Raw genomic sequence first — 72089 nt, forward strand, 5'->3', positions numbered from 1 at the left:
TTGTTGTTGGCCTTGTGGCAGTCTGTTGGAAACACAGGCTGTCAGTGCACTGACATGAATGAGTCAGCACAAAATGGCAGACGCCAGCCATCTAAGGACCGTAAGAGTATTTAATGATTGAACCTGTTGTAGAACTGTTTTGGGCAGAGTGACATTTTTGTGATTCTGTATAACCATGACCTGGAGGTCAGAGGCCTTTACTTTTCCAGCCTGTCTGTGTGTGTGTATGTCTGAAGGTCTGGGTGCCTACTTCCTTGAAGCCTGTGTGCCAGTCTGTGAGTGTGTTGTGCCTGCCTGTGTGGGGCCTGTGTGTTGACAGATGCCTGGGTTCCTTTAGGAGGCTGCTTGCCTAGGGGGTCAGTGTTTTCATGAATAAAACATGTTTTATCTGTTCAAAGTTCCTCACAGTTTCTTCATCCTTTCAGCCTCCCATGACTCTAGTCCTTTCCTCGTACCTAAGGATACCATTTCCCATGTAAAACTGAACATTACATTGGGAGTTCTGTGAGCACATGTGTGGTGATATATTGTTTATGGTTTATAAAAGCCAATGGAGTTCAGAATAACAAAGCAACCATACTAGTTAGCCACAGAAGCCAGTCACACACCTTTAATCCCAGGACTAAGATTAAGAGGAGTACAGATTCTCTGTTAGTTCAAGGCCACACTGATTACACGAAATTGATAAAGTCCTAAAAGAGAAGCTCACACAAAAGTGATCTCAGCACCTGGGTACACACACCTTTAATTCTAGCACTAGAGAGGTGGAGACAGGAGGATATGACTGGGTGGAGAGAGAACTAAAAGGAGGAGGAGACAGGAACTGAGAGCTTTTGACTCTGAGGATTCCTGGGGACAGGATTGCCATTTCAGCTGGATAGAGATAAGATCTACTGGCTTGGATGCTTGGCTTCTCTGATCTTCAGCTTGAAAGTTGAACCCAAGTATTGAAGGGACCAGCTCCCCATTTCGGCAGCCATGACAGTAACACCTGCTCTATGACCTTGTCTTAGTCACTAGAAAGTCAGATGCCTGCCTCGTGACAAGGAACCAATCAGAAGTTAGCTGGTGGCGCTATGCTTTACAACCCTGGGTGTACTTTACGGACAAGCACACAGCAATGACGAAGAGCATAGCAACCACCCTGGGAGGGCCTATGGGCCATAACAACCAGTTGGCCAATCAACACAGGGCAAACCCTCCAAGGCTGGAGGCTCACCAATAGTGAGCCTGTGTGTACCCCTAGACACTTCCCTTATGTTGCCCTACAAGATCTGTACGCAGCGGGTTCGAGCTGTCTTTTGCTAGCCATCCGCCATGGCAGGTGGGTGAAAGACCCGAGCCAACATGGGGTTAGCTCGTTAAATTACAATAAAGCCTCGTGCAGTTTGCAGCAAGCTCTCGAATCTGCCTGGTGATTGGGGTGTCCGAGGTCATGGCCTGGGACCCCGGATACCTGAGTTTTCCGGGGGTCTAACAATATCAGTCTCTGGGTTTTTTATTTTCCATGTTACACACGTGAGATTTTTAATTTACTTAATCACTTTCTTCCCAGTATCTAGGATTACACCCAACACAGACCTGTTGATTTGCTCATTGGATGACTACATAGCAGACAGAGAAAACTAAGTGACTCAGACCCAATCACTCAGAATATTTGTGAGGCTGAGACTTCGTACAGAGTAACTATGAGACAGTGGAATCATTCTCAGACAGGGGACCAAAGAACTATAGAGATTCTGAGCACTTTGGACATGGGTGTTTGAGGAACTTGCAGCTAACCCAAGCACAGGGGTTAGTCAACAATAAGATACTCACTACCCCTATTCTATTCACTGACTGGGCATCCACCTTGGTTTGTTTATTTATTTATTTATTTATTTATTTATTTATTTATTTATGGTTTTTCGAAACAAGGTTTCTCTGTGTAGCTTTGGAGCCTATCCTGGCACTCGCTCTGGAGACCAGGCTGGCCTTGAACTCACAGAGATCCGCCTACCTCTGCCTCCCAAGTGCTGGGATTAAAGTGTGTGCCACCAACGCCCAGCTTTTCTTTTCTTTCTTTCTTTCTTTTTCTTTTTTTTTTTTTTTGGCCACCTTGTTTTTTGAGAGAGGAATTTTTACTGTGCAGAGAGCTAAGCTGCTGGGCAAGTGAATCCAAGATCTGCCCATATCCTGCTCAGAGAAATCATTAATGTGCATGACACAAAACCTGACGTTTCTTTTCATTTTTCTTTCTCTCTCTTCCTTTTTCCTTCCTTCATCTTCTCTCTTATTTATTTGGCATTTAGTTCTTTTAAAAGTGGGTTTCAAGTATGGCACTTTGGCCTTCAGCAAGCACTTTACCAATTGAGCTATTTGCCTAGCCCTGGCTTTTGGTTTTGAAATAGGCTCTTACTAAGGTTACAAGCCCTAACCAGCTTTAAACTCCCTGGGATGTTCCTGCTTCCTTCAACTCCCTAGCATGTTCCTGCTTTGTTAATCTCCCCAGTCAGTGCTGGGATTGCAGGCAGGAGCCACCAAGATCAATTAAAATGCAGATTTAAATGCAGAAGGTCTGAGGCAAGGTCGAAGGTTCCAGCAGTACCCTGTGACAGCTACTAACTAGCCTCCTTCTACTTTTTGAACAGCAAGATAAACAATCCGGGGAAATGGCCTTAAACACTAGTTAGGGTTGTTTTTGTTAGTTTGTGTTTGTTTTATTTGTAATGTAATTTTTCAGTCTGAATTGTGCTAAACTTTAGTTTCACACATTATTTATGTGTCACTTTGAAATGGGATTTGGTCTTTGACCTATAATTAACACAAGAAAGGTCCTCTAAATTTTCCTGGTCATTCTATCAGGTATTCAGACTCTAAAAAGTTAGAGTTAGCCTTGGGCTAAGCACTTCAGGCTAAGTTTAGCAGCTATTAGAAATGATGCAGTAAGCAGGAAGGTTCTGGAAGTACTGGAGGTAAATTCAGGACATTGTGAAATGTTCAAGCACTTAGAAAAACAACCAATTGTGGAAGAGTGACCTATTTCAAGCTAGGCACAGGTACAGCTAGCCATTCTCATACTAAAAACCCAGACTGCCCCTACTTCAGAAACAGGAGACTTTTAGTGGCCACAGCGGGCTTTCTTAGCTATCACTTTGCTTTATTAATTTAAAGTGAATTAGTAACCAAGGTGTCATCTTAGGAGTTAGCTATGAGAGAGAGAGACAGAAGAATGACGGCCATGGCGGTCAGCCATTAACTGTTTCTCTTCTCGCTCAGTCTCCCTACTCTGTCGGGCCTATAATAAACTAGTTAATATGTCTCATCTTGCATCTCCTCTTTTCTTCATTATCTTTAATTTAAACAAAAACATAACATTTGGCGCCCACGTGTACAGGCTCTCTCCGTAAACTGTCTCGCAGCTTGCTGGCGGGATAGGCTTTCTCTGTAACCTTGCCTGCCAGGGTCTCGGGAAATTTCGGGGATCCTAAAATCCCAACTCATAACCTGCTTTCCATCTCGGTTTTTCCTGACACTTCTTCCTGCCTGCAGCAGCCTGAGATGCCGGGACTCTGTACACTTCAACTCTTTTGCCACTTTTCAAACTAAGGATCTCTGGAACTCACTCTGAAGGAACCAGCTTCCCTTTCGGCAGCCATAACGGTCGAACATGTGCTTCTACAACCTTGTTCTAGACACTAGAAAGTCAGATGCCTGTCTTATGACAAGGAACCAATCAGAAGTTAGCTGGTGGTGCTATGCTTTACGACCCTGGGTGTGCTTTACGGACAAGCACACAGCAATGACGTAGAGAGCATAGCAACCACCCTGGGAGGGCCTATGGGCCATAACAACCAGTTGACCAATCAACACAGGGCAAGCCCTCCAAGCCTGGAGGCACATCGTGAGCCTGTGCATACCCCTAGACACTCCCCTTATGCTGCCCTATAAGATCTTTCGGGAGGCCCTAGGAGCTGTCTTTTCTAGCCATCGCCATGGCAGGTGGGTGAAAGACCCGAGCTAACATGGGGTTAGCTTGTTAAATTACAATAAAGCCTCGTGCAGTTTGCAGCAAGCTCTCTAATCTGCCTGGTGATTGGGGTGACTGCGAACGTGGCCTGGGACCTCGGATACTTGAGTTTTCGGGGGTCTAACAACTCATCTGCCTGTTTGCTGCAATCCAGTAAGATGTCCCTTTTCCCATGGGGCAGACCCAGCACTCCATTTTGGAGTTCACTGCCTTTTGGCCTACTGGGTCCATTTTTCAGTTTCAGACTGCTGAGCCTCTTTTGGGCTTTCTGCCAGGTGCTTTCAGACAGAGCAGTCTGTGCCATTTTTGTCCTCACCCATAGGAAATACATTTTATAGGACCTTTCAGTTACTGCCAGCGAGTAGGTAAATGAGCGGAGTCCTTCTGCCTCCCAGTGGGAACTTCCTTTCACCTGGGAATGCCCCTCATTCTTCTGTTTGTTCTATCTCTGACTGTGTTTCTTCTTGGTTGGCAGTGTCTGCTTGAGACGCTTTGAGAGTTTTTTTGTTTGTTTGTTTGTTTGTTTAGAAAAACTTCTGGTAGTTGAGAATGTGCTTACGAGGGCAGCCACCTTGGTCCTGTGGTCTGACCTGGGGGCTGCCATCCTGACCACGTGACCTAGCTTAGGCCTGCCCACTCAGCTCAGTGACTTGCACAGGAAAGCACTGCCAACAGACACCTTGCTTTTTATTTTTTTGTCTCTGATTTCTTCTTTCACTTGCTGGGTGCATTTCCCACAGGTCAGGTCTAGCACCCTGCTCCGGGAGTGGTGTGTTTTGTTTCGGTCTGCTGGGTCCCCCTTGGTATCCAGGCTGCTGAGCTCCCCATCAAACTCCTGTGTCTTTCGGGTATGGCCCTGGCACCACTTCCGGGCTGACATGATTTCGGAGAGTGGATTTTGCCATTTTTGCTTGCCTTACCCATGGGAAATGCATACAGAACCTTTCACTTCTTCCATTCAAAAATCTTCATGGGGCTGGGAAGATGGCACAGTGGGTACTTCCCTTGCTGTCAGTCCTGGTGAGCTGAGTTTAATGCCCAGAACCCACAGGGTTGAAGAGGGAAATGGGCTCTTTCAAGTTTTCCTCTGACCTCCATAGGCACCTGAAGGCACACATGCACACACAAAGTAACCGTTTCAAAAAACCAGGGCCTGGTAGTGCATGCCTTTAATCCCAACACTAGGGGGACAGAGGCAGGGGGGATCTCTGGGAGTTCAAGGCCAACCTGGTCTACAGAGTGAGTTCCAGGACAGCCTCCAAAAGCTACAGAGAAACCCTGTCTCGAAACCCCCCACTCCCAAAAAAGTCCCCCCCCCAAAAAGGTGTTCATAATATTTGTTATAATTTGGGCAAGATGTTCTTAGATTCATGAAACTTCATTTTTTAAGGAGAAAAAGGGACAATAAAGAATAGTAAATATAATAAGTATTATATAATCTTATAAGTAAAATGAATATAAGTACTATTTGGAAACTAATGAGCCATAATCTAGGCAGTTTCTGACACTTGAGCACTAAGGCTGGGTACTAGAGTGGTCTCTTCTAGAGTGTCCCATTTACCTGGGTAAATTGAGTAAATAATTCTTGTTACTATGTAGAGAAGCGATAACAGCAAAGAGAAAAGGTCATATATGGAGAATAAATCTTGTAGGCTGAAGGACTTCACAACTAGAAGTCATGGGGTACAAGGGAGTGGGAAAGAGTAGAAGGTGAAAATAAGAGAAGAGGTAGCATCTAGATCAAGTAGAGCCTGAAACCTAAGCCGGGCCCTCAGATTTTTTTTTAAAAAGTTAGTGCTAATATCTAGGGTTTGAAGCAGGAAATTGGTTCTTTTCAAATCTTCCTTGTTAAGTTATGCCGGATTAACATGCTCATGGATCTCTTTAAAGGCCTAGCCCACTTATATTCAAGGAAAAGGACTCCACAACACTGGGTGGGTATTGGGTGGTTCAGGACTCCCTAGCTATCCTGGGCGCCAATTTCTATCAAAGATGACCTTAGGCACTGACTGGCTGGACCTCACCCATTTTCTTCTGGTATGGCAGGATGGTCAGTGTAAGAGTACCTGAGTCACCAAATGGTCGTCACTTTCCCATTGCAGCGAAGGACACTGGGAGGCCAGCAGCATGGAAAGACACAGTCAGATATGATGAGCTACGGATTAGTGGGGTCTCTACCTGGAGACTACTCAGGCTTTGAGATCCTCTGTCCCTTTCTTATTTTTGAATTTGCTGTGGGTAGATTACAAAATGGCAGCTTCACAGAGAAAAGCTGAAGCTCTTCTTATAAGGGCCAGCTTTGTCTTAAGGTGCAAGAAGGTTGCATCTGTGTGGAAGAGGCCTTGTTTTCTGGAAATGCCGAGGCTAGCAGTGTCACACTAAGTGATCTGTAGTGTAAGACCCTCGGAAAGCTGAGGCTTCCAGAATCTTAGCCCAGGACCATGGCCACCCCAATCACAGAATGGAGGCGAAAGCTTGATGCAAATTGCATGAGGCTTTATTGTAGTTTAACGAGCTAACCCCATGTTAGCTTGGGTCTTTGACCCACCCACAATGGCAGATGGCTAGCAAAGACAGACCAAACCGGCTGCAGAGAGATCTTGTAGGGCAGCATAAGGGGAGTATCTAGGAGTACGCACAGGCTCAGGATTGGTGTGCCTCCAGGCTTGGAGGGTTTGCCCTGTGTTGATTGGTCAACTGGTTGTTATGGCCCATAGGCCCTCCCAGGGTGGTTGCTATGCTCTCTACATCATTGCTGTGCGCTTGTCCGTAAAGCACACCCAGAGCCATAAAGCACAACGCCACCAGCTAACTTCTGATTGGCTCCTTGTCACGAGACAGGCATCTGACTTTCTAGTGTCTAGAACAAGGTCATAGAAGCACGTGTTCGGCCGTTATGGCTGCCAAAAGGGAAGCTGGTCCCTTCATTCCCCCATTTTCTTTTTTGGGAATTCCAATCATGGAATTGCTGTCTCTCTAGCACCCCCATCAGGGAATTCGAGATATTGGCATCCCATGCAAGGGAGTTCCTTTTGACTTAGCATTTTAACCAGGGAAAATGGACGACCTATTCTTTCCCAAACTACTTCCTGCTGACTTTGGGATGAAGTTAGGGACCCCAGAAGGTTGAAATGCTAGTCAAAAGCAAAAAAGGAATTTAGGCAATTGGGAATCCATCAGGGGCTTTTGGTAGACTCTGTTGCAGAGACAGGAGGTGTCCACATCAGCTGGACTGGTTCATATCCACAGCAAGTCCAGGGCTTGCAGTCTACTTAGAACAGCCTGTAGTCAGCAACTGATACTCAGATGTCTGCCAGAAGCAGAAACCTGTTTAAGACATGTTTAAACTAGGAACAGAGGTTAAAACTTATTTACTGGAGCCCACAGTGCAGAAAAAGCAGATATCTGGATATCTGTTCAAACAGCAGGAACATATTTATAACTAGCAATAACGACAGATTTGGGCTATAAGCATGTCCACTTTTCTTCTGTCCAGAGAGCCAGGTATGGATTGGACAGAGGTGCCTTTGGCCTGATGGAAAGCCCTTTAAGTTTATGTTTAGATGACAACCAAAATAAACCTAAAAACCTTGAACTTGTACCTGAACAGTAGATAGTCATTACTTTATCAGCTAGCATACTGACTATAGTCTATAGTGGATCTGACAGGCTGATGCTGTCAAGCTGACAACCAGTAATATTTCAGAGATCTGAGAAGGGTATATTTTATCCAAATCTACTAAAAAGTGACAGAAGCCAGTTAGAAGCCAGTCCATATACAGTTAGCCATACCCAAGTTTCTCCATTACCGCTGGAGGTAGATGTCTCAAAGAACAGTAATCTTCCCCAGGCCTATAAGGTGAGAGGTTTTTTTTCTCTCTGTGGAAGAGGAACATGGAAAAGACTGACCGTGTTTTGTCTAGGCAAAGCGGGTACAATCAATTTTCCAGTGTCGCATCGGCTAGGTCCTGGCAGGCAGCAGGTATCACATCTGAGCATCTCGCTCACTGGTCCAGGTGCAGGAACTGGGGTGCCTCATAATCTTCTTTGGAGACTTTGGGTCACTGTCAGGATCTGGCAGTCTGTCTGATATTATAAACTTTTAAAATAACAATTTAAATGCCATATTCTGCAGATCTCTGAAGCATTAGAGGTCTGTGACCAGGCTGGCCTTGAACTCAGAAAGATCCGCCTGCCTTGCCTCCCCAGTGCTGGGATTAAAGGCATGTGCCAACGCCCTAAACTTAAAGGTGTGTGCCACCAACGCCCTGAACTCAAAGGCGTGTGCCATCAACACCCTAAACTTAACTTCTGAAAACACAAACTGTAACATCTTATAATAGATTAGCATTCTTTTATAAAAGAACTTTACATTGTCAGGCTTTGCTTAAAAATAATTCTAAATTGAAGCTCTTTAAGTACAAACATTAATAAAAACAAACATTTAAAAAAACTGGTTTTAAAAAGAAATTTAAATTCCCTTAAAGTCTTTCTGTAATATATAGAAGCGTTAACATTTTAAATCTTAATTGAAAAACTTGTTTCTAAGATGGTACCTCTAATTTCCATGTGGTCACCTTTAGTCAAGATGGCGGTTTAAGTATCTTTTTTTAACTTCAGCAAAATGGCTACCAGTCAGCCATGTAACAAAACTTAGGTTATGCCAGGCAACAGAACATTTTAAAACAAGTATACATAATTTTCTTGAGAAATAAATAGAACTTTTAAAACTGAATTAACTTGATATGGTTAAAATTTTAACTTATATTACCAATTTTAAAATTTACTATTTGTAGACATGAGAAACCATAACAGTTTACAGTTTACATTTCTCTGACTTGTAACAACCTTTTCTCTGACCTTCAGCAACTTTTCTCTGATCTACGACTTGCTTTAACCCTCTATAACTTCCTGTAACAATCTTTTCTCTGACCTTCGACAACTTCCCTCTGACCTTCTACGACTTGCTTTAAACCTCTATAACTTCCATAACTTCCTATAGACATTCTTACAAATTTCTTTTTTTCTTTCTTTCTATTACTTTAGTCTCCTACATTTTCTCTTATTTCTTGGTCAAGATATATTATTATTAAAGTCCTTCTTAAGGTTTTTTTTTTTAATAACTTTAAGGCCCCTTTTTTTTTTTTCTTTTTTTTAGAACATCCAGATCAGGACAGATGGTTCACCCGCCTGAGCTAGCTCCATGTGCTCAGGGAAGAGACCTGGGTAGTGGTGGGTGTGTTGCTGGTAATCCCAGACCCTCCGCAAATGCAGGGGTGGGAAAAAGACCCCTGCAGTCCCCCTGCATACCATGTGTGTGGAGCACAAAGAAGGCCGGGCAGCTAGGCAGATGGCAGGGACCCAAGGCAGGATGGCAATTGGGGCAGAGAGAGCCCCACTTTGCATGCCTCTCAGATCGGCAGGTGGGGATAGGGAAAGAATCACCTACATCGGCCAGGCTCAGCTGTAAGGGCCGCAGCAGCGGTTCAGAAAAGCAGCCTTGGGGGACTCCAACACAACACATTCTAACCCGTGACACATGGCAGAACTCCTGTCCCATGCCTCGTGCTCAGGGCAACAAGAAAAGACCCCTGACCCATGCATGCCACGTGCGTGGGCAGTAAGGACAGAAAGACATGCTTAACAAACACACAACACAAATGTGAAATGTGGACAGACAGTACAGTAACACAGACTAGGGTCCTATTTGGAATTTCAGATGACTTGCTCCCAGCAAGTCCCTGTCCTACAGATTGGGCTACCTGCTTGGGTCCCCTTACAGACGGATCAGGCAACTTGCTCCCAGCAAGTCCCTGTCCTACAGATTGGGCTACCAGCTTGGGTCCCTGCGGCGTCCACCCCTGACCAGCAAGAACGACGCCACACCGAGTAATCTTCTTCAACACAGTTTAATCGGGAACCTCTTTGCTTTTATAGTGTATAATGGCGGCGGCCCCGGGTTGAGGGAGACGGGGCCTAATATAGTCTACATCTACCAATCACCTAACCCTATGTGGCGCGCCAGGATAGGTTGTCTCCAAGCAGAATTAAGAGGATACATGACCTTAACCAAATTTGGAGTTGTTTACCACAGAGAGCGCTTGCCGTCGGGCTGGCGGAGGGCGGAAACTGGCGCCATCTTTTGGGTGCAGTATTCTGCAGCTCCCTACAGTTCCCCCTTTTTGTTTTAATATTATAGGAGTAGCAGTATCTATCTGTTGTCAGATTTCAGTCATCTCTGTCTTAGGTTTAACCCCAGTGTCCCTATCTTACCTGTCAAAGAGTCACTGTGTCGCCCTCACAGGCTCATGTCTTAGGTCGAAGGGAACACATGTATGCTTATTCGCTCAGCAAGAGGATAGGTGCCCCTCATTGAGCATGACTGATTCAGATACTCATCACTCACTCAGCAAGGGCGAGACAGACATCTATTTGTCTGTCAGCAAATAGATGTTTAATAGAGGGGACTGTCCTGCTTCCACAGCAGCAAAGGCCTGTACCAACATGGCAGCTTGGGATTTTTGCGACGTCCTGATCCTGCATAGGCACCACAGGCAAACAAAAATGGCTAACAGCATCATGGAAAACATAACCCCTACTCCAGCCCATTCCTTAACTAAACTAAAGGCTTGCTTAAGGGTAGTTAAGAGGGTATTAACAGTGGGCAGGCTCAGGCGTGTAGCATTCACCGCAATAATCTGTTGTGTCAGGGTGTCTGTCAGGTTCTCTGAACTGTTGACTCCAATTTCCCTGAAGGTAGGCATTCAGCTTCCAACTCAGGTTGCTGTTCTCCGTGAAATTGTTGGCCATCCTGGAGGTGATACACAAAGAAGAAAAGGAATGAATGCATCCTATGGAAGTTAAGGTTACTAAATCATCCACCTGTTCCTGCAACAGGTCCACTCTTTGGTTCACAGTTAGAATGCCAGCTTTTAAGTGGCCATCAATAGATCTCAAGGTAGTTAATGTTGTAGCTGTTTTTTCCACAATGTCATTGACTGTCTCAGCTGATTGGACCTGAGCAGCCATGGCAACGGCGGCAGTCGTAGCCGCTGCTGCAGAAAGGGTAATGGCAGTAACCAATGCTGCAGTTATGCCAAAATCCCGTTTGGTTCTGATGATTTCCGTAATGGGAAACATTCCTGTATCCACTTTGACCGGAATAGGAACATACATAGGAATCCTCATCACTACTGCTATATTAGCAGAACCATTCCAACATTGACTAGCAATGCAGGAGACATTAGTCGAATTGCATGAGATCACTTCTTTGGTAGCATCAGTAGCATTAGAGAGCAGAAAGAAAAAAGGAGCTTTCAAACATACTGGGCTAGCTGGAACAGTGAGATTATTCAAAGTTTTATGTATTGATAGATTCTTAAGAGAAGGTCCCTTCTCATCCCTTGTACCAGAAACATTAAGAAGTCTTATGCAGAGATTCTGGAGAACCGCAAAAGGTTCAAGAGAAGTAAATGCTCCACGCTCGTTGGAGAGTACCCATTGAAACCATGGCCAGGTATTTTTACTGCCTGTTCTTTGGGAACCTCCCTGAGTTAGGTTATACTGGTACTTGCCAAGAGGGGGAGTAAATTCAAAACCTGGAGCTATCTGTTTAAGTTTGTGGTCCGGACTCTGGCAAGGCGTCCAATGAGGAGGATAGCCTCGATTGGGTGCACAATAAGGCAAGACTTGTCGAGCAGTGGAGTTCTCTTGACTAAAGCGTGAATTTGAGGGTCGGAGCCCCTCCATCAGCATCAGAAATGTAGTGATATTTACATCTTTGGTCCCATTTGTACCAGTGCCAGAGCCACAACTAGCGCCTGTACTAAACTGAGACAGGGCTTCAGTGAGCATAGTACTCGAGATCTGGTTATTAGTAAGGGGATAAGCCAATTGCCAACAGAACCATTCTTCAACCAAATGCATGGGTTAGAATTATTAATAAGGGAGAAGCATAATGCTCCATTGAGAGAAATATTAGTGGCTAAATACTGGGCAGTGTCAGGGTCTAAACTGACACAAGGCAAGCCCAATTCACAACTAGTAGAAAAGAAGACAGGCAAAACTTTAGATGTGCTATGAACAGGCAAGGGAATTGGCCACGCTTTCGCTATGGCCCACAGGATTTGTTCTCTGGCCTGGATCAGCCACGGTGTTGTCAAGGTCAGCAGCAGGATCAATATCGGAGGCTTCAGGCTTCATCTTGTTTGTTGCACCTCCTCGTTAGTCTCTCTGGAATCCACACCGGGTCTTGCTGATCCTGAGGGAAAACACAAACAGAACCTCTCGCCCATGCTAACACCGGGTCCAGTCCATGCCATAGACCCGTAAGGTTATCTTTCCATTTTACATAGCCCTTCTGAGCAGGTGCCTGAGTCTGGTGCCTATCAGCAGCAGAAAGGCCTTGAGAATCCAAATTTAAAAAATTCAGAGTAAAGAGAGCCAAAGATAGTTGTTCCTTTGGTGTTCTACCATGGCCTATTCCCCCTTTTTGTTTTAATAAACATTCTTTCAATGTGCGATGGGCTCTTTCAACTATTCCTTGTCCTTGGGGATTATAAGGCAGGCCATGGTTTAATTGGACTTCCATCTGTTTACAGAAGGAGGTAAAAGATTGAGCTGTATAAGCAGGACCATTGTCAGTCTTTAATTGCTGAGGTTTTCCCCAGGCAGCCCACGCCTCAAGGCAATGTCCAATGACATTGCGAGCCTTTTCCCCACTCATAGGGGTGGCATGGATAATGCCTGAATAAGTATCCACAGACACATGGATATATTTAAGAGTTCCAAATCCTGAAAAATGAGTTACGTCCATTTGCCAGATCTTCAAGGGCAATAACCCTCTGGGATTGACCCCCAGGCTAGGGGGGTGCAAAAAGGTTATACACTGTTGACAATTCAATACTATCTGTCTAGCTTCTGCTCGAGATAGCTGAAACCTTTGCTGTAAAGTTTTTGCGGATACATGGAATTGTTTGTGAAATTGCTGTGCTCGTTCCATAGAGGAAGCGAAAAATACATATTCTCCTCTAGTACAGAGATCTACAATCTCATTGCCTTTTGATAGAGGTCCAGGCAAGTTGGTATGAGCTCTAATATGTTGTATAAAAAATTTCTGATCGCGATGCCAGATCAACTTTTGCAACTCCTGTAAGAGTTTGCAAACTGTACTGTTAGGTTTGATAGGTCCTGCAACCTCCAGGGCCTTAACAGCATTCACAACATATGCCGAATCAGAAATCAGATTAAAGGAGAACGGGCAATTTCTAAACACTTCAAGAACAATTTTACATTCAATAATCTGGGGGGAGCCAGGCTGATATTGAAATTGCACTGGATCCTGATGCTCTATCATATAGGCTCCACAGCCCGTCTTGGATCCATCAGTGAAAATATTTGTGGCTCCAGCAATAGGAGCTGCTGCAGTCATTTTAGGAAAAATGACTGGATGTTCTTTAAAAAATGACATTAGAGGGTGTTTTGGATAATGATTATCTATTTCTCCTGAAAATCCACATTGAAGAATTGCCCAATCATCCACAGTTCCACAAAGTATCTTAACTTGTTGAGCAGTATATGGGATTATGATCTTATTTGGTAGTCTCCCAAAATATTGAATACATTGCTGTATCCCATTTTGAGCCAAGTCAGCAACCGCTGCAGGATAGTATTCAATAGTTTTTCCTGGGGAGGATTTAGAATAAATCCATAGTAACGGACCATCTTGCCACAGCAAAGCTGTAGGCTGGGAGAATGTTGGAAGTACACACAAAAGAATATCCATATTTTCTATTAGCCATTTAAGGCTGGCATTTTGTAATTCTGTCTCCACTTTCTTTAAAGCTTCTCTGGCTTCAGCAGTTAACTGCCTAGGTGAATCTAACGCTGAATCACCATTGAGAATATTATACAATGGTTTCAACTCATAATTAGGTAATTTTAAATAACACCTTATCCAATTTATATCTCCCAACAACTTTTGAAAATCATTAAGAGTTTTTAAATTATCTTTTCTAATCTCTATCTTTTGTGGAATAATTGTATGAGGGAGAATCTTAGCCCCTAGATAGTTAACAACAGTGTCCTTTTGTACCTTTTCTGAGGCTATGACTAAATTATGCATCTCAAGCAATTTTACCAATTTTGTATATGCCTTATTGAGTGTTTTATCATCTTTGGCAGCCAATAAAATATCATCCATATAATGAACACATCTAATCTTTGGAAAGTCCACTCTCAAAGGAGAAATTGCTTCTGCTACAAACAACTGACACATAGTAGGACTATTGGCCATCCCCTGTGGCAACACCATCCATTCATACCTTAGATCAGGTTGTTCATGATTACAAGAGGGCAGCGTAAATGCAAAACGCCCTGAATCCTTAGCACACAAAGGTATGGAAAAGAAACAATCTTTAATATCTATAGAGATGATAGGCCATGATGCAGGTAAAGAAGTTAAAAGTGGAAGACCACGTTGTACAGGGCCCATAATTTGCATCTGCTGATTAATAGCTCTAAGATCGTGAAGCAGTCTCCATTTACCAGATTTTTTCTTAATGACAAAAATAGGAGTATTCCATGGAGATACAGAGGCTTTTATATGCCCCAGATCCAGCTGCTCCCGCACTAGAGTCTTAGCAGCTTCCAGTTTTTCAGAGGAAAGTGGCCACTGAGGAACCCATACCGTCTCCTCTGTTTTCCAGGTAATAGGAATACTTCCCTCATTGGCCCCTAGGAAAAACCCAGACCTAGATTCTTTGGTCTTGGTTGTGGAATAATAGGACTGGTACGACCCTGCAGATGTTTCCCGAGGCCTCGGCCTGGGACGTGTCCCATTCATTTCATGATACCTTGAGATGTTTCTGAGTATTCATTTGTGAGTTTAAAACCCATATCCTTTAACAAATCTCTTCCCCATAGTGAAATTGGTAAGTCTAACACATAAGGTTGCATGGTCCCTGAATGCCCTTCCTGATCTTTCCAAGGCAATTGTCTAGCACTCATATCAGGAGCCTTAGCATAGCCTAAACCTTGTAAAGTTTGAGAAGAAACCTGTATAGGCCAGCCAGAGGGCCAATCTTTAGTGGCTATGATGCTCTTATCAGCTCCAGAATCTAGTAAGCCTAAGATTTTCTTACCATTCACTATTAACTCAAGGGTTGGATGTTGATCAAGGTCTAAAGCTAGGAAAGTTAAGTTTGACCCAGTGGAGCCAAAGTTTCCCTCTCCTCTCTCTCTGGCTTGTCATGCAAACTTGGCAAAAGCAGTAGCTGTGCTATCCTGTCTCCAGGAGAAATGGCTGTAATCCCTCTAGGAGATTCTACCATGATCTTTACTACACCCATGTAATCAGGATCTATAACTCCAGGATGTACTCGTAAACCTTTCAATGCTGCAGATGATCTTCCTTTAAGCAAACCTACTGTGCCAGGCTCATGGGGTCCCTTAAAATCAGTGTCAACAAGCTGGACCCCCATTCTGGGAGTTAAAACGAGTCTGGTGGTGGAGCATAAGTCCAGCCCCGCGGAGCCTGTAGTGGCTCTCCTCGGTCCCTTGGATGACGAAGAGAGGGCCAGGTTTCGGGACTCCGCTCCTGGTTCTGATCCTCCATGGCCCCATATATTTGTGGGCCCTGGGGTCGTGGGCCCTGTTGTCTGTTTTTTGGATGGGCTCCTCCATACCCCTGAACAAGAGGCTGTCCACTGATGTCTTTTACTGATCTACAATCCTTAGCCCAATGATTTCCTTTTCTACATCTAGGACATAAGCCAGGTTGCTTAGGGTGCGGAGCAAAGTTATTGACTTTAGTGTTTCCTCCCTCGGGGCGTTGCTTTTTCAAATGCCCTTGCTTGCCGCATTTAAAGCAAGCTCCTGAACCTCCGCCTTTCTTAGTTAATTGCATCACAGCAGCTGCTAGGCCAGCATTAGTCAGCGGACCCCCTAACTCCCTACAGACTTTCATCCAGACTTCAAGGCCTTTACCCTTATATGGAGTTATTGCAGCCCTACACTCTTTTGTACACTGTTCATAAATCAGCTGTTTGATCAAAGGCATAGCAGCATCTGGATCCCCAAACACTCGTCCTGCAGCTTCTACCATTCTTGCCACAAAGTCTGAAAAGGGTTCCATAGGACCTTGTAATATCTTTGTAAGATTTCCACTGACCTCACCTTTGTTAGGCAGAGACCTCCAAGCCCTAATGGCTATTTGATTAATCTGATCATACACTTGAGGAGGATATCCTGTTTGTTGCTGTGCAAAACGTCCTTGACCAAGAAGCATGTCCACATCCCAATATTGATCACCAGCTGCGTGATTAATCACACCTTGATCATTGGCAAACTCAATTTGGAAAGCTCTCCAATCCAAATATTGTCCTGGTGATAAGCAAGCTCTTACTAAATTCGTTCAATCACTGGGTGTCATACAGAAGCAACTGAGTGCTTCTACCTGGGCAATTGTAAAAGCTGCCATCACCCCATAGGTGCGTACCGATTTTGCCAGAGCTTTGACTATTTTAAAGTCAATTGGTTCATGATATCTCTGTTGGTTACCATCTGTAAAAACTGGATAAGCCAGTGGTCGAGTAACCCGAAGCTCAGTGCGAACCGTACACCACACTTCCGGACAGAAGGTGGAGCAACCAGGACCTCCTACTTCCTCTTTCGAGCAGTAGGGGGGAGGAGCGATAGGGCGGTGCCCTTGCTTTACAGTCGCCATTTTAGGACGCTGTTTTTCTGATACTTTTAATGAATGTTTTTCCATGAACTCAATAATCTCTTCCTCCTCTTCCTCCATGATGTCCTCATCCTCACATATATCCTCCTCTGATTCTGAATCCTCTCCTGGTTCTTTTAATTCCTTCCTCAACCTTCCTAGAGAAGGATAGACTCGCTTCTTATCTCCTTTCGGTTTCTCCTTTGTTTTCTCATTTTCTGACTGTTCTGATCTTTCTTCTTGGAGCATTTCAAGGGCAGCCTGTCCATTTGCTATAGCTTTCTTATTTCCCCCTTTGTCCTCTAGACAGCTGTGCACCAGACGCCAAACCAGGCGAACACTCGGCTTCAACGTTCCTTGCTCCCAGGCAAAATCCAGGTCTTTCCCTAATTTATCCCAACTATCCTCAGTGAGATTGCCCGAGGCTGCGAACCAGGGTGCAATGGTGTCTCATTCATTCAGGAACCTCTGTAATGTGGCTTTAGTTAACCTTAAATTTTTAGAATGAAGCAGCTCTTGAAGAGCCAGAAAAATTGGATGTGATTGTGACGATCCCATTGTGCTTTTGTCTTAGTTAGCGCGCTCCGAGGGTGTGCAAGTCGGATAACACCACCAGAAAACAAAAGCCCACACTGCGATGTTAAAAAGCAGCCAAATCACCACTATAATAGCGGGGTCCATTAACTTACTCTCACTCTGCAAGTTAAAGCAGAAGCGAGGTTTTTTACTTTCGGTTCGCTTTTGTCGAGAACAGTGTTGCTCCTTTCCGGAGACTTTACTGCCTCTTCCCCATGGGCTTTGGTGCTCCTTTACCAGATACCTATCTCCTCTTTCCCGAGGACCTTGGTGCTCCTTTACCAGAGACCTATCTCCACATTCACCGCGGACTTTACAGTTCCACTTACCTTGGGAACTTACTGGCGCTGCCCTGACTGTGAGAAGTTCTGAAGTCCCTGTATGGGCCACCACTTGCGGCGTCCACCCTTGACCAGCAAGAACAACGCCACACCGAGGAATCTTCTTCAACACAGTTTAATCGGGAACCTCTTTGCTTTTACAGTGTATAATGGCGGCGGCCCCGGGTTGAGGGAGACGGGGCCTAATATAGTCTACATCTACAAATCACCTAACCCTACGTGGCACGCCAGGATAGGTTGTCTCCAAGCAGAATTAAGAGGATACATGACCTTAACCAAATTTGGAGTTGTTTACCACAGAGAGCGCTCGCCGTCGGGCTGGCGGAGGGCGGAAACTGGCGCCATCTTTTGGGTGCAGTATTCTGCAGCTCCCTACAGGTCCCCTTACAGACGGACCAGGCAACTTGCTCCCAGCAAGTCCCTGTCCTACAGATTGGGCGACCCGCTTGGGTCCCCTTACAGACGGATCAGGCAAGTCCCTGTCCTACAGATTGGGCGACCCGCTTGGGTCCCCTTACAGACGGATCAGGCAAGTCCCTGTCCTACAGATTGGGAGACCCGCTTGGGTCCCCTTACAGATGGAGCAAACAACTTGGTCCTACCAAGTCCCACTCCTACAGACTGCAGAAGCTGTCATCCGAAACTCTGCCCTAAACAATTCCTGTACAGAAACCATACAGAAACAAAGACTGGAAAATAAAGTTACCTAGTATGGTGCCACGTGACTCAACAAAAGAGGGTGTCGTAACTGACTAACTATGGTCCTTAACGCCCATCCAGTGATCAAAAGTTAGACTGAGAGGGGGTTGGTTACGGTCAGTCCCATCATCAAAGTCACAAATAAGACTAAAACAAACCCAAGACACACAGACAAAAACTATCAGATGTCTGTCTCCACCTAGACAGACAAAATCACTCCAGAAATACAGACGGCCGGGAGGACGGATAACTTCCCCAATCCAGGAGAACTGCCGTACCCTCACTGGCTCCCAGACGGGAATCTCCCAAGCGTCCCTGAGGTTCCCACAGACTTCCTGGAACGTCTTCCAGGGTGGCAGTCGGTGATCTCTCAAATCTCCCAAGCACGTCTACTGATCACACTCTGTCTCCTCCCGAGACCAGAGCTCTCGTCTCTTCCCGAGACACAAGCGACTGCAAAGCACAGAACCAGATTTCAGCCAGCACAAAAACACAAAGACACAGACAATACAGAGTACCCACTTACCTCCAAGATCGACTCCACTCAGGTGAGGGGTGGTCGAAAATCCAGGACGAGCCCCCAAATGTAAGACCCCCGAAAACTCAAGTATCCGGCGTCCCAGGCCATGACTGCGGGCACCCCAATCACCAGGCAGATTCGAGAGCTTGCAAGATGCCTGAACCAGGTTTCTGGCTACTGTGAATCTTACAGTCACAGTATTTCCAAGACTGCATACTTCAGTTTCTTACCTGACCTAGTGTCTTCTCAGAATATTCTCAGTTTACCTGTCTCTGCATTTCTCTGTCATGTGTGCTTCTACAGTTCCTTCCTCTACATACACAAATATCTCTTGTTTTCCAACTTATTTTTTCTACTCTGAATTACTTCAGAGTAGGCTGTAGTTGATTCTTTCTTACTCTTTTTACTCTTTGATGTTTTTTTTTTGGGGGGGGGCTGCCATTTAACTCCCAAATAAATAATGCACAGAGGTTTATGTTTATAAATGCTCGACCTTAGCTTGATTTGTTTCTTCCCAGCTTTTCTAAACTTAAATTATCCCATGCCCTTTGCTTCTGGGACTTTCCCTTTTCTTACTTCGGTATATCTTACTTTCACTCTTACTCCGTGGCTGCTTGAGTGGCTGGGTGGCTGGCTCCTGATGTCCTCCTCTCCTTGTTCTCATGCTCCTTCCTCCTTCCCTCAGATCTCTCTTCCTATTTATTTTCTCTGCCTTCCAGCCTTGCCTATGCTGTCTCTTGCCTCGCTATTGGCCATTCATCTCTTTCAGACTGTTAGGTGTTTTAGACAGGCAAAGAGTCACAGCTTCCCAGAGTTAAACAAATATAACATAAAATATTGCAGCACATCTTTGCATCATTAAAACAAATATTATCCAGCATAAATAAATATAACACACCATGAAATAAAATTTTCCACAACAGTAGGCTTGTGATTCATTCATCTTCTTGTGCACACAGATTGTAGAGCAGGGCATTGCTCACAATAATGCTAAACAAGTCTGCAATACACAGATGAGTTCTGGAATCAACCTTTCTATTGAGTGCCAGTCTCTTAGTTTTAAATTCCTTTTGGCCTTTTCAATTGACTACTCTTTTTCCTCAGACTGAATTTCACACACTCATTAGCCTTCCCAACTTCTCCAGTTTATAGACAATGTCAACATCTTTGTTCTTTCCTAAGTCACACATCTTTATAGTACCTCGTTTCAGTCTTAATATTTTGAATCGCCATTTACTCCACCTTATTGACTTAAACCTTAGTTTAGAGTACTATCTGATTTCTGAAAAAAGTAGTAGACATTTTGCCGCCTAGAGGGTTATTTCTGAGTAAAACTTCTTCCCTTCTAAAATTCAGATGTGTATCTCTGCAATATCAGTCATGATCAATGATACATCTTATTTATAAACTCATGTTTTGGTCCACTTTGAAGGTATTTCTGCACACTGGATGCATGTTAGACAAGTCATTCTTCTCCATACAGCCTTATTTAATGTTCCATAAACCAAATGAGACAGTATTTTTGTATTTTACAAATAAGAAGATTGAGATTTAGTTACAACAGGATGTATATTTCAAGAAAAATGGTAGAACTGAGATTTTAACACATATATATTTACTTAGGAAATCTGAACACTGCCTAATTATTGTCTTAGTAACATCTTGAATTCTTGCTTCACCTGGAAGGATTTCCATGACACAGCCCAGCAATCTCCACTTCCCATTGTTGTGCTCTTGGATCTTTGATGCCATACTTCAATTGCCTCCTTCTCCTAGAGATTTCCTTTGACTTTTAAAAGTTATGCTGGATTATCAACACTTTAATACACAGGGATGTCTGGGTTACGTCTTCCTTTAATTTAACTGAGTCTTGTATGGTGTCCCAGGAAAATATTGTCAGTAAATAATATATAAAATTTTACATAGTCTTTCATAAATAAGCATGTCTAGTAAATTGTTACAATATTACTATTATTGATGCATCAGATTGAAGAATCTTGTGCTTCAGGACCTTATAATCTGATTGAAAAGTTTCTACACCCCATAAACCTCTCTGCCGCCAATGCAGCAATCAAACAGAATTAGAAAAAGTTTAATGGATACAACACTCCTGGGTGGCCTTCCAGCCCCGCAGAGAGGCGACAGGACAGGGAGACAGGAAAAGCCAGCAATCTGGATTCTGGGGGATAGTTTAAATACCCTGTGGAAATGGTCTTGAGGATCTCTGGGGGAGGGGTCATCACTTGGGGGCTTTCTGAGATGCAGCAGGGTTTAGAGATAGGAAAGGGGGCTTGGGTGGAACTTCCACCATGACACTGACTAAAGGACACTCAGATTTGAATGCTACAATTTAGGGTCACCCCACCCTTCCTATGCTACGAAGCAGCATCAACTATGATATAGACACTGCCTTAACATAAGCAGCAAAATCCCTCCGCTACTGCTGTTGTCTTTCCAGTGTACTGGAGAAAGAAAAATAAAATAGCTGTAATTTTTTTCTTTCTTTTATGGTGAGAATGTAAATATGCTTTTCATCTTTATTTCCCTTTCAAGAAATCACTAAGAGTGTCTTTTCAAGACATCCCGGCTGAATATTCTTCTGCACAGAAACTACAATCCTTGCGGAATTCACAACCCTGCCTGGAGACCCTGGCTTTAGTCCCAGTCACCAGAAGCCAGGGGAGGAAACCGGCGGACTTAGGACCGCGCGGAAGACAAGTTTTCCTCCAGCTCCGGGGCAACCCGAATCGCATCACGTGACTTCCCCTTCCCGGAAGTTCCGCGTTACGCCGGGGGCGTGTCTCCAGGTTGGTCCTCGTGCGGTTCGTTACCTGAGAGACGCGCGGGCTTCGGTGCTGCGCGGGCTTCGGTGCTGCGCGGGCGGACGGGCGAGCGCGCGTGTCTTCCGAGGAGAGCCCGGGGCCGGTCTGCGGCCCGTGCCGCACCATGGAGGTGGTGGAGGCCGCCGAGCAGCTGGAGACGCTCCAGTTCGGCAGCTCCAGCCAGGGACCCGCGGCGTCGGAGGAGCGCGGGGACGCCAAGCAGGCCGAGCGGGGCCTGCCGGCGGGGGAGCAGCCGCCAGCCCGAGCGCCGACGCCGACGCCGACGCCGGCGGAAGCCCGCCGCAGCCCGACCGGCCGCCTCCGAGCGAGGCCTGCGTCACCGGCCCGGACGCCGCGGAGCCGCCGCCAGCCCTGCAGGCTTCCGACTCCTCGGATTCGGATTCGGACTCGGACAGGTGGAGTGCACGCGCCCCCTGGGGCTGCCGGGCGGGACCGGGGGGCGGGGGCCTAGGTCGTGGTTGGCGCTTGAGCCGTGCGGCCCGGGCCGGCCGGCGCCGCCGATGCTCGGTGCGCACGTGCGCTCGCTCACGGAGCCGGTTCCCCGGCCTGGCAGCCTGGCTCTCCCATGGTGTCCCCTCACTTGAAAGGGTTCCCACTTCCTTCCCAAACTCGATGCTCCCCAGAGTTACAAGTAGAGTTCGTAACCTGTGTCCCGTGTTGGAAACCCGACATTCTTAAGTTATTTCCATAGCATCCAAGTTTAGCATGTACTTTAGGTTTATGACATGGATTTTGTGTCAGTTGAGAATTGCTGCTTTTTTTTTTTTTTACCCCCTTCCATATCTTAGGATTTGGTGGTCAGGAAAAGGATGGCTCTACGTTTCAAAGCTGACTCCTTTTCCAGAAAGGGTCTCGTTTAGCCCAGGCTGGTCTCAAACTGTAGCCTGGGAGGATGACGGTGAACTCCTGATCCTCCTGCCTCCGCCTCCCAAGTGCAGTTTGCACATGTACCCACCACCATTCTCCTCTCAGTTTCTGGACAGTTCATGTGACTCCAAAGAATCTTTATAGCGAGCAGCGTTCTATAAAATTTGCTAACCAGGTTCTTGGTATTTGGGGCACTGTGCTTTACACAGACATTTTCTCTCTGTGTCCTTGGTGGAAGAAGATCCAAAATATAGAATATTTTCAAACTACGTTGAGCATTGTCTACAAAGAGTTGAGTAAGCACAGGGCGAGGGGGTTCTGAGAGGTGGACAAGATAGTCCCATGATGGGAGGTGTGACAATTTTTTTGGAAACCACTGACTAAGAGACTCTGGAGGATGGTTTCTAGTAGAGGGAGAGTCCTGAAGAGGTGGGGGGTTCAGAGCTAAACCAGGTATGAACTGCTTGGTTCCTTGGCAGTTTTTAGATGGTAGTCATCTTGTAATCAGAGCCTCATACATGCTGCTGGGAAACTGATAGAGATATAGGCAGCCTTGTTTCAAGTGAAACATGGAACAACTTAGTGCTGGGAAGTGACTTCTGACCCTTCATGGCAGAGGGTACCAGATGTTTGAAGAAATGAAAAAAGGTACAACTCTTTTTTGTTTGTTTGTTTGTTTTTAAGACAGGGTTTCTCTGCATTGTTTTGGAGTCTCTACTGGCACTCACTCTGTAGACCAGGTGGGTCTCAAACTTAGAGAGATCTGCCTGCTTCTGCCTCCCGGGTGCTGGGATTAAAGGTGTGAGGCATCAATGCCTGTCGAAAAAAGATACAACTCTTTGCCTGTGTGCTAGATACATTTTGTTTTTGCTGTTTTTCAAGACAGGGTTTCTCTGTGTAGCCTTGGCTGTTCTGGAACTCTCTCTGTAGACCAGGCTGGCCTCAAACTCACAGAGATGTGTCTGTTGTGTCTTGTTTCCCCCTCCCCCTAAGATCTGCCTTTCCTGCTCCTCCCTGGCCAGCTGAAGTAGTGTTTTGTTAATAGATACTTATTTCAAGTTTTTGGTGATTGACTTTCTAAGGAGACATGAACAGACACCTCTTGATCTCAGATAGTGCACCAGTGGCAGACTAAAGAAACAGTTCCAACCAAGTCTTAGCTTAGTGAGACAGTGCACAGGAGCAAAGGCAGCTGTCTCAGGAGTGACATGACTCCTGGGTGACCAAAGCTGTATCCCTGAAGCTCCTTGCTGTGGTGGCTGATCTACCAGAAGTGTCTGCCAGGCAATTTACTGCTTTTATAACTTTAGGTACCAGGCTTGTGGGTTTCACTAGTTTCTTGAGTCTTGTAGGCCCCTCATCTCCATCTAGGAGGCTGTATTTCAGTTGGGGGGAAAAATAGCTATACTGCAGTAGCTCAAAATGCTTTTTAAGAAGTTGTGAACAGCCTCCAGTAGCAGTTTGAAAATTGCTGGGGAATAGGGAGTAGAGAAGGAAAGTGATTTGGTGAATGGGGGTGGCTTCAGAGAAGGTAGCATTTTTGTTGAGTCTTAAGTGAAGAATTCATGTTTTCTAGGCTGAGGTATTTCAGGCAGATCATGTAGCATAATTTCACAATAGTGAATATGAGGATGGAGTTAGGCTCTGTGAGGAGTGGGAGGAGCTAGGGATCTGGAGGTTACTAGAAACCTGATTTTGAGGCAGTGTAAGGCTGACATATTTAAGAGCATGTATTTTTAATCTTGTCCACAGTAAAGATGTTTTTGGGGGAAAAGTAACATTTTTCTGTATGTTTGAATATTTTATTATCGAAAAATACAAACCCATACAGCTACTGTCTTGATTTAACAACTATTAGTATTTTGATACTACTAGTTAAATCTTATTAGATCATTTAAAACTAATTTGCTACAGACAATCAGGCCATTTAAATATATCAGCACAGCATTCTTTTTCTAATTGAAAAATTATTTTTCATGTAACATGTTCTGAACATAGTTCCCCTCCTTATGATAAATCTCTAGGGGGACCTTGTCAGATTCCATGACCGGCTAGGGTGACCAAGGCGGAGAGACAAACATGCCAAGCAGACAGAGCTTAAGTGAGAAGTTTTATTAGAAAGGGGAGGGAAAGGGAAGAAAAGAGAAAAGAGGTAAAGAGACACAGAGATAGAGAGAGGACAGAAGAGGGAGACAGGAAAAGTCCTGTCTGCCCCAGGGAAATAGGGGGAGGCAGGAAAAAGAGCATAAGTAGGGTTCTTTCTTTTAAAGGGGTCCTTTGCATCTGCATGCAGACTACACAATCATGGAACCCTGGGCTGACCAGGGTACTGCCTGAATGCATTCTGCCAGGTTGTCAGGCAGCGTAATGCCAGCATAATGCCTGAATCCTTACACCCCTCCCTCATCTCCTACCAGTTCCTCCCCTGCCCAAGTTCACACCTTTCTCTGTCTGTAGAAAACAAACAGGCTAATGGAGACTATTTTTTCCAGGGTCTCAGTTAGCCAAGTTGGCTTCAGACTTAAAATGTAGCCAAGGATGACCTTGAAGTTCTGATTCACCTGCTTCCAGGAGAGTTGAGGCTTCAAGCATGTACCACGACTTAAAGTGTCAGACTTAAACACAATACTGTTAACAAAATCATAAGTGCTGTCTTATAAAAATTATTCTGATCTCTTTTCCAATCAATTTTTTAAAGCAAGAGAAGGAGCTCATTTGAGTGAAAGCTCATTTGGTGAAAGTTGTGTCAGTGGATGAATAGTTGTGAGGAGAGGCTGCTTTTTTTGGTGTTGAAAATTACAGAAAAGGTGAGAAACATGTCCTGAAGATTAGGACGTGTCAGAGGGTTAGTTAGGAGATTGGACTTGGATGATTGACCCAGGATGAAGTAGTAGATTGATCCAGATGATACCAGGGTCCCACCCACCATGACTGGATCGAAGACAGAGTAGTGAAATAAAACTAGATGTTCAGGGAAAGACATGGAATCTTTTTTTCCTCCCTTGATTTTAACTTGTTAGAAATATGAAGTATGTACCATTCATACAGTTGGGATTGGTGTGTACCTAGGAGTTAGGACTCTAGAATAGTTATGTTAGAGCTGAAAATGGAGGCATTTGTTGGCAAGTGGATGCTGATTGAGATCATAGGAATGAATGTTACATGTCTGAAGAGTGCAGAGACAAGGTGTCTATGGGTAAAACACTTAAAATAGCCCATAAAATGGGCCGAAGTAGGGGGGCTGGTTGAGTCAAGAACCAAAGAAGTTTTCAGAGTTAAATAGTCACCATGGCAACTTTGAAGAATCCCAAGGTGATGACGGAGAATAAGCTCATTGAATTAGGTGGTCTCATCATAGGTGACTCCAGCAGGTGCTTTGCCTAGAGTTATCATCAGTCACTGATTGTCACATGCTTAATTCTAGTCAGATATTTATAACATATGACACTGTTAGCCCAAAGAGGGTCCAGATTTTATATGTCTGTAATAGTATATATTCAGTGTCAAAAATGGCCTCTCTCCATAATTATCTTCCACTGGATTTTAGAATAGACAGGATAAGCCCAGTGTAGAGGCACACGTACCTTTAATTCCAGGGAGGCAGAGGCAGGAGGCTTTCTGTTTCTTGGTATACAAAGTGAGTTCTGAGACAGCCAGGGCTACAAAAAGAAATCCTGTCTCAAAACAAACAAACAAACAAACAAACAAAAAGTCCTTTTGAAATGTTGGCTTTTGATTTAGACAAGCAATAGAAGAAAGAGGAAGTAAATTGTTAACTACTTGAAACAAGATTTTAATTATGATAGTACTTGACCAAGTTTTCAACTTTGCCTTTACAGTGAAACAGATTCCGATAGTTCAAGTTCCTCCTCTTCCTCCTCTTCATCATCATCCTCCTGTGTATCACTTCCTCCAGTGCTGTCAGATGGAGAGGAAGATGTACAAGTTGAGAAGGACAATAAGAATTTTCCTCTTAAAACAAAAGATGAGTTGCTTCTTAATGTAAGTGCTTGGGTTTGTTTTGATTACTTATATATTTCTGTTATTTATATTGATTGTTCCATAAACCTAGTGCCTCTTCTCAGCTTTTTGTAGGTATTTCCACTGTGCTTTGACATTCTTTTATAAAGAGTCATGCAGAAAGTTTCTATGGTTGCTTCTAACTCTGACTCTTGATACTTAACTGTTAATCTTGTAGAGGCATTACCTTCACCTTGGTGACTTCTTCATCTTTTTTTGTTGTTGTTTTTACGTGTCAACTACATTTTCCCTTCCCACTTCTCCTCCTGTTCCCTTGCCCACCTCCTTTCTTCCTGGCCACCGTCCACTCCTCAGAAACGGTAAGGCCTCCCATGGGAATCAACAGAGCATGGCAAGTCAAGTTGAAGCCTGACCAAGTCACTCCCTAACCCCAAAACCCACCCTGCCATCAAAGGATGAGTGAGGCCTCCCCTCGTAGGGAGTAGATTCCAAAAAGCTGTCTAATGTACCAGGGACAAATATTGGTCTCACTGCTAGGGGTCCCCACAAATAGACCAAGCTACACAACTGTCACCATGTGGGTCAGTCCAGTGCAGGCTCTCTAGCTGTCGTCCAGAGTCCTGTGAGCTCCCACAAGTGTGGGTCTACCATTTCTGTGGGTTTTTCTGTCATGATCTTGACCCCCACCCCTTGCTCATATAAATCCCTCCTCTTCATCTGTACTGCTTGAACTCGGCGCAGTGCTTGGCTATGGATCTCTGCTTCCATCAGTTACTGGTTGAAGGCTCTATGATGACAATTAGGATAGTCACTGATCTGATTACAGGAGAGGCCAGTTCAGGTACCCTTTCCACTATTGCTAGGAATCTTAGCTAGCTGGGGTCATCCTTGTTGATTTATGGGAATTTCTCTAGCATCAGATTTCTCCCTAAACCCATAATACCCACCCCTCCATATCAAGAAACTTCTTTTATTGTCCTCCCTCTTCTTCTCTCCTTCCCTCCCCCAACTCAGCCATCCCAGTACCTCATGTTCCCAACCTCTGTTCCCTCCTCCTCCTCTATATGCAAACCCCCACCCCCAGCCCCAGTTTTACCTAGGAAGTCTCATCTATTTCCCTTTCCCAGGGTGATCCCTCTTAGGGTCTTTGTTATCTAGCTTCTCTGGGGCTGTAGATTGTAGCCTGGTTGTTACTTGCTTTACATCTAATATCCACTTATGAGTGAGTACATGCCGTATTTGTTAGTCATTATGGGTCTGGGTTACCTCACAAACGATGATTTTTTTCTTTCCAGTTCCATTTGCCTGCAAATGTCATTGTTTTTTTTTTATTGCTGATACTCCATTAACGTACCACATTTTCTTTATTCTTTGGTTGAGGGGCATCTAGGTTGTTTCCAGCTTCTAGCAGTTACAAATAATGCTTCTGTGAACATTTTTGAGCAAAAGTATCCTTGTGGTATGAATAAGCATCCTTTGGGTATATGCCCAAGAATAATGTCACTGGGTCTCCAGGTAGATGGATTCCCAATTTTCTGAGAAACCAACATACTGATTTCCAAAGTGACTGTACAAGTTTGCACTCCCACTAGCAGTGGAAGAGTTTTCCCCTTTCTCCACTTCCTCTCCAACATAAGCTGTGATCAGTGTTTTTGATCTTAGCCATTCTGACAGGTATGAGATGGTATCTCAGAGTCATTTTGATTTGTGTTTCCCTGATCGCTAACTAAGGATGTTGAGCAATTCCTTAAATGTCTTTTGGCCATTTGAGATTCTACTGTTAAGAATTCTCTGTGTAGGCTGGGCGGTGGTGGCACACACCTTTAATCCCAGCACTTGGGAGGCAGAGGCAGGTGGAGAACTAGCTCTTGTAGACCAGGCTGGTTTTGAACTCACAGATATCTGCCTGCCTCTGCCTCCTGAGTGCTGGGATTAAAGGCGTGTGACATTACCGCCCAGCTGAAAATCAGCCCTTTATCAGATGTGGGGTTGGTGAAGATCTTTTTCCACTCTGTAGGTTGCCATTTTGTCTTATTGACAGTGTCCTTTGCCTTACATGAGCTTTTCAGTTTCAGGAAGTTCCATTTATTAATTTTTAATCTCAGTATCTGTGCTACTACTGTTATATTCAGGAAGTAAGTCTCCTGTGCCAATTTCTTCAAGGCTACTTCCCACTTTTTCCAGTTTCATTGTAACTGGATTTATGTTGAGGTCTTTGAGCCACTTGGACTTCAGTTTTGTGCATGGCCATAGATGTGGATCTATTTGCATTCTTCTACATGTCGACAACCACTTACGCCACCACCATTTGTTGAAGATGCTTTCTTTTTTTCCATTGTATAATTTTAGCTTCTTTGTCAAAAATCAGGTGTTCATAGGTTTGTGGATTTATGTTAGGGTCTTCAGTTCTATTCCATTGGTCTACATGTCTGTTTTTGTGTCATTATCAAGCTGTTTTCATTACTGTAGCTCTAAAGTAGAATTTGAAGTCAGGGATGGTGATGCCTACAGATGATCCTTTATTGTAGAGGGTTGTTTTGGCTATCCTGGGCTTTTTGTTTTTCCATATGAAGTTGAGTATTGTTCCTTTGAGGTCTGTGAAGAATTGTGTTGGGATTTTGATGGGGATTGCATTGAATCTGTAGATTGCTTTTTGTAAGATTGCCATTTTTAGTGTTAACCCTACCTACCCAATAGCATGGGAGATCTTCCATTCTTTGAACATTTGGATGTTCAGAACAACTAGGTTCTCTTTGTGCCATATTGCTCTTTATGTTGTTGAATGTATTCTTACACTGCCATTTACCCATCTGGGTTTGGGATAATTATAGGTACAGTTGTTGATTCCTGTGCTGTTTTTGTTGGATGGGTCTTTTGTTCCTTCATTGTCTTTTGGCCTGAATGGCCAAGGGGTCTGGTTATTGGCTGGTTGTCAGGTAGAGTACGGTTGTCTAGCTGAGGTTTGTATGGGTTTGGGTGCATAGACTTAGTGTATCTTCCGGTTCTTCTGGCTGGTGTGGGCCTTACTTGTACCCATGGGGTCTGTTCTAACTGGTGTGAGTTGTGCCTGTTCCTATGGAATCTGTTTTTCCAACTGAACTGTTGTAGGTTTTGCCTATGCCTGTTCTTCCAACTGTTGTGGATGGCCTATAGAATCTGCTGCTGTTGCTGTAGAGGGCTGTTCAAGGGAAGGCTGCTCTGCAATTGATGCAGGTGGTGCTTGTGCCTCTAGGGGCTGCTGATCTTGCAGGGGATGGTTGGCCAGAGGGAGCATGGTGGATTTGGTTGGTGGAGTGGGTCTTGTCTTGCAGGTTACAGTGTCCAGTGGGTGGCCACAGTGGTGGAGCAGCCTGCCTACAGGGCTCTTACCTGCTGCCTAGCTGCTGGGGCTGAGGTGGGAGGGGTATGGGGAGGGGATGTGCCCTGGGGCTTAGGGCCTAGGGATTGGGCTGAGAGACCAGTTACTCTTCTTCCAGTTGGTGCAGGTGCCTCTAGGGGCTGCTGGTCTTGCAGAGGGGTCGGGATGGGTAGGTTCTATGGGTTTGGTTGATGGAGTAGTGGGTCTTGTAGGTTAGAGTCCAATGAGTGGCCACAGTGGTGGAGCAGATTGCCTATAGGGCTCTTATCTGCTGGCTGGCTGCTGGAGCTGTTTTCAAGTCTTTAGAAGATTTGCTTAGCATGCACAAAATACCTGGGACCCTGTGTTGATTCCCAGCCCTATTTGTTGTGCCAGGTTCGAGGAGCCCAGAGACTAACCCAAGGAGTCCACACTCTGATGCAAAAGCAAAAGGTTTCTTTTTATTTCAGGCTGGCCAGCTAGGATCTTTCTGCATGTCAGGCAAACGAGATCCCCACTACCCAAAAAGAAGCTTTAAAGGGGCAGACCATAAAATTGAAGGCCACAAATTCCAGAGTTTCCATGGTTACTTAAGGTCATACAAAGTACAGAGTTAGTAACTACATTTTAAGGGAGATACATTTGAGTGACATAAGACAGGGCATGGGCTTGCAGGGATACAGGGTCACAGGGTCTGTCAGTTATCCCCTGGGCTGGGGGATCTTTATGACCAGCAATTAGCAATTGGCCTTCTGTCCTTTGTGTAGAGAGTTTCTTCCATGGTAATTGAAACCTTTTTAGTTGGTTGCTTTTAGAGAAAAATGCAAATTCACTGGCTTTAATGGGTTTTAAGCTTTTTAGGGTACCTAATCACTTGAAACCTTGCATTATTTTTAACAATCCTATGAGGTTATGAGGGCAAATTATATTCAAACCACCACACTGGTCATCTTTCAGAAGTTCTCATTATAAAATCAACAAATAGGAGACCACAGTAATTTAGAGACTTACCTGTATAGTTTTATTTGCTTATTGAGTCTGAATTTCTTAACTTTGGGAGTCCTTTGAAATTTAATGCAAAATCTTACTGTATGGTGGTGGTGGTGGTGGTGGTGGTGGTGGTGGGTGTTTTTCTAAATAGAGTACTCAGATGAGAAATCAGATAGGGTCTTTGGCCAGGTCAGGAGCCATATTTGAAGACTGAGTTCATAACTAATTTTTGTGTCTCCCTATTACTCAGTGAAATAGTTGACTCTGATGTTTGGTTCATAGTCAGCAGTAGTGATTACAGAATGAATGTGTGAATAGGTGTCTTTTCTTCATTTGTTCTTTTAAGAAATTGTAACACATCTGAAACATGCCAGATACTTTAAACAAAATCAGTCATGTTTCTGCTTTCATATTATCTAATGGAAAGGCAGTGAATAGAACAGGGACAAATTGAATTGCAGGAGTGCTGTTGAAGTGTGTGTATTTGGCTCAAGTCTGAACTCAGAACAATGATGTCTTTTTTTGTCCTATTTCTAAGGGATCTTTTGGAAAAGACAGAAGAGGCAATTGCAGTTTATTTTATGTTCATAGATGTTTTGCCTATATGTATGTCTGTGTGAGGGTGTCGGAAGCCCTGTGACTTGAGATACAGACAGGTGTGAGCTGCCATGTAGATGCTGTGCGAAAGCATATGTCTTAACATCTGCAGGGTTCTGGGTTCCATCTAGCACCAGACACAGTTATTCAAGGTAGTGAATGAAAGATTTGTTAGGCTTCACATGAAGATTGTATGCATTCAAGTATCCATACATTTCCAATGTATGTACTTATGTTTGATTATGATTGCATGGAACCATTCCATATTCTTATTTTTCCTGGTAGACTTGTGTAAGTAAGTTTGTCTAGCTGAAGTGTGAGGATAGTGACAATCGTCAGGGGAGTGCTATGTGCAATGGGACCAAGAAAAGGGGAAGGCAGACGACTGCCTTACGGTGTTAAGGGAAGGCATCAGGGCTGAGCAGACTGGGCAGAGTGAGGCGGTGAAGAGCCTTGCCCAAGGGAGGGTGATTCTGTCACAATCCAGTTGTAGTCTCAGAGTCAGGAACTAAGAAGATGGTTATTTTGTTTATGTATCATACACAGGTAATGTTGTTGGTTCCAAACTGAACTTTTTTCACCTTTAAAAATTTTAGAAATGTGAGCTGTGGCATTTCCAGTTATTTGACAGTGCCTTTATATAGTCCTCAGGTAATAGGTATGCTTAGAGTTGGTTGTTATTTTAAGATTTTTCATACTGAAGTATAATTTTAATTCAGTTTTATATTTTGAGTCTTTTGAAGAGTTTTAATGAAGTCTGGGTTTTTTTGTAGGGTTGTTTGTTTGCATGTTTGATTTTTTGTTTGTGAGACAGGGTCTCACTGTGTAGCCCTGGTTGGCCTCAAACCTGGCTGGCCCTGAATTCTCAGAGAACTTCTGCCTTCCCTGTGATTAAAAGTGTGTGCCAGCATGCCCACTCTTGAACTTTGACTTTCTTGAAGGCCATTTTAGAGAAAAATAGAATGAAAACATAATTGTTGGAAAGAGAAAAGCTTAAAGACTTTGCCAAGAATGATTGACTTTCTTAGGTGCTGGCCTGATATCTTGTGTATCATATAAAAACAATGAGTGAGGGCACTAATGGTACAATACTAAGATGGCTGAATTCTACAGAAATCTCTGGAGCTTCTCTTGGAGAACTTGAAAAATTATAAACAAAATATTAAATGTGGTCATAGTTGACACAAACTGTACAGACCTAATCCATTCTTTCTCCAATATGTTTTGCCAGATATAGGAAAATAAAAATTCAATCATGGCTCTCAGTACTCCAGAGATTGGATCCTACTTTACAACTATATCTGAAAAGGGAAGGCTCACCTAATAGCATCAGGTAATTGTCTGCAATGTGCATGCACTCTTCTTGGGTAAGGAGAGAAAAGTAGTCAGATAATATATTCCGCTTTCCCCGCTTTTCTCAGTTCTGCCCAAACTAGTACCCACCAGACGGAATTAGTTTCTATTTGTAATGTTTGCTTCTTTGCCTCTTTTTCCCAGAACCTTCAGCTGCTCTTCCTCCATTTTTGTGAGTTAAAAACACAAGTAAGAGTCTTTAGATAATTTTACCTTAGATCATCAAATTGTCTTTTCTTTTTTTTTTTTTTTTTTTTTTTCTTTTTCAATAGTAAACCTTCAGAAAAGCTAGAAAAGTCAAAGCCATTGTAAAGGATGAATGCTATCTTCTCAGGAGCCTGCTTTTGGGACCAGCTCCTTATATTTTTGTTCTGGGAGTTTCATTTTTAATAGGACACATTTTGAATATAGTGTGTTGTTTTTTTGAGTGTTTTGTTGAATAGATACCTTGTATAACTCAGATCTTTAGAGAATCAGAGCACAATATTCTGACAACTATTGTTTCATAACTATCTCAGAAGTGTTGTTAGGGTCTGTTTAGCTTTGCTTTGCTATGGGACAGTCTAGCTGTTTAATCTCTGGCTAGCCTGGAACTTTCAATGTAGACCATGCTGAGCTCTAACTCATAAGAGAGCCATCTGCCTCTGCCTCTGCCTCCTAGGTGCTATTATTAATGGCAGGTATCATCACACTGTCTTGTAATTTCCTCATGACCTGCTTATAAGTAACTTATCAGAAAGTCATAGTAATTTTGTTCTAGTCTGGTATGTAGCTTCCATATTCTTTATGCCGCTGCTTTGATGTTGATTTCTCAGCATGTTGTACATTATGTTGTTAGATATTTGTTAAGAGATATAGCTCAGTTTCTGCATTGCTAATGGAAGAATGCTGATAGCAGAGGACTTTCCTGAGAATCTGTTAAGTGATAAGATTAATAACAAAGTGCCTAGCCACATTGACATTTGCTCTAAATTACTTAATATTATTATTTAGCTTTTGAATAATGGTGAAGGATCTATGTTGCATGTCAGCTTTCTTAAATTGTATTTGTATCACTTTTGCCTCAGAAAAACCTTTGACTTAGCTGCAGAGTGTGTAGGAAACAGATGATTTGAATTTATTTAGTATATTGAATTTTAATCATTCCTTTATCAGAAGTGCCTGGTGTATTGTATGCTCAGGTAGCCATTTTCTTGACAGTGTCAGTCTCACAATGTCAGCCCTTACCATATTCTATATTAGGAAATATGGAGATATGGACTGTGTCTAGGAAAATATTTTCACTGTTCTTGAATTTTGGGGTAGTGGACATTTTATACTTATTTTATATAAGTGACAACATAAATATTTGTGTTTAGTTGTAGATAATGTACATTTAAAGTAAGTTTATTTCATTTTAATTTTGGGAATTGAAGTATAGATTAATTACAAATCTTCATTTTCCAAGTGGAATATTTAGGCTTGTATTATGACAGTTCAGTAATGTGGTAGGTACATGCTATTGTGATGTAATTTTAAATTTTTACCTGTGTTAGTGGCTGGAAGTAGACCCATGTGAATGCCTATGTGTGTATGTGTCTTGCAGTCGGGGGGGCTCTTTTTCTATGAGAGAATGTAAAGTGAGGTTATGAGATTATGTAGAAGACTTACATGCAGTGATGAGAATGATTTATCCATGTCATCTTAACACTAAAGCTGTTGAACCTTTTAAATGTGGTCAGTCTGACTTAAGATTGGTTCCTTAATTAAATTTAATTTTAATCAGTTTAAACTTAACCAAATGTAGTTAGTTTCTTCCCATTTGGATATGTAAAAATGAATGGGATTGCTTATAGTTGTTCCACAGTGAATGTAGGGCAATCTCTGCACATTTAATTTTCCTAATCTTGCCTTTTCAGTGTCCTGGGATTTTGTTCATTACATGATGAAAGTGTTTCTACCCTGCTTGCCTTTCATTGTTGAATGCAGAGATCCTTTCCAAATTATTTAAATCCTGTATGTAGTCAAAATAGCCGTACCATCAGTTTGTATTCAAGCTGGTTTTCCCCTATTGTTGATGTTTGTGTGTTTTTATTTCTTGGCATTGTTTACCTTTTACCACCTATGAAAAAATAAAGTGATTGACTTCTGCTTCCTTTAATAAAGACAATATGCCTCTGAGGAGATTTACGTATTGTCTAACCAGGGCAGCTGCAGTGTTACCAGGGCAGCCCAGTGTTAACCTAATTGTAGTAATGCTTTTGCTGCAAGCTAGAGGTTCTATGCATCATTCTTGGCAGTTAGCTTTCCTGGGCAGCTTTATTTTAGTTTGAGGTGCCTGGGTTCAGGTGTTTTTCCTTCCTTAAGGGTTGTATATTAAATTATATTTTCATTTTCTGATTTTTTTCCTCTGATGAACCTTGGCTTCTGAGATCTTTGATTAGCTCGGAGTGGGAATATGTATGGATCAGTTCACTTAATAAATATGTAGGGAATGTGCTGGTCATCATTCTGCATGCTCCAGCTGGGTCCTCGTTACTGGGAATGGAAAGATAGAATACTAGTGTGTTCCGAATGAGGAAAAGGAGTAATCTGATAAAGGAGAACTATCCTTAGCAGTGGTGTAGTTTTTTGGATTCAGTAGTTGGAATTTCCTAGGGACCTATTCGATGATACCCTTTCAAAGTTTGGCTTCCTTAGACCAAGAATTTTCATGGTCTGTTGGGTGAACTCTAGCTGATAAAACTTGAAATATTTTTCCTCTGTTCTATTTCCTAGCCTGTTTATTTGAAGGAAATAAACATCCACCTTCCCTTGATTTTTGTCTGAAAAATGTCTGCCATTCTGAAAGTAAGTTTGTACAGCTTAATTTAGCTGACTTTCCAAGGCCTGCTTGCTTTGTAATAAGTCTTCAAACTGGAATTGTGTGGCACTAGTTCATTACTTATCTATTCCATTTTTGGTGTACATTATTTAGTTTGTTGTGTACGCTTTGTGTTCTGTAGTTACTTAGAAGAGAGACTTTATTTACAGCACTTTATAGGTAGGTGTTATGCTATAAGGAGTGCGGTGGCTCTATAACTCCAGCGCTGGGGAGGGAAGGTGTGACTACAGGTCTGGAACTCACAGACCAGTCAGTGTCGCTGAAACTGTGAGCCTCAGGTTTAGCAGAAATACTCTGTTTCAAAAAACAAGGGAGAATGATAGAAGACACTATGTCAATCCCTGGCGCGCTCTCTCTCTCTCTCTCTCTCTCTCTCTCTCTCTCTCTCTCTCTCTCTCTCTCTCTCTCTCTCATACACACACACACACACACACACACACACACACGCACGGATGAATGGGTAAAAGTGATTTAATGCCTTCAATTTAATGCTGAGGAAATAAACATTCTCATGTTACAGGCGCCTCAGGATTACTCAACTAAAATTGGAAGTGTGGTAACAATAACAAATATCAGTATTTTCCCCTGTGTTTCTATATGCAATCAGATGGCTTGTACATTTTATCTGGAATTCTTCATTGTTATAATCATGGTTGAAACAAGGTATGGAGAGGCCTGCTAGACTTCTTTTGACGACAAGACTAGCACTTGCCTTAGAAAAGTGCCATATATTTTATTTTCTCCCCTGCAGGTAATCCTTCAAGTAGGGTATTAGGACTTCATCATGCTGCAGACTCAGCAAGCTTAGTCTATAAAAGTTGTATTAATAATGATGGCAAAATGATGAAAAGACAATAAAACTCCCTTGGCTTCTTTTGATTAACCTTGGAGGAATAGTTACATAATTATTAATATTTGTAACATTCTTAGAATTAGGTATCATGTCATTTACTTATTTGACACTAAAGAATCTGAAAACATAATGCACTAATATTACAAAGCAGTGTGTTAGTTATATTCTTGTAAAGAATCAAGATGCATAGTGGCACACATGTCTGTCAGTCCCAGCACTTGGGAGGCAAAGGTAGGCTGATCTGAGTTCAAGGCCAGCCTAATCTACATAGTGAGTCTAGGACAGTCAGGTTTGTGTATTGAGACTCAAAAGAGTGGTGAGGGGAGAGAAGAGAGTGACAGGAGGGGAATAGGCAGGCCCAATGCTGGGCATTTATGATAGCAAGTAATGAGTAAAGTAACTTACAATTAAGTGCCTATGTATATATCAAACTACTGAACTGTGGTCTCAGTATCAGCAATACTAATATGACAGTTGGGAAGTTTACCTAGTAAAATAAGCTTGTAAGAACAATTCGAAAAATGCCATCAAGGAAAACATTGATGGATTCATAGGAAATTAGCTCTTTCTGAATACTATAATATGTTATGAAAGCCACAGTTGTTAAAGTAATGTAGTACTGATAGTGCCACAGATTAGTGGAACTAAGTTGAGATTTTGTTAAACACTGCAAGGATAAGTATATTTAATACGTTAAAGTCTGTTTTCAAGTCATTCTGGAAGATTATAATCTGGGGATTGCTGGCTAGTACTTTAGGTAAAGATAAAGCCGATCCCTGTTCTACCTTTATACAAGGATAAAATAATGAATGGATCAGATAAGCAAATATTGAACCCCGAAACTAGAGAAGTGAAGAAAATGCCACTGGGTTTTTAAGACAATTCAGAAGTGCCACATGTGTACAAACAAAATGCTAGAGGCAAGGAGAACATACTAGCTACACATTTGAAACAAGGAAAATATCCTTAGAAAGTCAATGAAAGAAAAATCCTCCAAAAGAAAACTGCAAACATGTGTTACATGTGCACTTCATAAGCACATACAGATTACCAAGAAATACGGAAAGGATTTTCAGTCTTACCAGTCCATTTCAAAGCAAGATGTTTAAAGCAAGATACTATTTTCTTTTACATCAACTGGCAGTGATTTTAAGTTTGCTTCTCAGTAATGGCACAGTTCAGGAAGTGTGAATCAATAGTGTTTTTTAGAATAAATTTAGCAGAATGTCAAAATTTATAATACTTGTTTTTTAATATAGGATATCTACTTACTATAGAAGTCCCTTAAAGATCTATAAAAAATGTGAGATAAAGATTTTTAGGGAGCATATAAATAATTACATGATTACTGTGGTAGGTTGGCACACCTCTACAGGACCATACAGTAGGTGTTAAGTACAGTTATATTTTGGTGTAGGAAAAGATGCAGGCTGTAAAGGCAATAGCTGGTGTGCAACAAGGATATTTCAGGAGAGTGAAAAGTATCAGGTTAGATAAAGCATGTATCTGCACAGTGATTGTATTTGAAGGAAACGGGCATGGCTTGTTGGCAAGCATAAGGTCAGGGAATTGATTTTTACTTTGTATTCTGTACTGCTAGAGAGTGTTTTTTTTTTTTTTTTTTTTTTTTCCTGGAATGGGGGGGGGGGTTGAGACAGGGTTTCTCTGTGTAACAACCCTGGCTGTCCTGGACCTCACTCTGTAGTGAGGTGGCTCAAACTCACAGAGATCCTCCTGTCTCTGCCTCCTGAGTGCTAGGATTAAAGGTGTGCACCTTTAAAGGTGTGCTGTTTGTTTGTTTAACATGAACCTATATTTTACAATTAGAACTTACTTTGAAAGAATTTTTGGTGTCTGATATACATACTAACACTTTGAAAACAGCATCTTATCAGAAAACCTTCTTCTGCCTTTATTGTGTTAAAATGGCAAGTGGGGGCTGGAGAGACTGCTCAGCCCCTTCAGAGGTTCAATTCCCAGCACCCACTTGGTGACTCAGTACCATCTGTAACTCAAGTTCCAGGGATTTTATGCCTGCTTCTGGTCTCCTTGGGCACCAAGCATACATATAGTAAACAGATTTACATGTAGGGAAAACATATACTGGTTAAAAAAAAATAGTACATTTCAAACATGGAAGGTGGTTGTCATCTAACTCGGACATGTTTTATCCATGTGAGGCAAATTGCTACATTGAGTTGCCTGCAAACCTTAGTGTATTTCTTTGAAAGTAATCTTTGATTAAAAAAAAAAAGTAGTGTATCCCAGAAGGAAAGTGTATTTTAGATATATGGTTAAATGATTGTTTCTAATTTATTCTTTTCTCATATATTACATCCCCACTGTAGTTTCCTGTCCCTCTATTTCTCCCTCTCGTTTCTCCCAGATCCATTTCTCCTCCGTTTCCCTTCAGGAAAGAGCAGCCCTGCCAGGGATATCAATTCATAATGCTGCATACCACATATGCACCACAGTACAAGAAATCACAATAAGACTAGGCACATACCCTCATACCGAGTCTAAAGAGTCAGGGACAAGTAAGAACACCAAGCTACACAACTGTTGCAGGATCCTGACATGTGTCCCTTGGGGGTGGGGGAAAGTAGGCGTGACACCAAAGACAAGGCATCAGGAACAAGTTGGAACAAGAAGCTCAGTTTATTCCAGGGAGGGGTAAGCCTTATATACTCCCCAGCCCTGTCCCAGGTCAGGAGACCCACCGAGCTGGCATCTGCTCAGGTACCGTGGTCCACGTCATCTCTCTCCCGCTGTTGTCAAGGCCCTCTGCCAGACCCAGGCTGGGCTGTCAGGAACTATTGTGCATGCTCTAGGCCACCTGTCAGGCCCATTGAGTCTTAGTTTTTCAACACACAACCAGAGTGTGTATGCAAAGGACCTAGAGCAGACCCATGTAGACTCTTTAGTCCCTGTGAGCCCCGTGAGCCCTGGTTAGTTGATTCCATTGTCTGTGTTCTGATGTTGTCCCTGACCCCTCTGGCTCCTATAATTTTTCCTTTCCTCTTCCATAGTATTTCTCATATCTCTCCCTAATGTTTGGCTGTGGGTCTCTGCATCTGCCTCAGTTGCTAGATGAAGCCTCTGATGACATTTGGGCTAGGCTCTATATTGTTTGAGTGGAACAGAGTAACATTCTGAATCATTTCATTGACCTCCCCCCCCCCAATCATGTTTGGTTCTATCCTAGGTCTCTAGGTTATTCAGACTCTGGTTCCTGGCCTCCCAGGTAGTGTCAGGGGTGGGTTCCCTCTCATGACATGGATCTCAAGCCAGACCAGTCATTGGTTGACTATTCCCTCAAGATCTGTGTCACTGTTATCCTAGCACATCTTGCCAGGCGGGACAAATTGTAGTTCAAAGGTTTTGTGGCTGGCTTGATATCCCAGTCCCATCACTGGAAGCCTTGCCTAGTGACAGAAGATGGCTGTTAATATCCTCATAAGCTCCATATCCCCTATTACTACGATCTTCACTGGCATCACTCTCATAGATTCCAGGAAGTTTCCATTGCACTAGGTTACCATATCGCCCCCAAAATGACCCCCAATTCCAATAGTCACTTTCTTGTTCCACCCCCACCACCCCCACCACGAGCCTCCTTAGTCTACCTGTGCAATCTGTTTTCCCATGCCAGGGAGATGATACATGCACTCTCTCTTTGAGTTCTCCTTGTTACTTAGCCTCTCAGGGTCTGTCGATTGTAGCAAGATTATCCTTTAACAGCTCATATCCATTTATAAGTGAGCACATACCATATTTGTCTTTCTGGATCTGGGTTACCTCATTCAGGGTAACTTTTTCTTTTTTCTAGTTCCATTTATTTGCCTGCAAATATTATAATGTAAATTTTAAGTTTCTTAACAGCTGAATTCACATAACTCCATTTTGTAAATGTACCACATTTTCTTGAGCAACATTTAGGTTGTTTCCAGTTTCTGGCTATTACAAATAAAGCTGATATGAATGATTCTTTTAAAAAGTTTAAGTTCCCACAGAAAAAATGATTACCCATAATCTACTCAATTTGCATTATACTTTGCATTATTTTGATTTTTCTCTCTCTCTTTTTTTTTTTTTTTTTTTTTTTTTACATTTCTCCAAACATTATCCTGCTACTAACCAGTAAGTGCTGGGTTCTCCGGTAGGTAGAGCTGGGGAAGGACCGGTCCAGCCTGTCTCTTCCCGGAGCTGAGTGGGATGGTTAGTGTCGGACAACTCAGACCCTCCCCCCTCCTGATTACTGGGAGAAAATACACACTGAGTCAGGAGATTTGTCGAAGCAGGATCTCAATTTATTCCAATAGGCAGGATCTTACATAGGGCTGAGGCTGAGGTAGGGGATGGGAATCTTAGGATGGGATAAAGTGACTGGAGGAGTTAGGGCCAATAATACTCCACCAAGCTGGCAGGTAGATAGGCAGGGGGCAGGCCTTGCTGAGTCACCCCCATGTGGAGGTTACAGGCCAGAGACAGGTCAACATAGCCAGGCTCAGGAGGTTACACGGGGCCTCGCATCCTAGCCTTTTTAGGCCCAACAACTAAGGTCATTGATAGGGCCTTCTCACTTTCAGGTCTCCTTCAGGAGGGATCTCATTTGGTTAAGGGTCAAGAGCAAACAAGCTCTGCTCATTTAACATGAAAACTAGTGTCAGTTTTATTCTTAGGTTTGCTTCATCTGTTTCAGTATTTAGATTGTGTAACAACTGAGGTATGCTCTACAGTTGGGTCAAAAAAGAAATCTGTAGATGTTAAGAAATGTACTTTTTAACCTAGAAAGAGAAGGCATGAGGTAATACCTTTGCAGCTTTTACAGGCCACATGTCTTTGCAAGAATGCTCTATTTGATTGATGCCATTGTCAGACTTTCACTCTTTACATAGTGCCAGAGAGATTGCTGATTGTTTATTCTGCTATAATTAAAGCCACATTAATTAATTGGACAAATGAACAAAACTGCTCAAAGAGAGAGCCCTCCTGCTGTGGAAGAATTGCAGTTCTTAGTAGAACTCCTCAGTTGGTTTAAAGAGGTCACCTCTTGTCAAGTGTGATTGATAGTACTTAAGTCTGTATTCTTCATCTCACTGGATGTATATTTTAGAGTCACTGAGCCACATAAGTGGCAGGAATGCAATCAGAAGTTCAATCAGCTAAACAAAAGAAACATCAAAGGAATGCTTAAAGCCTATAATGTTGCATCTTTAGCAATCTACTTTAAATGGGGAATATTTCTTTCCTTTTTAAGTTATTGAAGCTGGAATATGATTAATTCTTTTTCCTGTATTGATAGGAACTGCCTTCTGTTGAAGAACTCACTGTTACTCTGCCTGAAGACATTGAATTAAAGCCTCTTGGGAAGGTTTCAAGCATTATTGAGCAATTAGGTGTGTGAGTAACCTTTATTAACAAAACTTGTTCAAGCATGCACTAACAAGAGGTCAAGGACTTGATGTAGTGAATTTCCTTTGAAACATATGCAGTTTATCTTAGTCATTAAACTGGGAAGGATAATATTAAATTTTTAGGTAAATTTATGTTTTCTTGTCTTTGCTGATAGTTTTGAGAATTTCCTCTGATTTGGTTTAATTTATTGACTGTAACAAGTTGACAAATTTTGTGACATACAACAGCACAAATTTCCTGTCTAAAAGCATTTTTGACTTGTAGCCTGATACAGGTCTGATCATAGTAGACTAAAATTAGATGTCCAAGAGTAATGAGCCCCATTCTCCCCCCCACCTTTTTTTTTTGTTCTTCTTTTTGGTTTCTAGACTCAGCTGACATGTTTCCTGTCTTCTGTCTCTCTTCTGTTACAATAAGTCTTCACTGCAGCCAGCCTAGCCCTGCAGCCACGTGGGTGCTTTCTGCCAGGCTGCCAGAATTCTGCCCGCCGCCACATTAAGGTCCCAAGTAACACACAGAGACTTATATTAGGTACAAATGCTGCTTGGCCAATGACTAGGATTTCTCATCTACTAGCTCAGTTTTAATTATCATAAATCTATATATTTTATAAGACTTATTTTAAGAGGACACCTTCCTCTGGCACCCTCCTTTGCTGATGGATCACATGACTCCAGAGCAGTGACCAGGAGTTAGAGAGAGGGGGGCAACTTCCTTCTTGCCCTTGCTTATATATGAGTCTCCCTGCTACGTCACTTCCTGCCTGGATCACCACTTCTTTACTACATTTCCCAGAATCCTCCTTGACTCCTAGTCCCACCTAACTTGCTGCCTCATTGGCCAAACAGTACTTTATCATCCAATAAGACAAATACATACACAAGAGCACTTCCCCTATCACTCTTCTTCATTCTTTTTTTTTTTTTTTTTTTTTTTTTTTTTGAGACATGGTCTCTCTGTGTAGATCTGGCTGTCCTGAAACTCTCTCTGTAGACTAGGTTGGCCTCAAACTCAGAGATACACCTGCTTTTGTCTATGTAGTACTGGGATTAAAGATGTGTGCCATCACCACCCAGCTTCTTCATTCTTAAACCTAGGAATTCATCCTCTGTGTGATCCTTGCACCATTATTACATCTGATTTTGCCTATCCCTTGGAGAGGTTCACTATACAATCAGCCAGGACAGTAGTACCTCCTGGGGTTGAAGAAGCCCCTCATATCATGCTGCTCTCTTTGACTGTGAGAAAGTGTGGGGACTGTTAGTTCTTTCTAAACATGTATTATGTGTGGCGAATATAGAGGTTTGCCTACAAGAAATTGAACTCCATCCTCCCATTAACCCTGGATTTGCTGAAGACAGAAATTTGCAGATTTTCATAAAAAGATGAAAAACTGAAGGATATAGTGATTGACCCTACAAGACCTTGGGCCAGGAGGTTTTCCCGTCCACAACTCACTGAATATGGCTTAATTTTTCTATCCTGCAACCAGAGTCTTTGACAACTGGATCTTAGCATCTAGTAATGGTAAAGTTATGCTATCAACCAAGAACAACCACTAACTCTTACAATAAGATAAATCTAAGACTGCAGTTAGGAGTAGTTTCTTGAATTTGTGAAAGCAACTAAATTACAAGCCCTCTTAGTTTATGGAACTTACACAACATGGAATTCAAGTCTTTCTCCTGTTGTATAAGTGTCTGCAAAGGAACTTTACCTTTTGACCCTTTTCTAAACAACAGCTATATCAAAATTTTTAAAAATTAATATTTGCCATAATTTTGTAGTATTTTGATTTAAATTTGGATTAAAGCAGAAATCTTTATTTTTCTAAAAATAATTCTAAAACTTAATCTCATTGCTACATTGACTGCATTTACATTTACTTCATGATATACATTTCTTTACATTTTGTTTATTTACTGTGTATATGTGTATATTGTGGGTCTCCTGAATTTGACATCATGGATTTATATTTAGAACTTAGAACTACTAATTGCAGTACTAAATTGAAATACAAAAGAAAACAATTTAGTGAGTTACTTTTAATAATATGAGTTTCCCTTCCCAGTGAACATGCCATTATCTGTATAGTGTGTGTTCTGTATATGGGTGTTGCACATTACTGTGTAGACTAATTTAAAATCGGTATCGTTTACAAGTATTGGGGGTTATGCTAAGCCCTTGGGGTACTATGTGTTTGTTTTTTTGCTAAAGGTATGTAATAGAAATTACAGTGGGCCCATTGTCACCTTGTTTTCATTTATTCAGAGGAAGATGCTTTCATAAATCATTAAACTTTTCATTTGTTAGTAAACAAGCAAAAGTTGATAGGATAGAGCTCCAGTGCTCTATAATGGAAGTTTGTGACTAGATGATGATACATATTATTTTTAAACCATAACGTGTTCTTTGTGTGTTTTTCAGTAATAATTGAGTCTCTGACTAACATACCTCCAGTTAATGAAGATACTGTCATTTTCAAAAGTGATCGACAAGCAGCAGGGAAGGTTTGTTAAAACTCATACAAATCATTGTTTATCATTTTCTAGTTTCTCCTGTTTGTCTTCAGAGTTTATTAATTTACTTTGGCAAGTCACTGAGTTTTAATTCATTCTCACTTCTTCATGTGTGTTGTAAATTGGCTTGCTATCCCTCAGAATTCTTTGCTGCAGGGAGCAATGAATTCACATGTGAAGATTTTTTTCCTCAGTGTTTGTCGGAGACTTTAAAGGCAGAAGTTCTAAACACTGAATGTGGCATTGCTGTTCTCCCTACAGGTACTCAGAGCTGAGTGAGTAGGGTTTCCACAGGGTAGTATTAGCTATCGTTTTTATTTTGTAAGTTACTGACCTTTAAACTTTTCAGATTTTGGTTTCTTGAGGTGGAAGTGCAGAGTGGAATCTTTTAAATGGAAAACGTTTCAGTAACAAATTCAGTGTTGCTCCATGCTCAAGCTAGGGGGTTGTCAATATAGATTTAGTAGCCAGGTCCACTTGACCCCTTTTATCCTCTTGCTGGGTAAGCATCCATGTCCATGCTTAATCTGAAAACCACACACTTTGCTCAGTAAGTAAGGTGATTGTGGACTTTTCAAATTCAAGATTGCAAGTACTAAGCAAGTATGCATTTTCAAATTAAATGTACTGAGTATGTGGATACTTGCTTGAAGACATGAATAAGACCCCGTGGCTCTCTGCAACATGATTTTAGAATTTAGTTTTTCCCAGATGAACTTTTTGTTTGTTTCAGGAGGTCAAAGTAAGTTACATTGAGTTAGGAAGAAGGAAATAATCTTGGGCGAACTCACATACCTTTCTCATTTCCCTGCTTTCCCCACTGTTTTAATTTTAAAACAGCTTAGAAAGGATCAAGTTTTACCAAGTACTGTCACCTTTCATCACCCAACTTAGGTTTAATTTGGCTGGTTAGTTGACCACAACTACTTATGAAGCACTTTGTGGCAGAATCTGTTGGTATTGAGAACTATTTTTACTTGGGGGAAAAGTGATGAAGGGAGGAAGATTTGTGTGTGTAGGATGATGCTGTGCTTTTCCTCCTTTGAAAACTTAGGCTGGATGTTTTTGGTGCCAGTGCACATCTCCATATACTTGGGGAGAAAACAACCCATAGGCTGGAAAGAGAAAAGGAGTGGGAGAGGCTACATGACTGGGCTGTGGGTAGCTCTCCGTGTCCAGTGTACTATTTCAGAAGAAATCAATTTTGCCTCAGCAAAAACAATGCTTGTTGGTGTCCTCAGGGAAGTGGTAACAGAATGGAGAGGGAATAAGCATGGAAAATTCTTTTAATCTGAAATAAAATTATGAAAAGTGATTGTTTCTCTTAAATGGTTTTTATATCTACCTTGGGCAATTTTAATTTAAAAATGCATGCTTTAATTCAATCTTTTAAAAAATGGCATTTTTATAGTGCAAATATTTGTGATTTTTAGGCTTATAAGTGAGACTAATAAACTTTGATATGCATTAGGTGAAAGTTAATGCATGGAGACAAGAATTACATCTGGGTGTAAATTTTACTTAGAGAAATTTGTGAACTTAAAAAGGGGAAGGTAAGCCCAGCATTCAACAGTTTGAGCAGATTTGAGATGCTTTTCTCACAGAGTAAATTTTCTTTGTTTTAATTTTCCATTAGGTGATGTGCAGTTACAAACTTTGCTAAGTTGAGTAGGATGTTAGGGAGGGGTGCAGAGGCCTCACAGGAGACTGTATAAGAAGGTACATTATCCAGAGCCCTGCTGTGTAGAGTTGTTCTTCACAGTTTCACCCCTAAGTGGTGTTCAACCTTGGATCTGTACTCTTGAGGATCCTAAGGTTTTTTTAATTTTTTTTTTTTTAATCTTACTACATCCTTCTTTTAAATAATCTTGATTAAGTAAATTGCTTAATTTGAACTCAGCCACATTTTCCTGTAATTAAGGTAGGACCATGAACACCTATCAGAGTTGTGCGTGCTTCCTTTCACTTGATATGTAATACTTTTTACTTAAAACTTTATAATGGTTTAATTGTAGCTGTGAACCACAAACATTTCAGATCCTCGGTAAAGGATTACTTAAAATGTGTGTAAGAATTTCAGTGTCGAGGTTTGAGTGTAAACCAAGATTGGTAGCTCACAAAGGGGGAGCATATGTCCACTCATTGTAGCTATAGAGAACAGGCCAGACTGCCTTCTGACTTGCAGCTCTGTGCTAGCTGCTCTGCTTTGCCACCTAAGAAAGGCCAGGGCTTCACCTTACAAAAATGCCACACACATTAACTGACCTTCTGTCTTTTGATTCAGATGCTTGCTTTTGTATTTTCCATCATAGGATTCCAATTTTTGACTGCATTTTGTGTAGCATATAAATCACGAACATCGAGAGAAAAAAGAATCATTATTTGCACCTAGCAAGTACCACCAAAATTATTTGAATTGGCAAGAACCCAAACTTGATATTCTTTTATTTGAAAGAGAATTGTAATAAAGCTATTGCATTTGTAAAAAGCAAGATAATTTATTGCTGTAAAATAGGATTGCCTTATTTTTGTAATTATCAGTGTTTTAAAAAATCTTGCTACCGGGCTGGAGAGATGGCTCAGAGGTTAAGAGCACCCACTGTTCTTCCAGAGGTCCTGAGTTCAATTCCCAGCAACCACATGGTGGCTCACAACCATCCGTTATGAGATCTGGTGCCCTCTTCTGGTGTGCAGATATATATGGAAGCAGAATGTTGTATACATAATAGATAAATCTTTAAAAAAACAATCTTGCTACCTTTTCAAATCATAATTGAAAGATACATGTCTTCTGTTTTGTAGATATTTGAGATATTTGGACCTGTTGCCCATCCATTTTATGTATTACGGTTTAATTCTTCAGATCACATTGAGAGTAAAGGAATCAAAATAAAGGATATTATGTATTTTGCTCCGTCAATGAAAGACTTCACTCAGTATATATTCACAGAAAAACTCAAACAGTAAGTGTTTCATTGCTTGGTTTTCATTGTCAGTCATTTAAGAATCTGACCCTTTGGGAGTCAGTATAACAGTAGCAAAATTACAGTTATGATGTAGCCACAAAATCTTGTGATTAGGGGTCATCACAATATGGGGAACTGTATTAAATGGCCGCAGCATTAGGATGGTTGAGAACCACTGCCATAGATGACAGCTTCTTAATGGTGACTTTATTCCAGAGAACTCATTTTTCTATGAACATATTTGAGAACTATTATTTGTCATCAGCATTAACAGGTAGGAATTATGTATTTTTATACTTTACCCAAATAAGCCACTAGGATCACAGCATTCGAAGAATGTATAAGTCTTTTGAATTCTAGTTTACTGTTCTTTTTTCCTCATCACATACATTATTATCCAAACTACTTCAATGTTAGTGTTACTACATTACAAAAATTATTTGCAATAAAGTTAGAAGTTTAAAGAACTCTTTTTTGTTTAGTTTGTTTTGGTTTAAGGCAGGATGTCATGTATCCCTAGCTGGATTCATATTCCTGATCCTCCTGCCTCCATCTTCCAAGTGTTGAGTTTATAAGTTTGTTCTACCATGCCCAGCCTTATAAAAAATACTAGTCTCAGCTGTACCATGTAGGAAGTTCTCTATACTATTTTTATGTTAAACCAATTTTCTCGACTTCATTTACAATTTCAGAGGTAAAAGTTTTGGTCTTCATAAAGGACAAGTCATTTTTAACAATCTAAAATAGAACCATTTGGCCTGAATTATTTTTTCAGCTGTGTGTGGTTAATTTTCCTGCACGAGTAGATGACTGGATAAATGCTTTAAGTGGATACTAAATCATAAAGGTTTTATATTTTAGACAATGCTTAAGCAATGGCCATTTTATTGAAACTTAAGATGGTACCCAGGGTCTGTGCGCCATATGCGCCCATGTGTAGCCTTTAACACATCCTCCAAAACGTTTTCTGAAGATGTTTACAAAATAGTTAAATAAAAGCAGCCTTTTAAGTCTTGATTGTCAATTCCGAGAAGAAATAGGAATAAACTAGAGGGGTGAGTGGTGAGGCTTAACTGTAGCACCCTACTGTCCATTCATCTTGTTGTCTCCTTGTACTTCACTGTGTGTCGAACTTGGCAGCTTTTGGAGTAGAGTAGTTCAGCCCTTTGACAGTTCCACCCCGAGCAAGACTAGTTTAGTTAGCTTTCTATCCACTTGGTGTCTTATTGCTTGGTTATTCTTTGACAGATTTAGGTTTCTTGCAGTAGACAAAGTAGCTAAGGTACTTTCCTGATGTCTCGATAAACTCCAGACTAAGGATTTTACACATCATTTCTTGTATTCTTGTACTAAGTATATTAAAAGGGAACACTGGATTTATGTCAGGTGAACAGGTTAATGACAGCTAACCAGATGGTAAAATAGTCATTGATAATACACCATATATAATGTCAGAGATCTCAGTGAAAAATGTAGAGAAATTCAGTTTTCATTTTGTGACAACTCAGTGTCATTGGCATATTGGTTTTAGTGGAATTTATTCCAAAGAAACTCATTTATTATTTAAGATCTAATTTAAATTAGTAATAACATCAGGCCAAAATAATTTGTATTAATGTAGATGAATAACAAAGATGCTTGAAACCATGAAATAGATAACATTAGATTTAAAAATGAGGTTTCAGAAATTATAATTATACTCTGATACTTGCTTTTTTTTACATTGTTAAACTTCGCACCGAAAGTTCCTATTGGTTTCTAGTTACTCATTTCATACAGGCGTCTGATACACTAAACCTTCCTTCAGAATACTCAGTGTTCCTCCTCCTCTTCCCCAAACTCAGCGAGAATTGTTGGCATTTCTTTGGTGGGGTAAGGAACAAGAACTGTGTCTTTGCCTCTGCCTATTCCTGTGAAGCCCTTGAAAGGGAATTGCTCTGTCTTCATGTCTACAGCAGCTGAAGCATCTTCTCATGTGTAGGTGTGGAACAAATTTTTCTATAGAGGTCAGGAATCTTGAAAGTGAAAATCAAAAATGCAAAACCACTTACTCTGCACAGCAGCCTTCTCATCTCAGTCCCCCAGTGCCGACAGTTGCATCTTGTTTTTTTCTTATACGATGCCGACGTTATTTGAAATCTGTAGAAGACACAAAAGATAGTCTTTTAGTTTCTGCCTCTTTTCATATAAAAGTACAGGTTGAGCTCATCTAATTTCCCATAGCCCTTAACAACATCTAATCTTTTCTAGGGACAGAGGATCGGATGCCTCCTGGAAGAATGATCAGGAACCACCTCCGGAAGTTAGTAGGAGCCTTTTATTTAATAATTCACAAAGTAGCACATGCCTTAATCATACACATTGCTAACTAATTCCAACTTATTTTCCTTGTAATTCTCATTTTTATCAACTTTGTTGATAGACAAACTTTATATTATATAAAGTTGAGTTTATTCTTAAGTTTAGTGAATGTGTGGTACCTGATGGCATTTTCTGTGATGCATTTAATAAGTTGACCTTTGGGGCTGGGGGTAGAGTCATGGCAACTGCCAACTCTTATTTCCTAATGCTTGTGACACAGTTACTCTTTTGAAACTCCATCTCTTGATTTTATGTTTTGTGTCCATGTCTTAGTTTTGTCTCCTAAGGTGGGCTAATAATTTAAATCTGTCTAGAACTGTGTAATTCATTTTTGAATTACATGCAAATATGTCATGATTGTTTGGTTCCACTCCACGTGATGAACAGTTGGGTGTTCTAAAGATTTCAGTGTTGTAGCATTGATTTAATTGGAGATTTAATTTCTGAATACTTTTGGTATTTGAGTCAGGTTTATACCCACTTATGGAGATTTTATATACACAAATCACTTAGCTCAGGGCGTGGTCTGTCTTGGTATTGGTGTCTACCAAATGTTACCTAGTGATGTTGATATCTACTAAAATTCTGTGTTATGCTTAGAGCATCTTCATAATGAAATTGCATGTTTTAAAAGTGTTTGGTCATTTATTTGGGTCTTAAAATTGATCATGTTAAAACCTTGTTTTAGGCCTGAGGATTAAAGTTAATAATTTTGCTAATGTTAAGTTCTTGTGAAATCGGTTTGGTTTGATCTGATTGTTTTTATGGAAATAAATCCCACATGCTATATGATTTGGGGGGAGGGGCAGTGGTGCTGAAAAATGTTCGGATTTAATGACATTTTATAGTTCAGGAGAATTCTCTAATTTTACACCATGGTAAAATGCTGGATGTACATAAAAGATCTAAAGAGTTCTAAAATTCTCTTTTTGTTGTTTTTTATTTTTTGTTTTTCGAGACAGGGTTTCTCTGTGGCTTTGGAGGCTGTCCTGGAACTAGCTATTATAGACCAGGCTGGTCTCGAACTCATAGAGATCCACCCGCCTCTCTGTTTCCCAAGTGCTGGGATTAAAGGTGTGTGCTACCACTGCCTGGCCCAGATTTCTAAATTTCTTAAATCTCATCTTTATCTACAATCCTAATGTATATGTGAAAAATTTATAGTTGATTTAAGTTTTCCATGAATGCAAAATTGATTATGTATCAGAAAAATGATTTTAAGAGATGATAGCAAAATTTACTCCAAGCAAACTTTAAAGCTGCTTCCAATGAATTTTTCTGTGTTCTGATTTTGTTGTAGGAAAGAGTAGCTTTGGTTTACTTCTATATATTCTGTTCTTTTGACTGTGTGTATATGATTCCTACTCCTTGTTCTGCTAACAGGTCTTCCTTTTCTTCTTTTTCCTTACCCAGCCCCACACTCCCCTTAACACAAAGTCATAGTGTTTGTTGTATTGCTTGTTGTAAAGAATGAAATTTGAGATTATGACAAGATTAATGGACAAGGCGTGTGTCTGATTATGATCGATGGAATGATGTCTTTGACTTTGATTTTGGATCTGGTGATGGGTAAAAATAGCTTAGTCTTCATTACTGTTTTTTTTTGACAGCTGGCATGATGATAAGTCTTAAATCTAAGCAGGAAGTTAGGTTTCTGGCCAGGGAACATGTATTCTTTATCTTAAGATTGCTGATTTTTGGCATTTTAAAGTTATTTATCTGACGCTTTCAAGGAATTAAATAGACAAATTTTTTAAAAGGAAAAATTTGGGTAGCCAATTTATTGTACTCATTAGGGCTTAAAAACCAATCAACAAACAAAAAAAACCACAGTTTTTTTTCTGTTATTACTTTAGATATTAATGTACATATTAATAGGTAGCATTAAGTAGAAATGAGCAACCTTTTCTCAGTGTTAGTGGGTAAGGAGCAGTTTGAGCCTCACCTGCAAGTAAGTGCCTACTATTCCATCAGCAAACAAGTAACAGCTGAATTTCTACTTTTATCTGCAAGGCCTTGGATTTCAGTGATGATGAAAAAGAAAAAGAAGCTAAACAGAGGAAAAAATCTCAGATTCAAGGGCGAAAAAAGCTCAAATCTGAATTGAATGAATCAAGTGAGTATATTGTTTCTGTATAGTCATTTTTGGTCTTCTACAAATATGTAAGCAAAAATAACAGAAAACACTTGGGTTTTCTCTCTCTCTCTCCTCATGCCCCTCATGCTCCTCATGTTGGAAGCCTTACACGGCATGGGCTATGTTGAGAGCCTCAGGAATACTTGGGTTGTTTTAGCTCAATCTGAAGGTGTCTTCTAGGGTAATAAGCTGAGTCTGTTAGAGACAGCTGTGCTTACAGTGTGGTTTTCTAAGAAATAGATTTGCCGTTTGCCCATGTTTAGAATTTGGTAGTGTGACACCCAAATCACGCTGTTTATTTTGACTTTCCCTTTTATAATCTCTTTTCTCTTTAAAAATCAAACTTTTGAGATAGTTGTAGATTCACATATATTTGTTATGTCCTTTACCCATGTAAAGCTTGCTGTGTCACAACTGGAATTATTACTGTGGTGATATCCTCAAGGCTTAATATTTCTGTGATCAGAACAGAATGTTTCTTCATTTGCTTTCCAGTTGTGACTCTTTGCATCTTTTTTACCTCAGTTCATGACAAGCATCTGTCTGTCTGTCTATCTTTCTCTGTTCCCTGCTCCCCTTTGTCTGTCTTGTAATACTAGATAGAGATGAAGGTTATGGCCTTGCAAGTGCTCTGCCCCTGGGCAGCATTATCAGTGCAGTTCTCCATTTCTTTAATGTGATTGTTTCAGTAATGTTACGTAAGACAGAATCCTATAGTGTCTGACATAAGTGTTTAAAGTCACACATTTGCTGCTGATCACACTTGCTTGGAAATTCATCCAAGTTTGTAGATGTATAGATTGTTCTTTTCTTTACAGAGTCCTGTCCCATGGGGTAAATTAGATTATATATTGTTCCATTAAGGGACATCTGGCTTATTTCCTTTTTTTGTCAGGAATAAGTCTTCTTTAATATGTTAGTACAGGTTTTCTAAAATAAAGTTTTATTTCTGTGGGACAAATGCTAAGCAGGAGTATAGCCTTCTTTCTCAGTCTTGAGTGTAGGTGGGGATGGTACTTCAGGGGTTTGGGGTGTTTGGATGCATTTATTGGTAAATATATTCTGTCTTGCAGCCTTTCCTAATCCTTAAGCCTTAAGTTGGGCCTTTTTAATTCATTTAAAATTGAGTCATCTGTCATGTTAGTAACTTAAGGAATAGAAATCATTTTTAACAATGATCTTAATATAGTAAACCAAATTTTAATTTTGCCTTTATGTGTTTCTGCTTTCAAAGGTGAGGATTGTGGTGAAGTGCATCAGAATTGGAATGCTTATCGATCTTCTTCCGAATATTCAAAAGGATATCACAACAGAGAATTCACAAGAGGCTTTCCCAGGGGCAGATATTCCCGAGGAAGCCACAGTAGGCCTTCACCTCAGGAGTTGTATAACTCAAATCATATGACATCTCAAGAGACTTTGGGATTTCCACCTCAGAGACAAGATAATCCTGTCATGCCCCATTATCCCTTTCCCCCTCCTATGTTTGATATGCATAACTTTTCACTCCCTCCCCCACCCCCACCCCCACCCCCACCTGTAAGCATGGGATGGGCTGCACCTAACATGGCTGCACATCACTTGCTTAATTTACCATATTCTCTGCCCCCACCACCTCCTCCACCACCCCCTCCCCCTCCCTCTCCTGGAGAGAGTAATTCTCATTTTGGACCTTACTATTAGGTATATACTTTTATTTCAGAAAAACATGGACTGTTAAGATTATATGTTAAAGTCCTTTTTTTTTTTTTTTTTAAAGGAAAATCTATTATGGAGCTAGATTTTTTTTAAAAAAATGTAAAATAATAAATGACTCGGTTGAATGTTCATATGTATTTTAAATAACTCAGTTGAGTTGTAAGTTCATATATATTTGTAACTTGTGTGAAATGGTGTTCATAGGAACAGTTAATCTCATTCTTGGAGAAAAATCCAATTTATATAATATTTAAGTAAAATGTTGAATAATGTCCTCTACTCTCCCCATCCAGTAAGCAACATGCATAGTTATGGAGGATGTTTTGTCACGGCTATTAAATATGCCTCTATAATATACTGAACACTGATTGTCTTTTTAGTATAGCCTTAAAGTAAGATGTTGAAGTCCTACTAAGTGTCTTTAAAATAAAGTATTTTTATAAACTTGACACTTGGGAGTGATTATGAGTGCAAGAATTCCTTAAATTTAATTTCCTTAAGCAAGTTTGGAGGAGGAAGACACTATGGGCAGAAGCCAGGTTAGTGTGAACTTTGCATTGACAAACACATTGTCTAGGTCTTTATTACTTACTCATATGTAGAATGCTTTACTGGTGAATTACTGGGACATTAAGGTGTGTGTGGGTGTATGTATGTCTTCTGTGTCTGTTCCTAGGCTCTGCAGTATCTGCATAGGTGACATGGCTAATAAATGCATAGTGAATGACCAAATGAATTTGGAGTTTTTAAATGTTGTTTTCCAGCATTGGTATAAATTCGAAGAATAATCAAGGAATTTGGGATCTTGACTAGGTCTTCAGCAAAGTCTCTCCACTCTCATTTATTAACTGAGAAGCCTGTGTGCTCAGTAGAGGCACTGATTTAACTGAGGCCACTTAGCTGTTACAGTGACAGAGTTTGAATCCAGGTTTTTCTTCTTCCTCCTCAGTACTTTCTGCTCATTGGGTGCTTCCTAATCTTCCATTCCCTGACATTCTTACAGTACTGTGTGTGTACAGCACATGGAGAATTTGGAGATCACTTGTTCCAAGCGTGTCACTGCTGTTTGCATGGAGGTCCCACTATACTCCCTACAGACTGAGGCAACTGCAGCCTTTGTGGTAGACAGCGACAGAACTCTACCTCGGCATGTAACCACTTCTTCGTCTGCGGGAAAGTGTGCATGTCAACTTTATCATGTGGGGGTTCTTCATTATTCTCTGAAGATTTCTCTTTAAGAGTCATCCTTAGAGTTAGTAGTAGGTTTCTGTTTTGTAGAATGTTTCTGGTGATAGAATTGAGAGTAAGATTGTATCTGGACTGGAGAGATGGCTTAGCAGTTAAGAGTGCATACTGCTGTGGCACAGAACTTAATCTCAATCTGCAAGTATTTCAGGGTAAACACATTACTACAGTTTTCTTGACAATACACTTGAATTTGAGCGAGCTAGTTTTGGTAGCAGTGGAGGTGAGGTTGTACCATTGAGAAAACTAGCTACAAATTCTGTGTCCATAGCATTTCAGTATGGATTGGCATCTCAGGATTATTTCTTTGAAGTGTTTTGTAATCAAGTCTTCATCTTTGGAGTAGACCATGACTGCTAATGGTTTTACTGTTCTCCTTCCAATATAGGTAGTTAGTGGTTAGTTAACAATCAGCTGTGGGTGGTATTAAGGTGCAAGGTCTTCAGAGAGACCTGATTTCTCATGAAAGAAGCTCCCTGTCAGTGGATGAGTGCCCTGTGATATGGCTGGAGGAGACTGCCTTAGGCTGCTAACTCTTCTACTTCACTGTGTGAGCAGTTAAGTCTCCTCCCTTGGAAGAGCTAGGAACAATGTACTGTCTTAAGTGCAGAAATGGGCAAACACCAGAGAAGTTGCTACATTTTCCAGCATCAGAACTAAAAACATTAATTCGTATTGTTTAGAAAGTATCCAGTCTCTGGATTTTGGAGCAGTGTACAGGCTAACAGACCAACGGCCTTTTGGAAAAGAGAAATGGTACAGGATTGTTAACCCCCATTCAAAATCAATTTGGTCCTACATCGAAACTCCAACCTGAAAAAGAAGGTGAATGAGTTCATTTCTTACTTCACTAAAGATAGTCACAGGGTTACATGCAGATAATTGTCTCTCTGGTGAATGGAAGTATCATTGTTCACTAGGCTGCTATGTTTGTTTTATTAAGCTGAATTCTGTTATAGGAAAAAAAGTGTAGCTCATAGTGATCAGATGTGTACTGTTTAGAAATGGGTGTTGAGGGCTGGAAAGGTTAGTGGCTACCATTCGTTGCTCTTCTAGAGGACCAGAACCCATGTGTGCTGCTCACGACCAACTGGTACTCTCATGCATTGGCTCTCCAGGGGAACTAATGCCCTCTTCTGGCCTCTTTTGACATCCACAAACACATGGTTTTCAACATGTATATTGGAAGAACCAGGGTGAGACTGCCTTTTGAACATCTGGAATCAAAAGCAGTTTGAAATTTTATCAAGGGACATACCTTATTTGTCAGTGCACTGCTAAACAAGATACCACAGACTGAGTAATTGGTATCAAACAAAATGATGCTTTGCTGTTTCTGGAGTTGTGAAAGCCCAATGTCAGATACCAACAAGTGGCAAGGGCCTTCTTCCTGCTTTATTACATGGTGACAGTTATTGGGGAGAATGGATGTTTTGTTATCATACCACTTTATACCATAGTCTTAAGCCCATCTTTAACAATCCCACTTACTAGTACTGTTCCAGTAACAAATTTCAGCATGAGTTTGGGAGGGGACAGCCAGACCATAGCAGAGCATTTTGTAAAAGTGACAAAGTACCAAAATGTGTCCATGCCACTATGTAGTGAGATGGTTAGTAGTTCCTAGTTGTCAGTGCTAAGTGGAGAAGGGGCAGAGCCTGCTAGGAGCAGCACTGCATCACCCCACTTGTTTATATTACCTTTATGTGTTACGCCTTTTGCTAATAAACACCATTTGATGAGAAACTGAGTGTTGTCATTTTAGCTTCTAATATGAAGAAGGATTTAAGGCCCAGTGTTTAAAGTGCTTACTTCATGTAAACAATATTCTCAAGCACTTTTTTGGGTTTTTTTTGTTGTTGTTGTTTTTTGAGGAGACCCCAGCTCAGGCATAGTGTACCATATTGTATCAGTGTATCATTTATGTTTCCATTCAACAATAGTGACTGGATTTTATTAATTTATACACTTTAATATTCACACAACATCCCATTGTTGTATTTCCACTATTGAGCACTGTCCTGTTACACTATAGTTCCCTCACCTCCTAGTGAGAAAAATCAGGGAATATAAGCTGAGAGAAGTTACCGTTTGTACCTGTGTTTTTCATTTTCCCCATCTTAATCAGTCCTAAAATTTAAGCAAATTCTTTACATGGAGTGCTAGCCTTATGTACTTGGGGTGCCTCGAACTTCTCTAAAATAGTCGTGTCATGCTATAATTATATGCTAGGGACTGGAGGTTAATATCTTCTTAAATAAGAGCCCTTACGATTCAAAATTTGACATTTGCAGAATTATTTCATCTTATATTCATACAATGAGTCGGTCTAAAAATACGTGCTCAGACACTGCTGTTTGACATCAGAGAACACCTGAGACATACACAATTTTTTCAATACAGTGTGGGCTGAAAATGTAAAATACCAAAAATCTTCCAAAAACTCATCAGGTATTGTTAAAGCTGAGCTATTTCTGACTGCATTCAGGATTCTAAAGGAAGACACAGGGCAGTGTGTGTCCTTTGCAGCCATTAGAGTGCCAGTCCTGTGCTTGTTTTCATTACTTATCCTACATATGTCTGTATGGATTAGCATGTAACAGACAAGATGCTATGCAGTTGTGTCCTATGGTATTTAGAACACACTATAGTTGAAACCAAAGTTGGATTATCTCCAATATTTTCTAGCATATATTAGTTTTAAGCTTCTAGCGGCAATGGATTGTCTACACTATGTACCTAAATTATTGTTGCGAGTTAGACATGTACAACTACTTAATTGCAAATTTGTGTATCCGTTGGTAAAGGAATAATGCAAATAAAAATGAAGACAAATAGTACTCTTCTGCAAATTCAATAAAATACCATTGTGCACTCTGTTTCTATGCTGCTACGCATGTTTATTTTTTGAAAGCTAGTATGAAAAGTCTCACTGTTACATATTACTCAGTTGTCATTGTCTCTCCCTTCTCTTTTGTAAGGTTGATGAAAGGCGAATACATTTTGCACTGCGGTACCTTATAGTTCATCTCGTTACTTCATCCCCCAAATAGAAGAGATTGACCTTGTTCATGTGGTAAAAGCTTTCATTTATATTGAGCATAGAGGAGCCAAATGTTTTTCCGAACAAGAGCTATGACCTGGAGGATAACAAACTAGAGCAGATACAAAGGGATAGAATCTATTAGCTGGTACTGACCATTGAAATTTGGCAAATAGATGATGGTAGTCTGTACTGTGGCAATGGCAGAGATGGACTAAAATGTTCTCAGTACTAATTGCCAGTCATTGGTCAAAACCTGTTAACATACCTCTCTAAAGCTTTTATGGCGTGCTCCTATGACATACAGAAGTGCTGGGGGACGTTTGTTCTTTCCCCCTCCAACAGCCCTTGAAAATACGTGATGACGTATCATGCAGTGCTTTGTTTCAGACATGATTTGGCACAGTCAGATTCAATTATGGAAGTTGCCTCAGTGGATGATTCATTCAATGGAGATCATTTTAACGCTTTGGGTTTGACTACAAATGTTGGTAAAATTGTTGATAGCAGTCCAGGTTCAAATGAATTCAGTTCACAAGTTTTTTTGCAGAAATTGATTTAAGAGGAGAAGACAATAGCTGAAGGCATTAATTTTGTTAATGTATTCCAATACTGTTACTTTGAGCCATACAAAACTGGCTACAAGGTAGCAGTTGCATAGGGTTCAATCTAATGAATAGGTTGTAGGGTATATTGTTTCCTGTATATTTTTCTCCATAGAACATTCCCTGTACCAATGCCCCACAGCACATTGGAAAGTGCCATCAGGATGCTTGGCAGAGATCCATGGTAGGATGTTGTAGTTGTTTGAATGACAATGGCCCTCATAGGCTCATGTGTTTGAATGCTTGGGTTCCAGTTAGTGGAATTATTTGGGAAGGATTAGAACATGTGCCTCTCTTGGGGTAGTTATAACCTCGTTGGATCCCTCTCCCCTTCTCTCTGTTCATCTCTCTGTCTTCCTTAGAGGTGTAAGCAAACCACCGGGCGTTGGTGGCGCACACCTTTAATCCCAACACTCGGGAAGCAGAGGCAGGTGGATCTCTGTGAGTTCGAGGCCAGCCTGGTCTCCAGAGCAAGTGCCAGGATAGGCTCCAAAACTACACAGAAAAACCCTGTCTCGAAAAACAAAACAAGAGTTGCCTTGGTCATGGCATCTTTTTCATGGCAATAAGACAGTAACCAAAACAGATGTATATCTCAGAGATGCTGCTTCCTGCTAAGAAGATTATTTATTAGATCCCATGTAACCACTAATACTTGGTGGAGTCCAGAGTTCCAAACCTGTGGTATTTGTTTCCCAATCTTTTAGAAACTCCCTTAAATCATGTCTCTGGAAGACAAGGTCTGTGGCTTAGCTTGTTTTCAGACAAGAGAGGACAAGAAAGGGAACCCACAAGGTGTCTAGTGCAGGAGTAACATGCAGAAATGTTTCTACAATTGTGCTTGTCAACTGTCCATATTAACTGTTTGTTTTGCATATGGGATACTTTGTACTCTCCCGAATCTGCCTGACCCTTCCCTCCTTTTTCCCTGTGGTGTCTTACCCTTCTCCAATCTACGTCCTTCAGGTCTTTTTCTCTCCCTAGCTTCACACTGAAGGAAGAAACAATCTGCCTTTAGTTTTACACGGTGACCCCTACTCCATTCTATTTTCCTGCAAATGACCTGATTTTTTTTTTTTTTAGCTTAATAGTACTCTGTTGTCTATATTGTATGATTTTTTTGTCTTGTTTTGTTTTTTGTTTCCTGTATCCTTTTATCAGTTGATAGACACAGGCTGATGGCTGATTTCAAGGCATGAGTGTTGGGACAGTGTTTCAGACAGCTTCCATGCACAGGTGTCCCTAGTACCCTGACTTTGCTTCCTTTGAATCTCTGCCTGTGAGTGCCATTGGTGGATCATAAGGTGCTTCTATTCTTACTGTAGTGAGGGAGCTATATATTTTTAGCCATAGTAGCTGCACTAATGTATGTTCTCTCTCCTCTCTTCCCCAACCCCACAAATTAAACGGATTTCTTTTACACCCTCACATCCTTTTCAGCATTTTTCATTTGTAAACTGTTTTGGGTTAGTTTGGGTTTTCTTTTTGCTTTAAAATCATTTGTTATTGTGTGTGTGTATATATATGTGAAGATCAGAAGACAAATGTATGGAGTCGGATCTGCCCTTCCACCTTTATGTGGGTACCGGGAACTAAACTCAGGGTATGAAGCGCCTTACTTAACTCATTGAACCATCTTCTTGCCCCCCCACTTTTTTTTTTTTTTTTTTATACTTTCTGATGAAGCCATTCTGACTGGACTGAGATGGGACCTTAGCTTAGCTTTGGTTTGCATTCCTTTTGTGATTTTTTTTCTCATAGCTAAAGATGTTCAGCATTTTTGTGTAGCCATTGGCCCTTTGTACATGTTTGAGAATCTATCCATAGGTTGTTCAATTTTCCTTTCTTCATTCTAACCCCCTATTGTCCATCTCTCCATCCCTATCGGTGTCTGGGGGAAGCGAATTCTAATGCAAAGTCTTTGGAGTGCCAAGCAAAGGCTCTACCACTGAGCCAAGCTCCCAGCTTGAGTTCTTTAGAGACTACATACTAGCCTTCTGCCGAAGGAATGACTGGCCAGGGTTCTCTCCTGTTCTGTAGGTGGCCTCTTCTCTCTGTTGTTCCTTTTGCCATGTAAAACCTTTTTAGCTTGATACAGTTCCAAATGTTAGTTCTTACTTTCATGTTCTGAGCCGTTAAGTGCCCTGCTCAGGTAATCACAGGCTGTGCCAGTATCTTGAAGCATTTCTCTTGCTGTCTCATAGCAATTTTAAAATTTTGCATGAAAGCCTTTGCTCCATTTTGAGGTGATTTTCATACAGCATAAAAGGTAAGTAATTTTGGTCTTTTATCTGTGCATACTTGGTTTTTCTAACACCATTTATTAAAGGCATGCCTTTTCTCTATAAAGTTTTTGCCACGTTTATACAATAATTTTAAAGTAATTGTTATGGATATCTGACTATCTGTGAAACCATTTGGGAAACAATGACATCTTAAAACTTGTTAAAAATAATTTTTGTTCTTAAAGAATGCTCTACAATGTGTCTTGACAATATTCACTCTCCACTGATTCCTCCCCCCCTTCTGACTTTTTTTTTTTAAAGGAACTAAAATCCCACTATATGGGTGGATGGACAGAAGGAGACACAGCCAGAGAGGGAGAGAGGAGAGAGGGAGTACTTTAGAAACACTAACAAGGAACAAGGCTGGGTTTCAAATGGTTGGGTGGGGGTGGCATCAGTGTTGAACAAATACAGCGAGAAGCAGAAGAAATATTTGATATCTCAGACATCTAAGAATGCCCAACATGTATGTTTCTTCTTGAAGGGAACTTAATTCTAGACTGCAAAGAGAATTTTTTCTTACATTACAAGAAAGGGATACTAGCTTCAGCTTAATGCATTTTGTTGTCTCCACTGGTTAGAAATGATCCCAGGCAGACTGTGGTCAAGGATGAAATTCAGCCCAAATTCCCAAAGTCTATGGACATTTACAGATGAAAGAAGGGAGGGAGGGAGGGAGGGAGGGAGGGAGGAGGGAGGAGGGAGGAGGGAGGGGCCAAGGAAAAGACTTGAGTACGGGAAATCAGGAAAGTTTCTAGAACAGAAATGGGGGTGAGGCCACTCTCTTGAGCCTGATTTTCCAAGGTATGGTGACTTGGGTAGAGGATGTGTGAAGTGCTGCCACATAAAAAAAGAAATTAATCCTTGGAGTCATTTACCCAAGAGAGCTTGATTGTTCAGAAGAATTCCGATGGTCTGCTTTGATCTGAACAAAGGCATCTTTATTGAATAACCCAGAAGATATAGTACGGAAAAAGGAAGGAGGAATTTATGTCTTAATGAGTCTCATGCGAGTTTCACAAGAGAGGAAATTGTTCCCATCATATCGACTCAGAACAGCACCCGAAGTCACAAATAGATAGTATCAACCTATGTATACCCACAAGTGTTTTTTAAAATTCTAGGGGTCATGGGCGGGGAGGGCATTGGCACTTGGTGCTTCAAGTAAATAGTCAACATGTCTTTACACGTAGATATGTTGTTCTCAATCGGGCATGAAGAGCAAGGTATGTGATGAGAGCTATGGTTTCAGCTTAGCTTGTAGCAGTTAATAACACCGAGAGCCCTAAGTGTTAGGATAAAGCACATGGAGGACCTTGGTGGATTCCATGGCAGGCAAGGGTGACCGAGGGGGGAGACAAACATGCTAGACAGACAGCTTCGTGAGTTTTATTGGGAAGGGGGAAGGAAACAGAAAAGAGGTAAAGAAAGACCGAGAGAGGACAGAAGAGAAGAGACAGGAAAAGTCCTGTCTGCTCCAGGGGACCAGCGGGAAAGAGGAGCAGAACTAGCCTAAGGGGGCAGAGGTCTTTCTTTTAAAGGGGTCCTTTGCACCTGGGCTGACCAGGGCACTGCCTAAGTGCATTCTGCCAGGTGACAGGGGCAGTCCAGCATAATGCCTGAACCCTTAAACTAAGTATAGTAGGATTGATTACATTGATTTTCGTAAAGGTCAGTTAATTCTAAACAGGCTGAGTTCACAGCATGGCAGCAGAATACTCAGCTGTAAATGATCCCCAAGCATAGCATTAACTTGGCTACAGGCATAGTCAAGTTTGATAAAGGCAAGCTACATACAAACAGCCACTCTGAGAACAGCCCTTCCCACAGACCTACACGAATATGCAACTCATACAGTTGCGTTACATGTATTATAGGAAAGCAACTTAGGCAGATTTCCTTACAATAAGTATATTCAATTATGCTAGTCAACACAACTTCTAGGCAAACTTTTTTACATGAAGTTATCTGTACTTGATAAGACACCATGGCTATCGACAGAGTGGACATCCAGCAAAATCTGCTATAAAAGTTTTCGTTTCTGCCTGTAAATGTGACTTGTGTCGTGAGAATATAGCAATTCTGTTGGTGTGCAGATCTTTCATTGTCGGGGTCCTCTGTGGACCTTCCCACTGGAGTCTCCTCCAGAGCCAGCACTATTAGTAAATATCTATCCCTAGGCCTAGACAGCCACTGGACTCCCTTATCTAGGTATCCCTTGCTGACTGCCAAACCGGGTCTCCTTTGTGTTCGTAAGTATAGAACTTTACATGTGCTGATTCCAGAACATTACCAGAAGCACAGGTGGCAGTTTATTTAATGACTGGAAGGTATTTCTAGGGCATCATAAACCTATTTTAGTATATAATTCAGGTCAGTTGTTCTCAAAACTGGCTTAGACCAATAGAAATGGTTTCACTTTCTCCTTGTTGATCTTTTTTTTACTCTTTTTGAATATTTAAATTTGCTTTTTAATTACATATGAAAGTTGTATATATTTATAGGCCACAGAGTGCTGTACCAACGTATTATTCTTTGTGTCATGGCTGAGTTTGGTTCAGACTATCTCCTTGCACATTTATTATTTCTGTATGATGAAATCATTTGAGATCCTTTCTGCTACTCCTTTTCACAACATACAGTAGTAATAATTACCTCTAAGTACTCCAGAGCTTCTTGTTCCTGTCTATAATCCAGGTCAATGTGGCCAACCTGTCCTTCTACTCTACCCCTTACTTCTCTCAGCCTCTGGTACCCACTATTCTACCCTCAGCCCTTCTGTGGCCAATGCTAAGATCAGCGTGCTTGTTCTATTTTGCTTAATGCAATGGGCTGGGGCTAGTTTTGAAAGGATTTTATCGACTCTGACATGGAATTCCCATCTTAGGAAAACATAACCAATGAGTCTTTTACTCTTCTCATTGTGGTAAACTTTGCTTGAAAAGTAAGATGTTGAGATGACATCTTAGTGACTGTTCTATTGCTTTGACAAAACACCATGATCAAGGCAACTTACAAAAGAAAGTATTTGGGGACTTAACAGTTTTAGTGGGTGAGTTCATAAGCATCATGGCATCAGGCATGGCACTAGAGAAGTGGCTGACAGTGGGTAAGCATCCTGATCACAGAGAGAGAGAGAGAGAGAGAGAGAGAGAGAGAGAGAGAGAGAGAGAGAGAGAGAGAGAGAGAGAGCATGCTGTTGAAACTTCAAAGCCCACCCCACACTGACACACCTCCGGCAAGGTCACACCTCCTAATCCCCTAATAGTCCACCAACTGGGGACCAAGCATTCAGACAAATGCACCCCATTTTATCCACACTATCACAGATGGTTTCTATCAAAACAAGGCCACCAAACTCTTTACTTAAGGAAGATAGAAGTCTGGAAGGTTTTCGGTCCATCTCTAGGTTGATATTCCAGAAAGATTATCCAAACTGCTGTATTTGTAAGGACACCACTGGGACAGCTGACCTTTAACGAAGCCATCTAGAGCACTGACCTTTAGAGTTGGCAAAGAATTATGGCTGTTTCTGGGGCAGTTTGAAGGATAAGAAGATGCATTCCAAGAGATTTGTTTTCCCTCCAGGTCTTCTTTACTTTGTACAGTAGCTTCAGGATGAGGAAGACTGGAGGCAATACACTAGATTCACTTGTAAAAATATGAAAAAGAAATATTAGAAAGACAAATCTGCAAGTCTCCTGGAGCAATCGCTGGAGGAGTACATATAATTTGTTGTTAATGTTTCTTTTAACCAGTCACCCTAGTAAAAGTGGTTTAGAGAGCCTTTCAACTGTCACCTCCTTGCTTCAAAGAATATGTGTTTTGTGCTCATTGTCTGATGCCAGGGTACAATTCTTTGAGTTCACTAGTAGGAATTACACACAAAAGGACGTCAGGTGCCATCACACAATGTTTGTGTGAGAGCTATAGTGGGAACTAGAAGTGAGAGTGAGCAGTTCTGCCTTGGGCAGGGACCGGAAGAGGAAGAAGGCAGGGAATTAATTCACAGAGAACAGATCCTTGCTGAAAATAAAATAAATTTGGGAAACATTGCAGAAATCAAGAGACCAAGAATCCAGACTTGGGGATGCAGTCTTGTAATCCTACTACTCCAGGCATGGCAGATGGACCTTGAGTTCAAAGCTGGCCTAGGCTAACTGAGTTCATCCTTGGAACGCATCCTCTGTACCTACCTGGGGTACAGAGTTAAACACTGTCTCAAAAAATAACACACTAACAAATAAGTAAGTAACTTCATCAATAAATAAACAAAAAAGCTCATTGAATTTCTAAACAAATCTAAGTATGGCTGGAATAAGAAAGGTTGAAGATGGAATCCAAGAAAGAAATACCTGAAGTTGGAAAGGTCTATAAGAAGTATGACAAGCGAACCCTGCTGAGCAGGAAGAATTTATCCAGAAGGAATGAGGAGCCCCACACAGATCCACACTGGGTTGTTGACATGGAGTCCATGGCCTAGAAATGTAACTCGCCCAGAGAATGGGCTGGAAAGGAAACAAAAGGAGGTCAATCAGAAATTACTGAGGAAAGCCTCATAGAGGCGCTGGTGAAGACGGACTACAGTAGTTAACATGAAGGGGCAAGCATGATAGGAGTTTAGGGGAATGAGAAGAAAGACACAAAAGGACATTTACCTTTATGGTTTGAGTTACCAGATAGGACATCCATCAGGAGAAAGGGATATATTTTGCACAGGTCTTATTTTAAACTTCCTAAATTTAAATTTAAATTTCCTAAGGTATAAAATATTTATTACCTTACAGGAAAGAAAAGCAAGGAGATATAGAGATGATAGGTTCTGATGACATTCTATTGAACACAGAGTTGCGTGATCCAGGGTCTTAAACTTATAAACAGTGTTCTAGGAGGCCTTACAAACAATGGTGAAATACAAGATCCTCAGAAGTCTGAATTGATGGATAGAAGCATTACAGCAAAGGCTGGGGAAATACATTAAATGTGTTTAAAAGGAGAAACCATTGCTAGTGAGTCTTATCAGAAACTTAGCACATACTTAACATCCATATACTCTGATAGTGCTCACGCATTTTAAATAGTTCAAAGGCAATTCATTCATTGATCATCTTCTCTTTGTTCACTTGGGTTTTATACCTGCTTCTCTCTAGTCCATAATGAGGCTCTTGTGATGGGAATTTGATAGTTAAGCTTCACATTTCTAAGAATTTTGTTCATACACACATATTTGACATCTGTCTATTATTTATCTATCTACCTTATTGGTCTAATGCTTCATAACATTATGGAACATATTAATTAGTTGGAAGTTCAGTTTTAAAAAATTAGTTCTAAGTTAGTTTCAAAAACTGATGCTAACAAAAAGCAATACTGAATATTGTTTTAAAATTACTGTACAGGGGACTGGAGAGATTGTTCAGTGTTTATGAGTACTTGCTGCTCTTGCAAACAACCTGGGTTTGTTTCTCAGCACTCGTATCAAACATCTATGTAAATCCAGCCTGAGAGGAGCCTACACTTACCTTCTTTTGAACTGCACAGACACCTGCATGCATGTTGTACATAGAAACTTATGTAGGCACACACACACACACACACACACACACACACACACACACACACACACACCAAGTAAATATACAGGAGGCAATGAATTCTGGTCATGATGTGTCTGTTCATGTGTTGTGTAATTTTAGGACTTAATTTTGAGTATTTTCAGTAACTCTTGGGTTGAAAGTATCTATTGTGTCTTGACTTTTTTATTATTTTAGAAAATATAATCTGCTTTCAGGGACAATTTGGAGTCATAATGATGTCATCAGTTTAGGTGATAATTTGCCAAATATGCAATCTTTTGTTTTACTTTTAAGCAATTAGTAGGGAACAGTCCTGTAAATGGCAACATATGAAATTCTGTTGCATTTATGTACATTAAAACTATACAGCTTATACTATTTTAAATAAGAAAGAATAGTGCAACTTACTAGCAACACCAAGCAAGGGCCTGTGTTCAGTCCCTGTTATCAGAGATAAACAACAAGTAAGTATAAAATCTAGTCCACAGGATGTTCACCAAAACTACTTGTTCAGTAAAAGTTTACCAGAATGTCCACCTTGTCAGAACCTTTGAAAAAGAGAATATTCTTTCATCATGTTAAATGGTTAACCAATAAATAATAAATGACAATCATGTTGAGCATAGCAGAAACAGAAATAGTTTTCCTCTAGCTCTAATAGCTTCAAACTTTATAGAGAGTAATTTAGTGAAATGTGTACTCTTCCATGAACTTGGTTCTAATAATTCTATTTTTTTAATTAATTTATTTTTTACATTCCAATCCCAGTTTCCCCTCCCTCCTCTCCTTTCATTCTCCTCCCACCTTCCATCTGCTCCTAGGACAGGGTAAGGCCTCCCCTAGAAGTCTACTAAGTCTGTCCCATCATCTCATTGAGGCAGGACCAAGGCACCTCTCCACCGCCCACACCCCTATGGAGGTTGAACAATGTATCTCTCCATATAGAATGGGCTCTATTATGTCAGTTTGTACATTAGAGTTAGATCTTGGACCCACTGCTAGTGGCCTCATATATTGTCCCAGCCACACCATTGACACCTATATTAAAGGAGTCTAGTTCAGTCTTTGCAGGTTCCCCATTTGTCAGACCAGAGTCAGTGATCTCTCACTAGCTCCGGTCAGCTGATACTGTGGGTTTCCCCATCATAGTCTTGATTCCTTTGTTCACATTATCACTCCTCCTTCACTTCAATTGTACTCCAGGAGCTTGGCCCAATGATTAGTTGTGGATTTCTGCATCTTCTATAATTCTGTGTTTTTAAATTGATGATGATGCAATGAGAAAATATACATGACAAATATATCCATATAGTTAAAATGGTCATAATTCTGTATATGTGGATATAAGCAAATATTAGCCCTCAAAACCCTTCACAATAATACATTTTCCCCAAAATCAAATTCATATAAAAACCTAAATATAAAAATGGACACACAATGAAACAAAATGTCAGAGAGATGCCGTAATTAATAAGCAGAAGCAAAACAACAAAAACCTTTGCCACAAAGAATACTTAGGGTCTGATAGCTTCACACATAAATTTTAAACATTTTAAGGATAAATACTCCTTTTTGTGTAAAATTTACCAGAAAGCAGAAAAGAAAATGTCATTTATGGGATCAATATAACTTATACTAAAATCTGACTAAAACACTATTAAAAAAGGAAAATTATAGGCTTGTTTCCCTTAGCTGTATAGACATAAAAATTCTACACTGTATAGTGATTAACAACGTGAACCGAGGGTATTTTTTAAAAGATGAAACACAACCACTTAGGGCTCAACAATCCAGGTTGGTATAACATAGCAATAACTCCAATAATTTCCCCCTTTCTCCCCAAACATCGTCATGTTCCTTTATTGGGAAAATCGCCTCTTGTGTTCTACTTTTAAAGCCTCACTTGACCCTCTTTACCAGCCCTGTTTGTGAGTCCGGTCTTCAGCTATCTCTGCCACGTTCTCTTTAGCTTATTCTTTTTTTTTTTTTTTTGTTTTTTGTTTTTTGTTTTTTCGAGACAGGGTTTCTCTGTGGCTTTGGAGGCTGTCCTGGAACTAGCTCTTGTAGACCAGGCTGGTCTCGAACTCACAGAGATCCACCTGCCTCTGCCTCCCGAGTGCTGGGATTAAAGGCGTGCGCCACCACCGCCCGGCCTCTTTAGCTTATTCTAATGAGACCTTTGCTAGCACTGATGACAGAGACAACTTTGTCAAACTCACGAATGACGTTTGCGAACTCCAGAGATCTGAACTGATTTAACATCTCTCTAGGACTGATGAAATGTTTACATCTCTGGAAATGTTTCCACTTGCTCCAGAGTGTAGCGGCATCTTATTTCCGAGTGGACTTGGGTGGTAGCAGCATCCCCGGGGAAGTGGCTTCAGGTGTGCAAACATGACCCCCTTATAAAGAAGAGGATGGGTTGATCCGCTCTCTTGGGCAGTAGTCGGAACTCTGGAAGGGCAGAGAATGCATCTTGAGGATCGGGGAGACCATGGCGGTTAATTGTGTTTGTGCTTCCCTAATAAATAACTGTTAATCATTTATCTTGGATCTTGTGGACTCATTGAAACTCCGCCTTCACCAGAGTGTCAGGCTGCAGTGTGCCGCTGGCTTTACATGCCTTCCGGGACCCAAACCCAGGTCCTCAGGCTTACACAGCAAGCGCTCTGCTCGCCGAGGCATCTCCCTAGCCCCCATTTCTGTTTCTATGCTAGTATCTCTCTTCCACACATCTCTCAAATCCAGGCATCTTTATTAAGATTTGTAACGGAGACCTTGCCATGCTCTAAATAGAACCAGAAACTTCGATCTAAAATTTGCTTCAGTAGAAGTTCTTGCTCTCATGGTTGGCAATTCGTCTTTTCAGTTGCTTGAGCCTTAGGCACCTGAATCAAAACAATGCAAAATGGAGAAACAATAAAGACTGCATTTTCTTTTTACCTTGTGTTTTCAGATTGAGCGTGAAGAGCAGTGATTAAGGTAGAAAACTGGCCTATTTTCCAGCATTTTAAGAATCACTCTGTGAATTAAATATTTTATGTGTCTCCAACCACCAAAGCAAGTCACTCACTGTCTGTGATGGCTAGTCTTGGTTGTCAACTTGACACACCTGAGAAAAGGGAACCTCAACTGAAGGGCTGCCTCCATTAGATAGACCTGTCTGCATTAGATAGGGAGCATTCTTGTGATTGTTAACTAACTGATGGAGGAGGTTTCAGTCCACTCCGGCTGGTACCATCCCTAGGCAGGCAGACTGCCTGAGTGAGAAAGGAAGCAAAATGTGAGTTTTTGAGCAAGCCCCATTGGTCCCTCCATGGTGTCTGCTCCAGGCTTTTGCTTGAACTCCTGCCCTGCCCTCCTTCAATGAACTGTAACCAGTAAGATGAAATAATCCTTTTCCTCCCCAAGCTGCTTTTATCACAGCAGCAGAAAACAAATCAGAACACCATCCACTTCTCCCCTGAACTCCCTCCTCACTTGGCTGATGTCCATCTCTTTGTTTATCATCACGTTGGTATTATGTGTAGAAGAATGTATTTGGTACTTGGCACTTTGGAGAAGTGACTAGGAACAGAGAGCTATGCCATCTGTGATGCCCAGATACTTCCAAATAAATTTAGATAATGGAGTTTTCTGAGGAGCCTTCAGAAAGTAATTTCTGGGATTTACCTTAAAATTTTTTTTCTGTCAATAACTGAAAAGAAATACAAATCCTAGTTACTGTCAGGGGAGAAGTGGACTCAGACAACTATACAATATAAGGTTTTAATCTGTTTTTCCAAATATGACTCAATCCCCTGAGATTGTAGTTCTGTAGAAAAAATGATTGTGGAAACAAACCAGGAAGAACCAAAAGCAAAGGAGAAAGGGAGCTTCAAACCCATCCTTTCATTCCAGAAGAAACACTGAAACACAAAACTCCACTTCCACTGACTCTCAAAGTTGCAGACCAGGAGGAGAACAGACCCTACTCCTTCACTCTTCAAGTTAAGATGCTGTATGCAGTGGCTGGCCATAGGAACAGCAAGCCTGGCAATCCACTGCAGCAGTTTTACAAACCAAATTAACGACCACCGTGTCTACACAGAAAACAGTTAGGATGCTACACACATTACTTTTGCAGTAAGAAAGGGCAAAAACAATGCTTGTGTTACACTTAAGCATTTAAAAAAAATACAGCGTTTGAGTAATTTCCTTTCATGTGGGATCAGGTATGTGTTATTGTCCAGTCAGACCTAAGCCTGTTATAGATTCCTCTCAGACTTGTCAAGGACAAAAATAACGTCTAAATATATGCAGAGTGTGAGGTGATTCTGAGAAATACCTCTCTGCTAAAAGGAAGACAGGTTTTAATTTCTTACAGAAGACTGTCCCCTTCCAGCAGTAGAGTTCACAGAAAGATGCTCCACTAGGCCCTGTAGGTTCTGCAAGACAGAGCTGCATCATTGTCTCTTTCTTGTAACCACCTGATTGCTTTATCTGTATCACTTTATCCAATAACTCACAAGCAATCACTAACTGTATAATTAAGTTACTTTTTTTCTTCTGAGATGAACTGAAATGGTTTGTTTCTTCTTTCTCCAAATAAATAACACGTATTAGTCATCATTTCAGTGTAGGCAAGCAGAATTATATTTGTATTTTAAAGCATGACATTAAGTAGTTCGTCTTGAGTTAATTTGTGGCATGAGTTGCTTATGCAGTCTGTGCTGTCATGAAGAATGTGAAGGTAGATGGGAATGAGGAGATAGAACTGTTCTTGAGTTGTATGTGAACGTAGTTTAGTCTGGCTGTATTCTCTCTTGCCTGGCATGACTGTTTTCACTGGGGCAGGGTTTGCAGAAAGGGGAAAGAAAGTACTAAGCCCTATTCCTTTATGTAGCTTGGCCTGGTTCAATGAAAACAGAAATGCTTTGAAACGCAAAAGTACAGATAGGGAGTTTTAAATAATTTGTCAATACATAGCTAGATATGGGGAGAGAAAGGAGAAAACAGGAAACTGTCCTGGGTCCAATTTCAATAAGGGACACTGATGGAGGTAGAGTTGTGGCACTAATTCTCTCATAATGAGCTAACCTAAATGAGAAAGAACCCAAACTTCACATTGAATGACTGCTGGATGAATGAATGATGGAACAAATTAGGCGGTATAGCATTGTCTGTGTTATTTTGACTGGATAAACCTTAAGAATATCTCACATAGTCCCTTATCCATCAGAGGCCATGATGGTACCCAGAACTCCAGATAAGTACTTCCTCACACCCACTGACCACCAACCCTCCTTCAGACCACCAACCCTCCCTCAGTGCTGCCCAACCTAGCCCCAACCTCTCCTGCTCTCCTCATCACCACATCATGGCCCACAACCCTGGGGGAGGTCCACTGCCCCAGCAGAAGCCATGCAAGCCACCAGAATTCCAGGATTTTCTCAGTGCCTGCCCAGCCCAGCGCAACCTGCCCTCCACTCATTGTCAAGGTATCCCATCTGCCAGCTCCAGAAGAGGCACCCTGCTTGAACAGAGGTCACAGCAGCTACCAGAACCACAGGTGGCCTCTCCCACCCAAGCACTGTCCCTTCTGATTGCCCACTCAGCCTTTTTCCCATCGCCCCACCCCTCCCAGTCACCGTATCCTGGCCCCACTTCCTACAGAGAAGTCTCCATTGGACTCGAGGACACACCA

General features: G+C 41.3%; 1 protein-coding gene across 1 annotated transcript; it reads left to right on the forward strand.

Annotated features, from left to right (window-relative positions):
* The first annotated feature begins 21812 nt into the window (after window positions 1–21812).
* Naf1 (nuclear assembly factor 1 ribonucleoprotein) lies at window positions 21813–57773 on the forward strand. The gene is given in 9 exon segments (XM_027388910.2): window positions 21813–21963; window positions 21966–22104; window positions 26416–26578; window positions 41856–41949; window positions 44396–44478; window positions 47290–47450; window positions 49704–49755; window positions 51828–51930; window positions 53186–57773. Coding segments are annotated over 9 exon segments (1395 nt in total). The 3' UTR covers window positions 53635–57773.
* The last annotated feature ends 14316 nt before the right edge of the window (window positions 57774–72089 follow it).

This window comes from Cricetulus griseus (assembly GCF_003668045.3).
Source record: "Cricetulus griseus strain 17A/GY chromosome 1 unlocalized genomic scaffold, alternate assembly CriGri-PICRH-1.0 chr1_0, whole genome shotgun sequence".
Lineage (NCBI taxonomy): Eukaryota > Metazoa > Chordata > Mammalia > Rodentia > Cricetidae > Cricetulus > Cricetulus griseus.